This window comes from Gymnodraco acuticeps, unplaced genomic scaffold (genome assembly GCF_902827175.1).
Source record: "Gymnodraco acuticeps unplaced genomic scaffold, fGymAcu1.1, whole genome shotgun sequence".
Classification (NCBI taxonomy): domain Eukaryota; kingdom Metazoa; phylum Chordata; class Actinopteri; order Perciformes; family Bathydraconidae; genus Gymnodraco; species Gymnodraco acuticeps.
In genome coordinates, this window is record NW_022991154.1 from 403,408 (window position 1) to 461,444 (window position 58,037).

Here is a 58,037-nt window from a genome sequence, read left to right on the forward strand (position 1 = left end):
ATTTGATAGAAATGTAGTGATGTGCAAAATCCTAATCGCAGTAAGCTCTATTTTTGTTTAAATGATAATGTAAAAAAAGATGTGAAAATATCAATTCTAAATAGAGGTTACTGGTGCTGAAGAGAAGTCTGGCCCAACAAACAGTAAAGATTAGATTTAAAAAATGTCCTGCGTTCAGATCCTCTGAAAAAGCACACTCTTATCATCAAGTGATCAATGGTTCATTCTCTTTATTTTATAAAGAAATAATTTCCAAATTTCAGTCATAACTGCAATCATTTCTTCCAAATCTTGCAGCCCTCGTACGATGTGACATAAATCCTGAAACATCAAGTATATTTGACCAGGCACTACACATGTGACTGGCTTTTGTTATTTCTACGTGTTGTTTACCAGCTTCATTGTTTAGGTTTGAGAGTCATTGGCAGTTCAAACCGAAACCAGGCAGGTTTAAGTAGATCAGTTTAATCTAATTATCATGAACAAAGTCACAGCAGGCTGGTGGAGCATAGGCCTAACACGCAAAGGCCTCAACAAAATACTACCTTTCACAGCGGCTGAATTCAAGATCCTTGTCAGGATTCAAATACTGTGCCCTTTTTGAAATTGTGCAGATTATTTGGAGTAAACAAGTCATGATTTCTGGAGAATTACATTTAATGTTGATCTTGAACATAGTGTTAAGGATTAATCCTCTGGGGACCATGAATGTCTACAAAAGTTAATGGCAAGCCAACCAGTAGTTATTGTACTTGTTTAGCTGTCACACACACTAGATGATCGATTGCTGCTCCTTTTAACTTCCTATTAATGCAACCATACCATTTAAGTTACCCCTTTAGTCTTCCATTCAACTTTCATTTATCAACATGACAGAGAACCAAAGAAACAGACAGGGTTAATCATTCACTCTCCCTGCCAGAGAAAACTGTTGCTCTTTCTCCCCCCTCAGAGCGAGCCAATTAAAATAGTTTGAGGGGTTTGTCCAGGCGGTCTGGAACTTATTAGACAGGATTCCTTCTACTTCCACAAACAATACCAGCACACTCTGCCTTTAAAAGCTGACTTTATTGGTTGGACCCTCATCATCGGCCTGTTTGTCAGTGTTTGTGCCCCCAGGTTGAGAAATACTTTGTTTCAAGGCCAAAAGAACATTCTGCATGGAGCCGATGGCCATGCGCCTGAAAGGAGCTGAGACAAAGCTGGCTTGTTTTGCTCTGGGTAAGACCAGAGGAGGAAGAGGGTAAAAAAAAGGGGGAGCAAAAGGCATGAAAGGAAACATGAAGGAGAGGAAGATGCAGAGGAAAAGAGGAGGGATTGGGGGAGGCAAGGTAGAATAGAAAAAGGGAGGAGGGGACCTCGTTTCCATCTCTCACCACAGGAAATGTGTGAGTGGTTTAAATGCAAGTCTGGTTTTGCAGGATACTTCTGAGTAACTGGTGAGGAACATTCAGCAGCATGGCCAGCCGGTGAGTGGAACTTTCTGTGTTTTTGTCCAATGTGTGAAGATTTAAACTGAAAGACAAAACTTTTAGAAATACCTTTCGTGGTCTAAATATATTGGTTCTTGGAAATGCAATAAGAGAAACCAGATTGTCAGTGACTCTTGTTGTTTTCCCTGAAAAATATTTGATGGTGAGTCTACTATGTCAAATGTTCCACTGGATTTGTTTTCCATTGAAAAGGTTGTTGCTGCAGCAGTGAGACACTTTCATTTGTTGCAGTCCAAACAGTGTAAGATTTTCCTTGCGGCTAAAGTCCTTTAATATTAAATGTATGGATTCAAGGAACATTGTTGAGATATGCAGTTGTATTCCGTTTACGTTAAATAAGACAAGAACGGGGGGGGAAACCCATTTATTTTACAATTGCCTTTTACATTGTTCTGAATTTACAGCAGGAGAAATATAAAGAGCACCAACAAAAATACCAGGGAATTTTCTAAACATAATATGGCCAGTATTTTTGACATAAAATATCGACATGAGAGAAACATTATCCATCTTTTACGAGATTATAGCATCAAGCAACTGTGACACAGAGTATGCCTCCTCTCCTTCCATCAGAGCCTGCCCTCTCAAGAGCAAACACCACTGTCTCCAAACACTGTTTGCTTTGCCTGTTTATCACCCCTGTGGTGTAAATCCCTTAACAGAGATGTTTAGCATTTCACACATAGCTAATTAAAATAGTAAAACAAAACAAAAGAGAAAAAAACATGATTGAAAACAGACCCAGGTATCAAGGTGAATGCTGGATAAATGAGTGGTAAAAACCAAACAAAGGAACCTGTAAATTGGGCAGCACAGAAACAAGGTATCAACAGTTGGCAGGACAATCTCACCACAGTATGCATTTCATTAGAAGCTTATAACACCACCAGAGTTAATGATATAACATTTCTGCAACTAAATGTGTAATACGACTAGATTTATATGCTATACATTTTGTTTTTTCACTAATTTACTTTTACTAGTAATTTTTTTTCAAATCAATATCTTTGTTTTCCTCTCCAGAGTGGAGCATCCTGCTGCAGGCTACAAGAAGATCTTTGAGACGGTGGAGGAGCTGAACGAACCTATTCCTGCCGAGATCAAGGGTAAGGAAGAGAGTGGGTTATCTACTTTTCTTTGGCATTTCTGCCTTAAGAGAAAGTCTAGAAAGAAAGACTCCAAGACATGTTCCAGAATAGCTTCCAAAAAGCCTGATTGATTTATATTTAAGGAATAGTTATAGTTATTTATCATATTTAATTTGTATCTTGGATTGTATCCTTAATTTGATTAATCTGTGTGAATCTGTGCTGTCCTGTTTTTCAATCTTACCCTGTTGCTGTTAAACTACTGAATGTCCCCAGGGGGATTAATAAAGGTCCATCTTATCTTAGTTCAACCTTTTGGCACATTTTGATTAAATGGTCTGTCCTATTCTGTGTTGTCCAAATCATATTGTAAGAAATATGACAAAAACTGTAGCTTTACCCGTTATATCTTGCTTGTTCAATCTGTACGAAAACACAATTGTGTTAATTTATTTGTAAGGGTATTTATGTACTGGATTCACGTGTCAATTGTGTCTGTGTGCGTGTGTCTGTGTGTCTGTGTGTCTGTGTGCGTGTGTCTGTGTGTCTGTTCACAGGTGTCATACCGTCATGGCTGGGCGGCAGTCTTCTCCGGATGGGTCCAGGTCTTTTTGAGGTGGGAGATGAGCCTTTCCACCATCTGTTTGATGGACAGGCTATGATTCACAAGTTTGACCTGAAGGACGGTCAGGTGACCTACTACAGGAAGTAAGAACACTTCTCATTACCTTTCCAAATCAGGGAAAAAAGCACATCTTTTAACCAATACGTTCTTTCTCTACATAAAAAATATATATAAATCTGAAATCCCAACCTGAAGAAAGCTCTCTGTCGCTACATTTGGGTTATAGCCATCTGATTAAAGGCTTTCTAACTTTTTGCCAGACCTTTCTTTTAAATTGTTTTGTTCCTGAGAGAAAAACCCTTTCAATGTACTTGTTTGTACTTCCCAGCACTCTAGACCTTCATTTTATAGATCTAAATCCAGACGCAGATCTTTTATGGCATCTGATTTCTGTTCATGCAGTTTTGTGCAGCCAAATAAAAAAGCTGACAGTAAATTCCTCCAAACAGGAATGTTGCAAGGGAGGAGACAACAACAATACTCAGCTGCAGACCACAAGCCTTCATCCAACTCTAATAGTTTTGTCTACCTAGCAGAATCAGTAATGTGCTTTGTGAAATTCCAAAACTACATTGACAGTTTGATTAATAGACCAGAAATGTCTCGTGAGGTATGATATGTGCATGATATGTGTTTCTCTTCTCAGGTTTATCAAGACAGATGCGTATGTTCGTGCCATGACAGAGAACAGAATAGTCATCACTGAGTTTGGCACAGCAGCCTACCCAGACCCCTGCAAAAACATCTTCTCCAGGTAACCCCGAAACCACATACTGTAGGTGCTCTGCCTAATGTATGAAGCCAAGTGTGTTAAAGGAACACAGGTGACCTTTTGGGTGATATGCTCACTTGCTGCATTGATTGAGAGTTAGATTTATTTTTATTAGTCATATTATTGAACATGTTAGAAACAAAACAAACAATAATAATAATAATTATTATAACAAAGATAAACGAATAAAAAGAAAACGTTCAAGGTATAAAATAATAGATAAATAATAGTTTCAGTTTAGATAAAGTTGCACAGTATTTCAGCTCATCAGATGATGATGTTAACTACTTTAATATTTGTCAACAGCTAGTTGTCTTAACATTTGATGGTACATTCTTGTTAGTAAAATTGTTTATGAACATTTCACATTTCTTCCATGTTTAACCCATAGTACCTTAAATGTTCTCAATGAATTCGTCTTTTTTTTAGCCCATATTCTAGCTCCTATAATGTTAATAAATGGTTGTATTCTAAGTTTATCAAGATATTAAACTGAGCATTTTGTTTTTTTTATCTGTTGGTTGGACAACAAAGCAGTTTAAAAATGGCAAACTGGTGTCATGGTAGTAGTAATGCTAATTTATTTGTACTAATTTCTGATCTTTTATGGCCCAACAAAAAATCTATATACTGTATTATGATAAAACATCCAATGGCTCAAAATACTGTTTTAATATTTTAACAAAATATTGCCTTGTTTCTGTTTAGATTCTTCACTTATTTCAGAGGCATTGAGGTGACTGATAACTGCATGGTGAACATCTATCCAGTCGGTGAAGACTTCTATGCCGTCACAGAGACAAATTTCATCACTAAGGTTGATCCTGATTCGCTGGAGACTTTGAAGAGGGTGAGAGCTGATTGGTTTACATCTTGCTGAATCAGAAACAGATAACACTAAAGAAACAACACAACTAGTACCAAGTCTTACTTCAGTCAATCTTTTCAATTTAAATGTTTTGGTGCTACAGAATTTTTTTATTTGAGTAATTATGTGTTTATATAATTGTTGATAGACTTATAAATGATGACGTCATGCTTTATAAAAATGACTCTCCAATTATGTCCTGTCTTGTGTACATATTTGTATTAGGTTGACTTATGTAAGTACCTCTCAGTGAATGGGTTGACAGCCCATCCCCATATTGAAGCAGATGGTACAGTCTATAACATCGGCAACTGCTTTGGAAAGAACTTGAGTCTGGCTTATAACATCGTCAAGATCCCACCTGCTCAGAAAGGTGACTTTTGTACCACATTGAAACTGTCATCCGATTGATTGTGAGTGATTTTAAATGGACCTTCTTCTTTATGAGCTGGAGTAAAATTGTAGTTCATCATATGCACCCACTCACTACAGAATGATAACATCACCCACTGCAACTGTGTGTTTTCAGATGGGTCGGATCCCCTGGAGAAATCCCAGGTTGTTGTTCAACTACCCAGCAGTGAGAGGTTAAAACCCTCCTACGTACACAGGTACCGACTTCATTTATCAAGATCAATACACAATACATCATATTCATCATAATCTGAGCTTTGCATCTGTACTTGTTTTGCACTAACCAAACACATTAACTCAGTTTTGTTTCTATGAACCCTGTGGAAGTTGAAAACTGCTGCTTATGGATTTGTTTTGTCTATCTCTCTGTAGCTTTGGTATGACAGACAACCACTTTGTGTTTGTGGAGCAGCCGGTAAAAATCAACCTGCTCAAGTTCCTGTCGGCTTGGAGCGTCAGAGGGGCGACATACATGGACTGTTTTGAATCCAACGAAAGCATGGGGGTAAGCAAGGGGTGGCGCAAGAGGGTGGTGGTAAGAAGCTTGTGAACCATGAATGGATTACAGACTCAGGGGCCTTTGGATGAGACCGTCAGCATGAAGTGTTAACATTTGTTGGTGGTCAAACACAACCACAAAGAGGAGCAAAAAAGAGACGGATGAGAACAAAAAACAGCTACTGGGAGATGCAGAACAACTACAAAGTGACCCAAAATTATAAGACTGATAATGAAGGACTGAAAAGAAGAGCAAAATGACAGAAAAGGCAAAAAACAAACATACGCAATGCAAAATGACCAAAAACAGACACAAACTAGCACAAAGGGAAATCAAACTACCACAAAAATCCAAAATGAACAGAAATTGTAGCAAAATTACCATAAAGATACACATAACTACCACAAAAAGTTGCTAAACCACCACGAAAAGGCACAAAATGATACGAAAACACCACAAGGACATGCAGCTGTGCAGCTGATTTGTTTCTCTTTCAGTCTTGGTGTCTCTATGCAGTAGGAGTGATGGAGCAACTGTTACATGTCTGTGTTCAGGAACCCATTGTCTTATAATCATTCAAGGGATGTTGTATATTTTGACTTTTGGAGGTAGGAAGGGAAGTGTGTATAGTTACATGGGACTGTGCCTGTGCATGTGCATCTTTGTTCATACAGTATGTTGACGTATGTGTCTCTTCATGTATTTGTGTTTGTGTGCTATAGACATGGTTTCACTTGGCCACTAAGGACCCAGCTGAATATTTGAGCAGCCACAAGTTCAGAACATCAGCTTTCAACATCTTTCACCATATCAACGCCTACGAGGATGAGGGCTTCATCGTGGTTGACCTCTGCACGTGGAAAGGGTGAGTGTGAGCGTGTCTGTATAGGTTTATACCAATCGTATAATTAATTGTGTCATAATGAAATATCTCTGTGTTTTTTTGCAGTCATGACTTTGTGTACGACTACCTGTACCTGGCCAACATAAAGCAGGAGTGGGAGGAAGTGAAGAAAGCTGCGATGAGAGCTCCTCAGCCTGAGGTCCGACGATATGTACTGCCACTGGATATACACAAGGTGGGTAATGGTAATGTTAATGAACTTGAATTTGTGTGGAGGTGTTCTTTTAAAAGTAGTCTTAACTGGTCATACATTTCATAAAATGTACAAACTATTAAATTGTCTGATCAGTTTTTTGGACAATGCTTGATTGGTGTTTAAAATCTTTTATCAAAGCTAATAAATTATTTTGAACTCACTTCATGAAAATATAATTGTAATTTCCTACAGTAAATGCAAACATTTTGAATGTATTAATGTCCTAAACATAGAATAAAAATAAAATTGTATTAAAATAGCTCCATATGAGAGGCAAATCTGAAGTATAGTTGTGTTGCTTCGTACCAATTTAACTGATAATAGTACCGATAAAGAGAAAGATTTACACTATACACACATTTCAACCAAACAGAATAATGATAAGGTGAACAGAAGACATTACAAAAGTTGAAAGCCTGAGGTTAGCACAGCTAGCTAGGTTAGCAGTCAGCTAAACATAGAAAAAAGTAATTTTCCTAAACCAAAAACCACAAAACAGCTGTAACAATAACAACACTTAGGCTACAGCCCTTACAGATATTGCTCCAAATTGGCATTTAAGGAGTAGATAACAAGATGCCTGGTAATATAGGCCCAGACAAAGATCTGACAAAAATAGTGGATGTCGTTGTCAGTCAGCTGTTGCTACTAGCAACAGCATGTTCAACTGAAACTAACTGCTGAGCTAGCTTTGTTAGCAACTTTTTCTGGATAAGTGTTTTACCCAGTTAGACTTTTCACATAAAGCACACAGTTCTCACACTATACTGTATAAAATACCCCCTCAGAGTAGACTGTTTGTGTGTATGTGTGTACATCCATTTGTGTTTGCTTTCATGTGTGTTCAGGAGGAGCAGGGAAAGAATCTGGTGTCTCTTCCCTACACCACAGCAACTGCTGTTCTTAACAGCGATGGCACCATTTGGCTCGAGCCTGAAGTCCTCTTCTCTGGACCAAGACAGGGTAACACATACAGACAAACTAAGCATTTCACACCAGTAAAAGGGTTTTAAATGTATCTTCAGGGATCATTCTTGCTCTTAAAATCATGACAAAACAAAATTGTGATCCAACTAACTTTTTTCAGATGCTGCCACCTTCTTTTTGTCATTTTCTCAGCCTTTGAGTTTCCCCAGATAAACTACTCTCTGTGTAGTGGGAAGAAATATTCATTTGCGTACGGTCTGGGACTCAACCACTTTATCCCTGACAGGGTAAGGAGTGCTTTCATAATTCACAGAATGAATTTTGATGATGATAATGATTTTTTTTGGTGATCAAGATTTCGGGTGTTTATTGTTGTCTTGCTGTAGATAGTCAAGCTGAATGTACAGACCAAAGAGACCTTGGTGTGGCAGGAGGAGGACTGTTACCCATCCGAGCCGCTGTTTGTACCAACACCTGGAGCCACAGAGGAAGACGATGGTACGACACACATAATTATACTGACATGTAATCTGAAGGAAACAAAAGTTGTTCTCTTAAAATCAATTATTTTGATATCTCTACCAGTGAACCCTTTCATATCTCAAAAATATGCCTGATCAAAAATGTAATTTATACTGTATTCAAACCTCATCCCTAGATTTATTTAATACCTAATCCTGACCATGTCTGAAATTGGAAACTCAAATGTTTTACTATGTGTTCCAGGTGTGCTGCTGAGCATCGTGGTGAAGCCGGGTGCAGAGAGACCGGGCTTCCTGCTGGTGCTGGATGCCGTGAAACTCACAGAGCTGGCACGGGCCGAGGTCAACATCATCATACCCGTGACCCTCCACGGCCTGTACAAACCGTGACTCCAACATTCGACCTATAAAACCCAAGACACGTCCTTATGTACAGCACAACGCCTTCACTTTCCTGCCAGCACACTACATTTGTAACTAGTAGACATGGATCCACAAAGTAGCTTTTTTTGGCATTGAATTAAAACATAATTTGTGTAACCATGCCATTGGGACCTGATAAAACAAATTACATTTACGATGTTGTTAAATAGAATGGAATTAATGTTTTTTCCACCCTTTGGTGCAAACTGGCTCACAATTTAACAGTATCTTTTAGCTGGTGGAGTGACTGTGTACAGAGAGTTTACTTAAAAAATAATTACTGCATGTTGTGTATGAGTTTATGTAAAGCAGGTGCCATGTACAAACACAATATTTAAAACATTTATTTAAAAAGCTGGTTGCATAATTTGCTTCTTTATAGTATACAAATAAAAACACAATACAACTTTTTTTTATTTCATAGAGCAGATTTATATCATTTAGAGAGGTAACTTCTGGGATAAGATAGATTGATAGAAAGATGGATCTACTTTAGTCATCCCAAATTGGGAAATATTTTGTTACAGAAACAATAATGTGTTCAGACATTAAAATTAAAAGGCGGACAAAAAGTATTAAAATAATAAAATAAAAACAATAAACAGCAGGTATATATACATATCTACAGTAGAATGGACATGAACCACACATAATACTCAATATATAATGTTCAAGTTAAGTTAGACTGTTCTATAAAATACTATACTACAGCAACAGTAATATAGACTTACGTATACTTGTGATAATACATTTGCATAGAAGAATATATATATTTCTGTATATCCTACTAAATTATCCAGAAAAAAACGTAGTAAGGACATGCGTAATGAGTAATACAGCTCCTGTGTAACTGTTGTTACAATTGTTGTGTTTACAGGTTCTTGTGCTGCCCCCAAGTGGCTAAATCAATTAATGCATGTTAAAGGAGATCATCTCTTGCTAATTTTAAAAGTTTCTACCAGCTCTATAAAAAGGGTTTGGCTCATTGGGGTGGGCAATGAAATGATTTTTGTATCCACTGTACACTGTCCATGTGGACATCTTTGTATTCAGAATGTGCAATGAATGATTGTCAATTTGTGTTCAAAGTATACAATTAAATATGTTACTGCTCTGATTTCAATTATAGGACATGTGTAATCAAAACATAATACCTTTATATAACTAGGAAATTATGGAAATTTAAAAAATACCCTAAAAGGGAGTTTAGAGAAAAAAATACAGTAAAACAATATAAATCGTAAAATAGAATAAAAGTAAAGTGTATATGTTAAAGGTCCCATGTCATGCTTTTCTGGTTATTACCCGTCCCCTTGTGTGTTATGTAGCTTTTTCTGCATGTAAACGGTCTGCAGAGTCACATACCCTCAAAGTACACCCTGTAGCAAGTAAAACACAGAAAAGACCTGTCTATGCTGCCCCAGAACGCCTCGTTGGGGATTTCTCTTTTTCCATTGTTTACTTCTTGGGAATAGTGACGTATTTCGGGTATAGTGACGTTACGTCCACGGAGCCGTTACGTTTGGACCAATCCGTGGACTTCCTCACACAAACACACACACACACACACACACACACACACACACACACACACACACACACACACACACACACACACACACACACACACACACACACACACACACACACACACATACACACACACACACACACGGCGGCAGGGACGTGCACAGACATTTTGGGGGGCAGGAGCTCAAGTGAGAAAGAGGGCACTTCCAATAATCATTTATAATTTTTTTTATTAAAACTAAAAGTTAAATATAGTTGCACATCTCTGACTTACTGACCAATTTATTTTAATACCCTCACACTCATACAATTGTTTAATACTCAACAGAATTCTACAAAATAATCAGCTGACGCAGAGACAATAGTCTTCTTTAGTATTCACTACGCACAAGAGCAGACAACAAACTAGTAAAATAATACTTATTAAATGAGCAGCCAACAATCAAAATTATGAAGTTACTGTTTAAGGACATTACAGGCAAAAATATCTTTATGTCTGAATTCATAGATAAAGCTAATCTGCATTTAAACATAACATTTCAGGGGGGAAATACTGACTTGACGCAAGTAACTATCTGGGGAAGTTGTGGTGATGTGTTTTTAAAAAAAAAACATTTTAGTTTTATCCTTTTCACCTTGGTAACTTCATGCAAATTAACGCATTTTAATTAGGCCTAGTTAACGCCAATTTGCATATCAATGTGGTGATTGTGATGACGTTATTAGATACACATTTTACTGTATTCACCTTTAGTGTCTCCCCTTAAGTTCAGTACATTAGCCTGTATGCCCATGATAAAATGCCTTAGCTAAACCTTGAGCTAACTTATCCATTAGCTAGTAGCCTACCCTAGTTAACTATATTTGTTTTTGTCTTTTAGCTAATTAGCTGTAAACTCGAAGCACTGGCAGTTTAGTAATTTGTTGTTGCGAGCGACTAAATTGATCCTACCGATATCAATCATGCGAGTTGCAGTCACGTGGGCGCTGGGCTCGCGCGGACTATCTGACGTAATGATTTCCTAATCTTTTCTGTGCCTTTGCCGGTCGTTTTCCCAGTTTTGTGTGTGTTTCGCAGGTTTATCGCTCGCTGTTCAATTGGGTCGCCAGCCAACCTCTGGTCTCAGACCCTAATAAAGCACCCCATAAAAAGCGCACTTTCTCTGGAGGAAGAAACAGGGCAGGGGCTCAAGCCCACTTATGTGTGCACGTGCCTGCTCGGCGGGACGTTGCGAGGCTCGCTGCTGCAAGGAGCGGGCACTAGTGATGGGAATTATGGCTCTTTGAAGGGAGCCGGATCTGACTCCGTTCCTTTGCGAGAGCCGTTCAAAAGAGCCGTTTTTTTTTTAAAGGGGGCGGGGTTAATAGGTTTATCACAGGGAGGGGGGGCAGGAGCGCCTCCAACAAGCCGTTTAGGACAGAGAGTAGGCTTGTTTGAGACAAGCAAGACCTGCGCAGACCTGCGCAGTTGCGATCAACGTCTTGCTAGTGCGTTGCATGATGGTTAGTCATTTTGTCCGACTTGCTCTGGAGGCCCGCCCACATGAGACTTTGAAATTTCGCGGGACAAAGACGCCCGCAGCCTTGAGAGCGAGGCGAGGCGAGTTGGCGCAGTTGCTCTCCACGGGCTGCGGAAGCGAAATGCTTGATGGGAAACGGCTCGCTGGTATCTCGAGCTGAGCGCTCATTGGTGGTTTTTACCACGTGCTGCTGATGAAACTCTCCAATTGGCTGGCAAAAGTTTGTTGTTGTTTTGTGTCAGTTTTACGTCGCCACATCCATTCCCATTTTTCATCATTGTTCCACAATGTTTATCATCATGAAATTAATATCTATATATTTGATACTATACTGCTTACCGTTTTCATACTTTATATATCTTAGCATATTCATACACACTGTTCATACTGCTCTCAGGCTGCTGTGTATATATAGTGTATTCATACCCCTCACTGTTTATTCATCATTCAATTCATTCTATATGTTATTCTGTAGATTGTGTACATTACTTTTCACTTTACTGCTTGTTGCACCTGGTTAGAAGCTAAACTGCATTTCGTTGTCTCAGTACCTGTAATCTGTGCAATAACAATAAAGTTGAATCTAATCTGGAGCAGGAACAAATGTATTTACTTAGTACATATATGACATTAACGATTAAACACATGTGTGCATTCTTTATAAATGCAAACCGAGTCAAGCCGACTCCGGAGGTGGCGGTATGCACCTTAAAGTTGTTTGCAATCCGCCAAAAAACCGAGAGAAGAAGAAGAAGACGAAGCCGACTCCGAGCATGGACTCCAAGCCTACTAGGCTTGTTTGAGACGCGTTGCTGCTCGCCTCGAAAGTAGACGAGAATAGCCGATCGCAGCCGGGGGAGGTCTCAAAAAGCTCGCCTGAAGTCGGACAGCTCGGAGTCCATGCTCGGAGTCGGCTTCGTCTTCTTCTTCTTCTCTCGGTTTTTTGGCGGATTGCAAACAACTTTAAGGTGCATACCGCCACCTCCGGAGTCGGCTTGACTCGGTTTGCATTTATAAAGAATGCACACATGTGTTTAATCGTTAATGTCAGATATGTACTAAGTAAATACATTTGTTCCTGCTCCAGATTAGATTCAACTTTATTGTTATTGCACATATTACAGGTACTGAGACAACGAAATGCAGTTTAGCTTCTAACCAGGTGCAACAAGCAGTAAAGTGAAAAGTAATGTACACAATCTACAGAATAAAATATAGAATGAATTGAATGATGAATAAACAGTGAGGGGTATGAATACACTAGATATACACAGCAGCCTGAGAGCAGTATGAACAGTGCTATATATGCTAAGATATATAAAGTATGAAAACGGTAAGCAGTGCAAGTATAGTATAAAATATATGGATATTAATTTAATGATGATAAATATTGTGGAACAATGATGAAAAATGTGAATGGAAGTGGCGACGTAAAACTGACACAAAACAACAACAACATTTTGCCCAGCCAATTGGAGAGTTTCATCACCAGCACGTGGAAAAAACCACCAATGAGCGCTCAGCTCGAGATACCAGCGAGTCGTTTCCCATCAAGCATTTCGCTTCCGCAGCACGTGGAGAGGAACTGCGCCGCCTCGCCGCGCCTCGCTCTCAAGGCTGCGGGCGTCTTTGTCCCGCGAGATTGCAACGTCTCATGTTGGCGAGCCTCCAGAGCAAGTCGGACAAAATGACTAACCATCATGCAACGCACGAGCAAGACGTTGATCGCAACTGCGCAGGTCTGCGCAGGTCTCGCTTGTCTCAAATAAGCCTAGTGATTACATATACTATGCAGAGATGCTGTATGAGAAACCAATGTGAGTTTGGAAAATTGCACAATATATATGTATTTGAGTATACCTCAACAATGGAATTATGATCAGTAGAAATGGCCATGGGACCTTTAATATAAAACATGCAGGTATGAATAATGATTAATAATTGATTAAAAAGCACAATAAATGTTCTCTTGCAGACAGACTGTTAGCTGCCTGCTGGCCAGTGAGTCTTTTAAAGAGCTGCTACAAATGATAATTGTATGACTTTTAGGATGTTGTTGAGTCATTCTACAGAAAAGGTGGAATCTGGGTGATACAAATCTGCTGAAATATATTCCTTCTAAACACATCTAAAACCTGTTAAATAGCAATAACTAACTCTTAACTTGATTAATCCACATCAGAGCTTAAAGTATTTTTATTATTTGTATACATTATACAAAGCTTAATTATATAGGAACATCACTGGTGTTACGTGTTACCAGGAAGAAGAGTAACACCAGTGACGGTAACACCAGTGACAATTTGGAGAAAACACTACAATTTTAACAAAATTGCTGCCATGTGTCAGACCAAATGTGGCTTCAGTCAATATCAAAATCGTTTAACTCTTCAATACAATACATTTTCCCATTTAAATGTTCACCCCTAGGGCTATGCAATGAGTAACACTAATGACAGACTTGAAAGACGCACGTAACATTTGAAGATAAAATGACACCTTTAACAAACAAAGTAAGAAGTATCTTACTTTCCTTATGTCTTTGTCCACTGCACTGCCTCAAATGATCTCTTGTTACAGGAGGCACGTCAGAGACATTACTTCAAAAATAAAAGCGTTTTGTGTAGCAGTAACACTAATGACGTAATTCTGGGTGACTGACATTATGATTTTTTTTTACCATTTCAGTGTTATATTTAATGTATGTAATGTTATGTAAATATGAATGAGATTTATTTATTGAAAAAAATATATTTTAAATGAAAACTATAGGCTCCACTTCCATGTATGATCAAAGACAATCTCTATTTATTCAACATATATAATGAATGTGAGTATTAGGTCAACGTAATGTATTTTGGTGACAGTACTTCCACCTTTTCTGTAGAATGACCCTGTTACGGTTGTTACGCATTTCCCAAAAGGTATAGTTTGGATGTAAGAGTAGGCTACAACACAACTTATCCATAGTAGGTTTATAAATATTGCAGTTATCTTGACCCTTTGAATTGGAAATCAACACGTTTTGGAGCTACATTAATAACGTTAACGGTAAAGGTGTCATTGCTAATTTCTGCTATTAAGGAGATAGGAGACGGCCGTGACCTAACTAACCATACGATCACTGCGAGATGTTCGACTGGCCAGGTGGCACTTCTGGTGGTGACAGGCTGTAGGCTACTACTACTCTCATATAAAAGTGAACATTTCGTTCTTTCAGAATTCTGAGCCACTTCGAATATTAATTTTATATTATTCTTTTATTTGCATCAACACGTTTAGTTATATTTTGAATGAGACATAACCGAAATAAGAAATCGTGGAAATAAAGTGCACATTTGAAGATCGTATTAGTTTGCAGATCCCTTACTCAAAAGTAAAATGAAGGACCGTCATCTGGTTCAGAGGCTCCCCCGGAAGGGGAGGGACTTCGCCACACATTACATCATTATACTGATCTTAAATCTTAGTTTTGGTTCTAAGCATTACTTTCAGTGCAACGGGAAATTAATAGCATAAATCAGAGCATAGATTAGCCTTTGACTTTAGTTAACTCGAACTAAATAACATTAGAGTGAGATATCTTCGTTTATTGTATTTGGAAATGTGAGCGTGGCCTGGGCAGTTACAAAATGTAGCTGATATCTGATTGGCCAATAGCTTTGTATTCATATGGATTTGAACTATCCTCTTTACCCATTGGACAATAGTAGCCATCCCTCGCGTATCATTGGCGGATTTACACCACGCCGAATTTCAAACCGTCATTCAGCGTGTTTTGGAAGGAAGGGTGATTTAACGTTTTCTAGTCAACATTAGTGTCAGCTCGTCAGCTCACATGGTAGACGTTTTAAAACGTAAAACTAACTGCGTTTGTAGCTAGACATTAGCTACTGCTACTGTATCTCATCTTTCATGGCTGAAACGGATAATTCAGCATGGAAAGGATTTCTGGACTCCAGTCCGGTAAAGCGAGCCGACGCTAACAAGGAGAACGATGTTCCAGTTTTGGTTTTAACCCTGTTTTCAAAGGCTCCTTTTGTGACTTTTGGAAATGTAAAGTTGGGCACCTCAAAGTCGGCTGTTCTGCGTATTGAGAACCCAATAGCGGATTCAGAAGCGGAGGTTACAATTGAAAAGATCCCTGCAAGTAAAGGATTTTCTGTGGAATACAGGACTTTCACGATTCAGGTAAGTTATGTTCTCAGTTAACGTTAGCTTTTCTCTGCACGAATGGATACAACTCCCATGTCTCAAGAGTTGTACGCTCTGGAGCTTCGTTGTGCCAAGTTAACATATTGTATCTCTGCTATCCATCGTTAACGTTTTCCCAGTAGGATACATCGATCGATATAGACTAAATGTTGTTTCATTGAATGATCATGTTCCCCTGTGCTTTGTGTTTGCAGCCCGAGGACTCATTCAATTTGAACGTAACATGGACTCCATCAGAAGAAGGTGGAATAAGGGAGCTCATCGTCTTCAGTGCCAATGGGATCCTCAAACAACAGGCTGTACTGCTGGGGAGAGCAGAAGCACCGAGAAAGAAAAAGGTAAATGTAGAGCTGTATCGGTGATTACAAATGTATCAAATGGGCTCCGGATATTCGGTAGTAGTCAGCAGCGAATAATCGGCGGGGGCGGGATGGGGTAGTAAGTAATAACCGCTTCAATACGTGTATTTCGGTTTATTCACGGCATTCATTTTGTTATTCTACAGTATTACTATTATATTATTATTATTATAGTAGTACTATTGTTGTTTTATAGTTATTTGTTAATGTGTATAACCCAATTTCGTGTTCTTTGAAATTGAAAGGGATATTGCATTGTGTTTGTTACTTTCGTTGCAGTTGTATAGTCTTAAGAGTAATTTGGCTTGGCTTCCTATTTTGTATGGACATGCTTTTATTTTTGAAGGAGAGTTAGCTGTTGACAGGAAGTTGTTGTTGCTATGGAAACAACTTGACGGAGATTAACAGAGAAAAAGTAATATCTACATATTACAACGGAGAAAGTAAACGATAATGTTTATGGCTAAGTGTTAGCACCCCCCGAAGAGGCACAAGCTCTTACATTGATATTGGAGTTTTCAATACATTCAATTTGACAGCCGCAGTGCCAAAAAAAAACGAAGAAAAAAACCGAATATCCTTATAACGAAATTGAAACCCGAATAGTACTCCAACGAACGGATAATCCGGTACAGCCCAACGAACGGATAATCGGGTACAGCCCTACAATAATGTTTAAAAAGAAATGCATGCAAGTCAACAGTCCTGATTTTCCTAGTTGGTCATTTTGTTAAACAGTGAACAACTTTTTGAAACGGTTTCATCACGTAGTTTTCATTCTGACATGATAAATAAAAAATGTTGGTTGTTTTTTTGTGTTTCAGAAAAGCTTATGGGACACAATCAAAAACAAAAGGGACGGTGAAAACGTAAGCGTACCCAGGAGAAACAAAACGGATCAGCCACTGAAGATGGCAGCCAACAAAACCTTCCAAGTGTCTCGAAAGTCACTGTACAAGCGGGAAAAGCCACGTAGCCCTCTTGCTGCTCTCAATAAGGGCGAAGCTGTCAGAGAGCGGTCCCTCTCCAAGCCTACTCCAATGGACGAATACTTTCAGAAATCAGAGGAGCAGAAGGCCTATAATTTGTCTGACCAGGAGAATATCGATTTTCTTCAGAAGGACTCTCCTCTTGTCCTACTCGTCCCAGCCGGGAAGCTGGTGGACTCTGGCAACATGTCTGCTAGTCCACATCTGCAGGTGGGCAAACCCGAATATAGAGATCTAACCAAGATGCTCAACAAGACACTGTCACCTATCGGGACACTGGAGATGTTTAAGAAGTGTATGCCAAGTATTCAGTCCAACAGCCCACTTTCTGCTGACAGTGGGTTAACTGGAACCCCAGTTCCCTCTTTGAAAGACGCACTTGCCCTCATTGACTCAGATCTAACCAGAATGAACACCAGTCCTAGAGACACAAGTTCAAGCTGTGGATTTCAGATTCATTGGACTCCAAGAGTGGGACTCGTGGCTGTGGACCTGACAAAAATGTCCTTCCAGTGTTACCTGATAGCCCGTATGGGTCGGACTCCAACGAGCCGAGGCTGACCTTCTTTGTCAGCAAAAAGGTTGTTGTGAGCAAGGTGGTTTTAGAGGCTGATAAGGCTACGGAATGGGTCAAAAATACCTATTTTACTTCTGCCACGGTGATCAAGAACAAAGCACCAGTGGAGGCAATTATTTCGAGTGGAAGGAAGATAAAGAAGTCAAGACGAAGGCTCTTAGAGAAAACCCTGGAGCTGTCTGATGGAAGCAGTCTGTGTGATTCTGCACCAGGCACCCCTATCCTTCCTATCATAAAGCTAGAAACAGAAACCAAAGGATTGCAAAACTCTGCAAACTCCCCGTGTGATGACAGCCATCCAGCCCAGGGGTTAACCTCCTCCAGCCTGACTCCACGCCTTGATGGCTCCCCTACACCCATCACCTTCCCCGTCACCTCCCCCCCGTCTTTGGCCCCGGCTCGCTTCTCTTTCTCAGCCACTTCCACGCCCCCAGCAGCCCACGCTCCGTTTGTTTTTACTGTCAGCTCTCCGCCGCCCCTGTGCTCATCTTCTCCTCTTCACTGTCACCTGACACCACACGCGTCTCCAAATCTGTCTGTATCTCAGTCCATGCAGGAAGAATCATTTCCCATTTACATGGCCGTGAATAGCAAGAAGAGAAAGAGTGAGGAGTATTTCAAAATTGATGTGAAGATTGAGGATGCTGGGAAAGCTGAGCCTGTCAAAAGGAGCAAGGTGGTACCTGGGAAAAAGGAGCCCCTAAGATCCGTCCAGGAGAGGAGGAGTGCAACACAGAGGCCCAGAACAACAGGTGGGCAAAACATTCATTGATGTTAGGATGTGTGTTATAATACATTGTGATTTTAAAGACCTGTATATTAAATTCAGTGTGAAGTGAATTTCCACTTTTGTATCATAACACAAAAGCCTTTTTAAAGTTATAGCCATGATAAATGTAATATTCACAGAATTTTTCTTTCGTTGACCTAAATAAATAAATGTGTTACTTATTTCTAAAAATCTAACTTCTGTTGAAGGTTTGCATGGTTTCTGGACTCTCTTCATTTACTGTTTTGAATTATTATTATTTTTTTCTAGGCTCAGTGAGATCTATGACAACATCATCTTTAAAGATGGCGAGGTCTGTGGTTCCTGCCCAGGCCAAGCAACCAAGCTCCAAACTCACCTCATCACGAGGTATGAAGTTATGCATTATTGCCTTTTTAAGAAGGGTAATACATCTTGTATAAGAGTAAACATTTATGTTTTTTCTTTTGACAGGTGTCCAGTCTCTGAGGTCATCTCGTATTTCCTCCATGAAGACGTCAAAGATTGTTGCTGTAGCGCAGTCAAAGCTGACCTTCATCAAGCCGGCGGCTCAAACAGGTATTTTGATGGAAGAACATTGCACATTTTTTATGTGTGTAAAGTTATTTAGCTTGTCTGTTCATCTAAAAAATGTTAATGAGTGTTCTACAATTTCTCTTTTTCTTCCAGCCATACCGAGACACCCGATGCCGTTTGCCGCAAAGAACATGTTCTACGATGAGAGGTGGATCGAGAAGCAGGAGAGGGGATTCACATGGTGGATCAACTATGTCCTCACCCCTGATGACTTTAAAGTCAACACTGAAGTCGCTAAAGGTAGCATTCAGCGGGCTGTCACTGCTTAAATATGCTTGGGAAAACTTTAAGTGTGTAGTGTTTTGTTCCAATACAGTTTAATCACTTAAAACAGGGGTGTCCAAACTTTTTTCACAAAGGGCCACATACAGAAAAATATACGAGGGCTGGTATAAGTTAGCAACATTAATCAAGTGTAGGTAAATTATGCTTGATACTTGATAATGCCTTAAGAAAAAAACAGGTTATACCACAGCTCTCCAGAGGGTTTCATTTATTTTGTTGGTAGCTCGTTCCCTAAAACAGGAGCCTCAGTTTTCTTATAATAAGGAGAAATATGAAGGGTATATTTCAAGCTTGTTGGGTAAATAAGTTATTGGGCTTTTTTTACTTATAAACTAAGATTTGTTAGAAAATGTTCCCAACTTTAATTGACTGAATTTATTAGAAAAGTGGGCTTATTAACACATGAATACTACTGTGTAATATATTTTACTAGGGCTGTCAAGTTAACGCGTTAACGCGTTAACGCAAACAAATTTGAACGGCCCTAATTATTTTAACGCGATTAACGCATGTGTATTTTTTTTCCTCGACCGCCCCGTAGTTTCAGAGCGCATCAAGTTTAAAATACCATCTACAAGCTGATGCTGACAGCCCCGCTCCTGTCGCCCGCTTGTGGCAGACCACACTTCCACGCTCACCGGCAGGCACCGACTGGCTATTGGGAGGACCGGAAGGGTGTGTGTATGTGTGGCCTGAGTGAGCGAGAGAGAGACCTTACGTGCATTGTTGTTGTTAGCATCTGGTGCTAGCTAGCTGCGCTAACGGATATGGAGCTGTTTCAATGAAAACAGAGGAGCGAAATTTCGCCACAACTGCGCCGAGCACTTGACTTTATGCAGGAAGCCAGACAGTGGGACATTGTACGAAAAGTCAGCACACTCAGCACGGATAGTGCGCGCAACATGATTGCAGCGTCCAGCCAGCTCCCGTTCGAGCATATGCCTTGAGTTGCACATAGCTCCAACGATCCATCACACACACACACACACACCATTTGTATTGTATTATTGTATGAGAGAGGTTCCAGGTTGAATTGAGGCGTATATTTGTAATGTTCAGAGGTTGTTGTGTTTAATATTCATGAGAATATTTCTCATTGTTCAAATGATAATAAACATTAGCATAAAGCATATTTGTCCGCTCATATGTTGATTAGAGTATTCAAAACTTGAAAAATATTCCTCTAAGGTACATTTAGAACAGATAAAAAATGTGTGGAATATTTCTATATAGGACTATCTCAGCCCAAGACGATTGCACATGGTGATTACTAAACGCTTTTCTATTTGTTTCCTCTGTAGTTAATGCTGTGTCCATTGCCATTGGCAGCGATCATAAGTACAGCGTTCCCAAAGCTCCCACCAACGAGGAGATGTCTTTCAGCACCTACACGGCCCGGCGGAAGCTGAACCGCCTCCGTCGCTCAGCCTGTCAGCTGTTCACTTCTGAGGCCATGGTCAAGGCCATTCAGAAGCTGGAAATTGAGGTGGAGGCCAAGAGGCTGCTGGTCCGGAAAGACCGCCATCTTTGGAAGGACATAGGTACCTGAGCGTTATTTACTGAGGGGGCTTATCAGTCAAGTTTTAGTTCCCTTTTCTCACACAAGTGGAAGACGTTTTTGCTATATCATTAGCAAAGAAATATCTGCTGAAGCTTTACTCTGTGAAACCTCCGGATTTGTAACTATATTTCCTTGTTTTTGCCATATTTCAGGTGAACGGCGAAAAGTGCTCAACTGGCTTATTTCATACAATCCGCTGTGGTTACGGATTGGGCTCGAGGTATTCTGATACAAATATTTTCCATCTGCTTTTTCCCCCCAAGACAATCTTGCAAGTTTCTTCATTATCAATGCAACAGTTGCTTAACACAAATGTTTCTCCTACAGACGATCTTCGGGGAGCTGATCTCCCTGGAGAGCAACAGCGACGCGTTGGGTCTGGCCATGTTCATCCTCCAGCGGCTGCTCTGGAACCCAGACATCGCTGCGCAGTTCAGACACGCCAAAGTGCCAAACCTTTACAAAGACGGTAAGTTAAGAACATTGAACTGGAGACTGTTGCGTGTTACTGTCATAAAAATGCTCAAGACTGAGTTGGAGACTTTCTTCCATGAGAATCTTTGAATCCAAATGAGTAAAAGGCTATTTTTTGGGTTAGAAAGCAGAAAACCTATTTTGCCATAGCATAAGCAGACAGAAATCTGATGAAGAAAAAATGAAATTGAGAACTTTAGTTTTAGTTACTTTAATTCATAGTAATATATTATATATTCATAGTACATTCTCCTTACCATTCTCTCTCTGACATGAACCAAACTTCAAAAAATATTTTGCAAGTTCTAGATTTGCCTGACATTTAAAGCCGCAAGCTTTGAATCAATCAATCAATGTTTATTTATACAGCCCAATATCACAAATGTTACATTTGTCTCAGTGGACTTCACAGTTTGTACAGAATATCAGTATGACAATATGACACCCTCTGTCCTTAGACCCTCACATCGTACAAGGAAAAACCTCCGGAGAAAAACCCACAGTTGAATATTTTCATCTATTTAAATCAAGCGGCAAACTCTGGGGAACAGCCGGGACGCCAATACGGAAGTGCCACACACTGCAGTTCATACATGGGCCGCTAGGGACTGGCTGCAGAAAGGAGCAATTTCCATAGACCCCCATGTTAAAATGCCCAACTTTACAGCAGAAAAAAACATGTTTCTACCCATGGATGCAATAAATATTATCGTCGATATAGTTAGATTCCACCTTCATGATTATGAATCTGTGAGTGAATTGTTTTCTAACACGACCCTTTTATTTATATTAGGTCTTAACGTTTTTGCATAAATTAGGGCGTGGTCACATTGAGTGACGGCTCTGTCAAGTGCCTGCCGCTGTTAGCTTCTTGTCTCTCTGCTAGCTGCTCCGTGAAGCTACAGGGACTCTGCCTGCTCAGCTCATCCAGGAAACACAACTTGTAGCCGGCCGTGGTTGTTTGTTCTTCATGCTTATATATCGGACTATTGTGACTCGCTCTGCGGTTAAAACAGACGGTGCATGAATGCGGTTTTGCGGTAAGTGAAATTCTAGTGCTTTATTTATGTGTTAATGATTTTAATCAGCTACGTAATGAATGGTAAGGCTTGGGTTAGCATGTAAGCTAGTGGTAGCTACATCGGTGCTAACGATTGTAATCGTAGCCTCCAAGTTAAAATCATAGACTGTATATAAAGGTTAAAACGAAATAGACAAGTGTTAAGTGGGATAATACTGTTGAACAAACGGCTTCTGTTTGAGGTTGATAAAATAAGGTTACATCCTTGTAACTTAGAGATATTTTATTATGTAGGTAGAACTGTATGCATCTAAGGTTAATTTAAATTGGCTATCCTCAAGTATGTAGACAACCTAATGTCGAAGTAGTGTATGTGAAATCAACCTCACAATAAGATGTGTGTATATTACAATTAATAATGTCATATTTCAAGATGATTACTTAGATATTACAATATGGTTGGTTGAGCTGGAGTTCATTATCGAGCTTACACGTTAACGTCACAGTCATCGGAAGAACGAACCCAAACCTTGTTGTTTTTATTAATTGCATTACCAAATGGGTCCAGGTGATGCAGACAGGCTGGACCAGAGAGTGAGAGACAGAACTGGACTCCTCACAGCAGTGAACTTCAGCACAGGTACAAAGACTATTTTTTCATACTGTACAAAGAATCAAGAAAGATATTGGTTTAAATGAATGAAGTATTGACTTGAATACACTGATATATATATTCCATTAAACAATACTAAATACTAGATCACCTACACATCAGTTAAGTTGAGGGTTTTTTCCATGCAAAAAGTTACATTTAGATGATAACAAGCAATATGACTTTGTCAGCTTTCTAATTTAATGTATTGAAGGCAAAGATATTTAACACATAGTGAGAACTGCTACTATTTATCTCTCAATATTGTCTGTAAAAAAACGTGGTAAAAGTTATTCTTTCAGTGAAACAACAGAGCAAGCTTCTACAGTTGCACTACGTTTTGATAACAGTTAAATATTATTTTGATAATAACATATATTTCAATGTTGATGAACTTCATACTGTTCATTCATAATCTGATTGTCTTTGTAGCTCATTGTTGAAATAAAAAAAAAACATTACAATTACAAAATAATTATATCTACAGCCCCTAAACACACAAACACACCGCTTTTATAAATAACACACTTGTTCTGCAATAATATGTTTTATGTTTCCTGTCATTTTTGTTAGGAAAGGACATGCCTGAAAGACAGGACATGTTCTCCTTCTCTGAGGGTCAAGAAGAACATCCAAGAGGAACATTAAAAGCTGATGTTATGAGATTTTAAGACCATTACAGGACATTCACTAAGAAACTACTTTTATTGTAAAAACAGTCAGCTGATCGAATGCAGCTATTTCTACATCTACACTCCATCAGCTGATTATTTCTATTTGCCAGTCAGTCAGATGTGAATGTGTAATCTAACATTTTCAGTAAGAATAATGGACAAAAGGAGTGCAAATACAATTTATTGAAATGTGAACCAAAAGTTAATCAAACATGTTTTAAATAAAAAGCACATATGGACAGAAGGTGTAAACCTATTAAATGTATTAAACACATTTAGTCAAATAAAGTGACCGACTAGGCCTGTGCAGTAGGTATCAGCTTTGCCCAGCATGGGCTCCTTCATCAACCCTGGTCCTCCTCGCTGAGGAAAGACCCTCAGTCCTCTCCAAACCAACAGACAGGACGTCCATCACACGGAGGTTTCTCCCTGAAGTCTCTGCAGCTCTCTGGACACCAGACTGTCTCAATCCGTCCACACTGAATATGAGATTGGGAAAATGAAAATAATAAATGCTTTAGACAATAAGAAACATAAAGTTGACCGTTGAGTTGCTCAGTTTTTTTAGATTGTCAATACTATTACTGTATAACTAATATCTCAGGTTAAGAGGCACATTCAAATAAAGATTGGTCTTTAAATACATTTTGTCTTTTGAATTGTTTGTCTAAAGTCAAGGATCTATAACTGGTACTTAGTTTTAATGATAGTCTGGTTATTATGCTGTTTGGAGGAGGCCTCACAGGTAAGAGCACTAACTAGCTACCATCACATGTACCTTAGCTTGACTTAAATGTATTACACGTATAGTTAAGTGATATCAAAATATAAATAACTAATGTCATGCAAACATATTAATATTTGCTTGATTCCAGTGTTGAATTTAGCACAATTGCATACAAACGTTAAGGGGTTTTAAGATTCTGAAGTATTATGCTAAAAGCTCAATAACTTAGATTATTATTTATAGTTTTGCTGAATAGTTTCATGTCCGCTTACCTTAGAAACGTAAAATGCGACGGCAGCGTGCAGATGGGGAGCATGTTAGCGTAGCTTGGTAGCTTCAGCTAGCTCTGGAACTTCCAGCTCGGTGGCAGCAGGTCCTGCCTCGGCTCCGCCTCTTTGCCCTTATTTGGAGCAGGCTGGAGAAGGCGGGAGTTGAACTCTGGCGTCACTGTCGAGCCGTTAGTGGCCGACTCCGCCTACTAAGGGCTTCACGGCAACTCTGCAGAATCCTATGGGTGACGTCACGGACCCTACGTCCATTTATATATAGTCTATGATTTAAATCTATTTATTTTTAAAGAGTATTTTTGCCGTTCATATTATATATTCATTTAGTAATGAATTGAATCGAAAGTGAAATGCATACATTTATTTAGATTAGATTTTTAGATTAGATGTACTTTATTGAACCCCATCATAAATTGTTTAAACAATTTACATATCTTTGCAGCTCTACTGGAATTGTATATTGTTAAAATTACCGTTGCTATAAATATAATGGTCAAGCATTTTATTGATTTCCCTTTTTTTTTTTTATCCCTCGTACACATTTAAATGTGAAATTTAAGAGTTCAGTACCCATAGGCGCATTCACACCGCAGTACTTTTCCTACAAAGGTTCATGAGAACTCTTTAGTTCTATTTATCTGGATAAATAAAGGTTTAAACATTTTATTTTTATTTAAATGAACTAAGTACAGATCGCGTTCACACCGGAATAAGTCCCTGGGGGTGGATTAGGCAAATGAAGCCGCTGACGTCACTTCTTCTTCTTCTGCTTTGGGTTTACTGGCAGGCCGCAAACCACTTCACGGCGTATACTGCCGCCGAAAGTCCCCGGCCGGAAGTCCCCGGAGTTGGGGACTGGCTTCAGTAGAAGCTGCTGGGACTCCTAGCAGCTTCTACTGAAGCCTTCAGAGTAAATCGCCAGAACGCCGACACCTCCTCGTCTCCACCACTCCCATGTTTTATTTTGTGTTGCCATAAGTTAGTCTCTCTGCGTTTCTGCGCTGGGCTAATGCTAATGCTAATAATGCTAATGCGAGGATAATAAAATGGCGGCTTCACAAAACTTTTTGGGACTTTTACGGGGCGTGGTTTGCAATCCGCCCAGCCAATCAGATATAGGAACATTTTTCTCCCACAAAAGTCCCTGCTCTCTAGCAGGGATGGAAAAGGGGGTGAAAAGGTTCTCATGAACTCATTTTAGTTCCGGCTCTTTTTGGTGTGAACGCGACAAAAGAGTTCTCTTGAACTAAATTCTCATGAACCTTTGTGGGAAAAGTACTGCGGTGTGAATGCGCCTCATGTTATGATGAGGGAAATGTATCTTAAACTCAGTACAATCAACTCTGTAGTACTACCACAAAACAATTGTTTTGTACGTAGTTCCCCATGAGAGTTGTGTATGCTGTGTACATTGTGAGGCATGTGTTTCTTTGGAATGGTCAACATCTCTTTACTTTTTCTCGGTTAGGCCACGAGGAGGCGCTGTCTCGCTTCACGCTGAAGAAGCTGCTGCTGCTGGTGTGTTTCCTGGACAAAGCCAAAGAGTCGCGACTGATTGAACACAACCCGTGTCTGTTCTGCCTGGACGCAGAGTTCAAGGTAGGCTATTTCCCAATATTTCAACAAAACATAAATAAACATTGCATGATTATTTTATTTGATGCCAAAGGTACAGCCTATTCAAATAAGTACAAATGCACTTTGGTACATGACACTATATAACATCAGAATTGGTTTTAACATCATGTTCTGGGGTATTCTTAGTAAAGATTAAAAGCTATTAAAGTAAGAAACATGGATAAATGTGATTACAAATATATAAATACATGACACTCTTACTCTAAGTTAGTCTGCAGTGTCATACTGTGTCTACATTTTAGTTTAGGCCTTCTCACTGTATATATGTATTATAAGATCATTATCCACAGATGGATTTAATGATAATAATAAGAAATATTACTTTACATCTATGTATTATCACCATACATATCTATTAACCATATAATGGGCATTCAAGGACATTATATGTTATATATCAACATATTTGGCTTACCACCCTCAGATATCAGAATTAACAGTAGGTATACATTAAGCATAACATAAGTGTTACATGGCCCAATTTAAGGACAAGCTAAACTTAAAGGTCCCATGTCTTGCTTTTCCGGTTATTAACCGTCCCCTTGTGTGTTATGTAGCTTTTTCTGCATGTAAACGGTCTGCAGAGTCACAAACCCTCAAAGTACACCCTGTAGCGAGTAAAACTCTAACACAGAAAATACCTGTCTATGCTGCCCCAGAACGCCTCGTTGGACATTTTTCATTTCCCATTTTTTTCTCTTCCAAATACCAATCCGCGGAGCCGTTACGTTAAGTCCTCACACACACACTCAATCTTTTCTCAGCTGCAGCTCCGCAGATTTCTCAGCCTGAGACGGCGGGACGCGGTAAAGCTGTGAGTCTGTGTGAGCACACACACACAGACTCACAGCCAGGCTGCGGGTGTATGCTCGGGCTGGTTTCGGGCTGGGTTTCGCTCTGTCTTGCAGACCCCACGCAGCAACCAGGAAATCACACCAGTAAGCCAGCTCACACTGTCCGCTCCTCGCAGCAGCGAGCCTCGCAACGTCCCGCCAACATGGCACCCAGACCCCACGCAGCATTCTCATCTGTTTGTCATTACTGGTGTCATTTTCTGGTTGCTAACGACATTTTAACACATAATCACTGATGTTCCGCTGCAGCGTTTCCGCCAGGGGCGCGTCTTGCCGTCATTCAAACAACCGTCCAAAAAAATAAATAATTCGAGAGAAGATCAAGAGTTTTCATAGCTTGAAATGACGAAAAGGAAAAAGGACAAGGACATCCCTCTGTTGGAGGGGCAAAGGAGTCTGGTGGGATTATTTTCACTGCCAGCAAAGTGTGTTCCTGTGACGGAAAGTGTACTGCCGGCGAGCCTTGACGGGGGGTGCTAGTGGAGCACGCGCGTCAACTGCGAGCGCCGGAACCTTGCAGCTGCAAAACTGAGGCTCCGTGGTAAACTGTGAAGAGCCGTTTAGGAGCCGAAAGAGCCGGCTCTTCTTAGTGAGCCGAGCCAAATGATCCGGGTCACTAAAAAGAGCCGGAATTCCCATCACTAATACGTAAATAGATAGTATCTATAAAGGGACGGCTCAATTCAAAATTCAAGTCACGTGTCACGCAGAGTTCCCGTTAGAATATTTTTTCGCCGGTCAACATGTCCGTTAAAGTTTAAATCTTCCGGACAAAATGAGAAAAGTGCCGGTCAAAGGTCTTCTTTGTTATTTATTGAGCTTTAAAACAAATTGAGATGATTCGATATTAAACAAATTAATTATAGTAGATTAACTACATTATTCAAAAGTGTACAGTAATTTACAATAACACGGGAATAATAAACGGAGCGCTCTCCCTCTCCTGACAGCCCGTCAGTATCATGCAGCTCGCGGATCAGTAATGAGTGACCCGACAGTAAAACTAAACATATCTATAACTAGTTTAGGTAGTTTGAGAGGTAATTAAAATAACTACGTGTGATATTCTAACCTGAAGTGTGTGTTTTGTCCGCTCACCGCTGCATGTGATCATGCAGAACTGACTCGTCAGCAGCAGCTGATCTCTCTCTCCCGTCAGATTAGACTTCACTCGCGTTTATGTCCATATCAATCAGATCCAGCTAGTTCTAGCTAATGATATGACTACCTGCTTATTAAAAGACACCTAAACAATAAGTGTCGCTATGCAACCGGGTGAGGCCACAAAGTATAGCGCAGCATTATGCATTTGTTTACATGCCCACCGGAACCCCAAGGCATTACCAACAGATCAACGCACAATCAACCCATACAGGACATCTCTTTCTCCACATTACGTCTTAGACATTAGAATGGACTATTCTTGTCAGTCACATAAATGGCGCAAGTGAAGCGGTATTGCGCTAAAGGGAAATTATTTTGAACGGACACTTTGACCTGAGAGATTTAGATTTGCCGGTCTTCAGCATATTTTACCGGTCGTAGTCCGGTAATTACCGGCTAACGGGAACTCTGGTGTCACGACGTCATTTAACTCTGCCATGCCTTATGTTGCTTCCTTCTCAGATGAGTAAAGACCTGCTCCTGGCCTTCTCCAGGGACTTCCTGAGCGGAGAGGGGATCCTCCCCCGCCACCTGGGCTACCTGGGTTTACCAGTCTCCCACGTGCAGATGCCCCTGGACGAGTTCAACTTCGCTGTGAAGAACTTAGCGGTTGACTTGAAATGCGGCATACGTCTAGTGTGAGTGACACAGCCTGAATTGAAATGTGATGCTCTGATTTCTGTTGGGATATCGAAAGTCTCTGTCATCTTAGAAAAGTGGATGTAATCAAATAAGTATGTGAACATAACCAATAACCTACCATAGCCAATAACAAATTAATGTAACTTATTTTATTTATGTTGTTCATTCATATCTTATTTTACCTTAACATTTATTTATTTATGCATTTTCTTTTATCTTCAGTTTTAAAGGATATTTTTGGTTACTGTCCTATAGTATACATTGGAATGATTTCAAACCTGTTTATCCCAATAATTATAAAGGAGTGCCTTGGAAATATGTGTTTACATAAATTGTAACCAAACTGTTTGAACTTAGACTAAAGTGAACTATCTAAACACTCAGAGTCCTTACCTCACTGAGCTGTAGTTATCAGCCTCTCAGTCTGACTGGAGAGGACTCTCCCTCCACATTATTGTAGAAACATCTTCTTCTTATATCCGTTAAAGCAGCTAGCACCAGATTCTAATAACAACAGCGCAGGTACCGGTGCACCCTCCCTCGCTCACTCGCATTTTGGCTGTGAGCTGCGGGTGCCAGATAAGCCAACATCCCCCATTTTCATCACTTACAGCACCCATCGTACAGGGCAAATGAAACGCGTAACCGGGGTGAAAAGGGTGTTACATTTACTTAATTGTGAATATCGTTACATCAAGGCCGAAAATTAGGATGAGCCCCAACGGTCAAAAATGTTTTTTTCCCTCCCAGAGCTGCCAGCGCAGCGCCTCCCCAGATCTGGCGCCCTAGGCGAACATCTATTTCGCCAGTGCTACGGGCCGGCCCTGAGTTCATATCATAGGTTCATATGCAACTCGCAAATATATTTCTCTTTTCTCTTCTCCCTTCTCTCTCTTCTCTCTCTCCCTCTCTCTCTCTCAATGTTGGTATGCAAATGCTCTTTTTTTGGCGGAGGTGCGCACCAGTTATGTGCAGCCCTGGGTATAAATGAACATTCAATCGTTTTTAATTTATTCATTAATTTCATTTATTTGTTGCCCCTGCCCATTACAGAGCCCTTTGCATACCTAATTAATTGAAAAATCCATACCTTCTCAATCAATAGCAGCTATTGTATTACAATCAAAGCAAGGGCTCCATCACAGGCTGTTTACCCAGTAACATGCAGGAACTTATACTGAATATTATCTCTGTCAAAATGTTAAAGGTCACATGTCATGGCCATTTCCACTGATCATAATTCCATTGTTGAGGTCTACTAGAATAGATTTATACTGTGCAATTTTCCAAACTCACATTGGTTTCGCATACAGCATCTCTGTAAACTCCGTGTATTCACTCTCTCCACTAAACGGCTCGTTGCAGCTCCTGCCCCCCCCGTCCCTGTGAGCCCAGTGTGCTCCGATTGGTCGGATACAGCGAAACACAGCCAAACTCACCCTGAGCACACACAAAGTCACAGCCGAAGTAAAAACAATAAGTGTGGCTTGATATTGAGTAAGAAAAGGGTTGATAAACGCTGTGAGAATGGGTCTGCAGAGAGAATTTCGCCGCGATCCCAACTGTCTGTTATCAGCCTGCAGCCAGGGAGGAGAGATCAGCAGAGCTGCCTGCACTGAGTGTGTGAGGAAGTCCGTGGATTGGTCAATTTGGACCAATCAGCGGGGGCTTAACGTAACGGCTCCGCGGACGTAACGTAACGGCTCCACGGATTGGTCCATTTCGTTCCGGGACGACATGACATCATGATGTACCCGGAAGAATCAAATGGACAATGACTTATCTCCAACGAGGCGTTTTGGGGAGGTATTTTCTGTTTTAGAGTTTTACTCCCTACAGGGTGTACTTTGAGGGTTTTGACTCTGCACACCGTTTACATGCATATAAACCTTCATAACACACAAGGGGACGGGTAATAACCGGAAAAGCATGACATGTCACCTTTAAACATATGTACTCAAGTAGCTTTTTCCAAACTTGTTTCCTGCAAAAATGAATGACCTTTTTGCTTTTATATCCAAATGGTTCATCAAAAAGTGTTTGTAGACTCTTGTCATTAGTGATTTGGGTCTCAAAACATCAGCATTCAATGATTTTACAGTGCTTAAAGTTGCCAGGAAAGGCAGACAAAGATTCTTGTGCAGCTTAATTATAAAGTATTTTTTTCATGTTGGGTTTCGCAGGCGTGTGATGGAGCTCCTCATCCAGGACTGGAGCATGTCGGCCAAACTCCGCCTGCCAGCCATCAGCCGCCTGCAGAAGGTCCACAACGTCGACATGGCTCTGCAAGTGCTCAAAAGCAAGGGGGTGGACCTCAAAGATGAACTTGGTAATTATAATTTTCTTCCTGAGCAAACCGCAAAACAGAGACTCTAAACCTGGAAGAACGTTTGTCCTCCACTAAATGATAAGTTGTTATGTTCACGCGTGATGTCTTCTTTAAAAGAAGTGTTACATAGTTTAATTGTTTTATTTTGACATTTTCCACTTCAGCATGAACATCTGCCATTTCACTGTTACCGCTTTTGTGTTTGATCACAAACAGCTACTGTTGCTCAGCAGCGTAGCGACATCATTGGACTGCTTGGCCTGTTATGTGACAGTGTTTGAAGTGAACATGTGTGACTAAGCAGTCCACGATGAAGGGAAGTGCTTCACAAACATCAAGGAAATACAAAAATGAAATACTAACTTTGCCTGTAACTAAATACCTAAGAAGAACAAATGTATAATATATTTAAGCAATAGCTCACGACAGGCCGTAGTATATGGTCATTATATCACAGTTAAGGGGCGCAGTTCGGCCCGACGCGAAGCGGATTTAACTGTATACAGTTAAATCGACCGGACTTCTTTCTGCAGATGTGAGCGTCCTTAACCACGGTCAATAAGTCCTTGCTGCACATTATCCCTTACATGTTTCCATCTTAAGCTTTGTTAGTTAGTTAGTTTCTTAACGGACGCAATGTAACGGTTGTAACGGTAACTGTTGTAACGGTAGCTGTAACGGTTCTAACGTGTTGTGAAAAGTAACTACAATTCTACCCGTGATATACGCTCATTATATCACGGCTAAGAACCAATCAGGTTGCTTGATTTGACTTGTCTGTTTTTATAAATATATATATGAGGAGTTCTTTTCCAAAACGCTATATATCCATTTTAATAGTTTTCAGGAAAATGACATTTTTTACCTAGACCCACACATTTTGTTAATATTAAATGTATCCTGTTAAAATGGTTTGTTGGTTCAGTCTGAACATATTGAACAATGATTATTAAATCAAACAACAATATTGTTGATTAAATCAAATTCTTTTTTTTTTCAAAACGCTATAAATCCATGCATTTTTTTTAAATTGATGGTTTATGTCTTTTTTTTATTTAAACGAGAACATGCAACATATGATATCAGGGACTCATACTATAAATGAATATAAATCAAATAAGTGCAAATGCATGAAATAAATAAAACCCAAATAAAATAAATAGTAACATAAACTAAATAGTAAAATAAAATAATGCATCAATCTGGTGCACTTTGAGGGGGAAATAAAGAGGCTACACCCATATGAAACATAACTGTATACATTTAAATAATCATAAAATCATAAGAACATGGCCATAACCAATAAAATACCATATCCAATATGAAAAAACATTGAAACTTGTTTATTTATTTGTTTTTGGTTCATTTATAGTTGTGAGTGTGTCTGTGCTCCTGAACCAGCCTCATCTGTCTCCCCCTCTCCCCCCTGCTCCTCTTTGAGGCAGAAGCAAAGACTAGTTTTAGCTCTCAACAAGTTTTAATAGTTTATCTTGCCTTTTTTCACCTAGTTAACGTTTTTTTTGGTATTATTCATGCATATTTTACTAATCACTCCCCCCTCAAATGGAAATATGTGTTTACATAAATGGTGACCAAACCGTTTGAGACCCACTGAGATAACTCAGACTAAGTTAACTATCTAAACACTCAGAGAGTCCTTTACCTCACCTGAGCTGTAGTTATCAGTCTCTCAGTCTGACAGGAGAGGACTCTCCCTCCACCTTGTTGTTGAAAAAGCTCCTTATATACTTTAGCGCAGCTCGCTAGCACCAGATGCTAACAACAACACGTTAGCATGCTTATTAACAGCAGAAGATCTTTGTCGCAAGGGAGAAACCTACAAAACGGTATTAAACTAGCAAATTCTGAAACGAAAGTTGTACTCACCAAACACTTTAATGAAGGTCGCCTTGCAAACGGGAACCTTCTCTGGGTGACTGTTGCACAAGAGATTGTACTTGACAGATACGTTCCGGTCTTTTTGTTTGTTTACGTCCTGAACTTTCGGACGCTTCCTTTTCACTTGCGTGATGTCCAGGAGATGAAGTATAGCCCAGTCCTGGTCAACCTTGTTTGGTTTTTCATACAAATGGTTGAAGTTCATCATCAGGTCGTCCGGTGACAGCTTCTCGGCCTGACAGAAACCTTTCGCAGCAGCTTTGTGTTGACATCCCACAGTCGGTATTAACGCGCCACACAAGTGACGAACCTTCTTTTGTTGTTGTTTTTTGTGGTTTTCTTTGTCCAGTCGACGTTTTCTACCCCCAGGTGTAGGTCTCACTGGCTCATCCAGGCCATCAAAGGTGTTACAACAGTTTAAAGACATTTAAAGACTTATTTCGAAGACTGAATGAACATAAACAAACCTCGACTCAGAGCGCCGCCATGTTGGATTGCATAGAACGCTCACCGAATTCTGATTGGTAGAGAGGACATATCGCGCTTAGGCTCAAAATGGGTTCGGCGCTTATCGCGGTTTGGAAAGGAACTGCACCTTGCCGTACATTTTAAACAAGGATATATAGCGATTTGGCATGAAACGTTGATAGAACAGTGAATAGGTTCAGTACACAGCAAACTCAATTTTTTTCAATTTGGCGTTTATAGCGTTTTGGAAAATAACTCCTCATATGTATAGTATATTTTATATTAGGCTGCACTTACTACAAATAATTAGTTAAGTTCACGTCACTTGTTCCTAAAGCTCAAAACAATGTATTTTTAATTATTGTTCCTTTAGTCAAACCTCAAAATATTTAATTTACAATAATAGGAATTGCATTAAAGCAGTGTAATCCTCACAATATTAAAGGATGTTTTGACATTTTTGATAGACAAATGATTTGAGTGCAATAAACTTAATTTGATTTGTGGAAATTAAAGATTTGTGTCTTCACTTCCAGGCTCGAACATTGATTCCAGGGACATTGTGGATGGACACAGAGAGAAGACTCTGAGCCTCTTGTGGAAAATCATCTTTGCGTTTCATGTGTGTACACTTTCCAATAGGGCACAACATTTTGATACAATGTTCACGTGTGGGAATGAGTTAATTGATATGCTGTACATCAAATGATCCTTAAGGTGGAGGTGATTCTGGATGGCGAACAGCTGATAGAGGAAATTGGCTTCCTGAAGAGATCCTTGAGGGCCAAGCGGAGGCTGGCGTGCCTGAGGGCCGACCGGGGTCTTCAGCCGAGTCCTGCAAAGAGCCAGGCACCGTACCAACACAGCAGCTCCAAGATCACCCTGCTGATGGACTGGGTCCACGCTGTGTGTGACTTCTACAATCTGAAGGTGAGTTTTACACTTTGAATTTCAGCCCAGACTTTCTAGTTGAATGATTTTTGCTAGTAGCCAGGATGCAGTGATACTCTGTTTCTGTGCTCACAACACAACAACTGTTTCATATTTATAAAAACATTTCATTTTTGTTGCTGTGTTTTGTAGTTTTGTCTTGTTCCTGTTATGTTCCCGTTTTTGTCTATTCCTTTGAATTGTTTGACACTTCCTCTGTTTTAGGTACTACCTTCGGCCCCAATAAAAAATACACTTTAAAAGTAACAAGAAACAAAAAACGTTTTCGTCTACAAAACAAAATTGAACTCATTATACACTATACTATAGTCAAAGTGTCTTTACCACATATTAACCTAATCATCAGAAGAAATATCAAATGCCTAGAGTCTTTCTCAGGACTTTTTATTTCCCTAGGCAATCACAATCATACAATTCCTCACAAGTGCTTCCTTAATAAAACGTTACGTGTGTCTGTGCAGGTGGAGAACTTCACCGTGTCGTTCTCGGATGGCCGCGTCCTCTGCTACCTCATCCACCACTACCACCCGGGCCTGCTGCCAGAGAGGGCCGTCAGTCACAGCACCACTCAGACGGTGGAGTGTTCGCCGAGGGGTCGCCTGGAGCTCAACTGCTCAGGCAGCGACTCTGACAACTCCTTTGACTACCCGTCCACGGGACTGAACGGTACTTGTGTGCGGTGTCTTCAGGGCAAATGTCTGCATTAGTACATTGCTTGAACTGAGACATTTAGGGTGCAATTTTTAAGACAGTATTTTCAGATTGATAAAGATGCAAAGAGATATCCAAAAAAATAAATGTGATTCATATTTTAACAGAATGAAACGAGTATTTTTAAACTTGCTTTATTTAATATTCAGGGGTCTGTGTCTAAAAGTAACGAGCTGGGGATGTTTCATGGTAATATCCTTTAGCTAAATATTATAACCTTTAACCTGAAGAGTCTCCCTTTTTTTAAGAGAATCTGAAGACATTGGAGATACCGCAACAGACTTGTGATGACTTTATCTGTTATTTTTGTGAACAGGCCCAGACTCTCCGTCTGTGGAGTTCAAAGAGCTCCTGGAGAATGAGAAGAATAACTTCAGACAGGTCAACACTGCAGTTTCTTACCTGGGCGGAGTTCCTGCCATGATCAACCCAGCGGACATGTCCAACACCATCCCCAACGAGAAGGTGAGCGCAGACATGTGTCCTCCTCCCTCTGCGGGAACACAGATCATTGTTGTTTTTTTTTAATGCAGATTGTAAGAAGCTGCTTAACATTCCAGTCCATATTTACAGTGCATAATACATTTTACACTGCAGCAGACTATTGCATGGAAGCCCACCACATCTTAGCTAGTATTGTTCATGTTCATAAATATCCCTTCATAGGTTTAGCCCCAAAGTTATGTTTTGCCTTAAGGCACAATAAAAGGACCATACCAGTGGTTTTGCAAAATATGCCCAATAAATCCTAGGAGTTTACAATGTCTTCACTGTGCAATATCAACTGGCTATACCTTTGGTCATAACATATTTGTAAACTCTGTAAATGGAAAGTGATGAAATGCTACACCTCCACCTTCATCCTCATCTGTTTATTTCCAGGTTGTGATGTCTTACCTTTCCTTCCTGTGTGCTCGTCTTCTGGACCTTCGGAACGAAACCAGAGCCGCTCGAGTCATACAGGCCGCCTGGAGGAAATACAGGTTAAAGAAAGACTTGCAGCTCTACAAGGTGGGTTCAGTGTTTGGTACAGCTGGTTAGTGCTGGAGTTTTACTTCTTTTCGATTTATTTTTAGCAAATTGAAATCAGTCGTGGGTGAGACCATTTGTGTCTGGATGGAATCATACTTAATCTAAAGCACATTTTTCAACTTTTTTGTGCTTGATTTTCTTTTCCTGCTTTATTTTCTATAGTTTTGAGTTGTTAAACAAAAAACACTGTTTCCACGTGGAAAACTTGAGTAGGGCTACCGCTGTTTGAGATATGAAGTACATGCATGTACAATTTGTTATTTAATTAAACAAATACTGTGCAAAAGTCATATTTTTTATTATACTTAATGATTACATTACAAGAAAACGTATTTCTAAAGTAAATGGAAAGATACACCTGATTAAAACTGCAAAGAAAATAAAGTATTTTCTCGTACTGAAACACAGAAAAGTATAAAAACGTAAAAATGATCAACAGTCATGTTTAACTTGGTTTATTTGTGTGTGTTTTTTTTGTCTGGTTACAGGAAAGAAACATGGCTGCTGCGAAGATCCAGCTGGTTGTGAGGAGTTTTCTCCAGAAGCGCAGAGCTAAGAGACAGAACCAAGCTGTCATTATCATCCAATCAGTCTGGAGAGGTTATGAGGCCCGCAACAGGCTGAGGCTAAAAAAACAGGCCCAACTTCAAGCTCTACAGCATGAAGCTGCAACTGTCATTCAGGTAGGTGTTTTCATTATGAAAAGGATTGTTAACCAATATTAAAGACCAAATTCTACATGTACACATAAGAGTTTTTCATAAATTATGTATAAAGGATTCAAATACTAGTCATTGCAGTAGAAGTAAAATGGTACGTAATTTGTATTCTCAAATGGTCTTAACTTGTTGAACAACACATTAATGTTGACCTGTATTTAAATACTGTCTAGCCAACATTTACAACTGTTTTCTTTGTATTTATTTATATAAATCTAACAGCTGTTTTATCATGAAGCCTGTTTGTGTAATTGGTCTTTGAATACATTTCCCATACAGGCCCAGTGGAGGATGTTTTCGTGTACGAGGGGTTTCCAACGTCTCAGATACTACACCATTGTTGTCCAAGCACAATGGCGAATGAGGAGTGCAGCCTCTGCTTATAGGAGAATATCCTGGGCGGCAACTGTCATTCAGAAGCACTCTAGAGCATGGGCTCTGGCAAAAAGAGACCTTGAACATTATCTTCACCTTAGAGCTGCAGTCATGAAAATACAAAGAGGGTACAGAAGATGGAAAACCCAGAAAACGGAGAAGGAAAACTGTGCTGCCAAAGTGATACAAACTGTGTTCAGGAAATGGTACGAGGACCAAATGGCTGGGAAAAGAGCTGCTGCTGTAAAGATTCAGTCTTGGTACAGAATGCAGACAAGTCTCCATCAATACAAAAAGATAAAGAGAAGCACTGAGCTCATTCAAGCCCAGTATAGAGGTCATGCACAGAGGCGCTGCTTTCAGATGTTAAAACTACAGCACCACTCGGCTATTGTCATTCAAAGTGCTTACAGGGGGCATGCTGTCAGAAAACAGGTGGCAGAGATGAGATGTGCTGCTGTCCTAATCCAGAGCTGGTTCAGGGCCTCCGTCGAAAGGAAAATGTTATTGAGGATGAAATGTGCTGCAATTACCATACAGGCAGCCTATCGTGCGAAAGTGGCTCGAGAGGCCCTGAAAAAACAGCACAAGGCAGCAACAGTAATCCAGACAGCTTTCAGGAAGCATGCTACCCAAAGGCGCTACCTTGTCCTGAGACAAGCTGCAGCTGTGATACAGCAAAAGTACAGAGCCACAATTTTGGCTCGTAAAACAAAGAAGGATTATGATGCCTTTAGGAATGCTGCACTTGCCTTACAAGCTCACTGGAGAGGCAGAGCTGACAGGAAGAGGATGGAGAAGCGGCATCAGTGTGCCACTCTGATACAGGCGCATTACCGTCGGCACAAATCGCAAGCAGAGTATAGGTCCAAGAAGGCCTGTGTTTTGGTTGTACAGCGTCACTACAGAGCTTATGTTGCTGGAAAGGAAATGAGAAAAACATACCTGAGCATGAGAGCAGCCTGTGTTACACTCCAGGCTGCCTTCAGAGGCATGAGAGTTAGGAAAGAGCTGAGGAAAAATCATAAGGCAGCCACTGTCATTCAGTCCTCAGTTAGGATGTTTATATGTCGGAAACGGTATTTCCTCCTCCAAAGTGCAGCGATTGTCATTCAAAGTCAATACAGAGCTCTTCTGTTATGCAAGGCACAGCAAAAAGAATACATAGCGCTAAAGCTGGCGACCTTAAAGATACAAGCTGCCTATCGTGGATATAAATTGAGAGAAGATCTAAAGAAGAGGCACAACGCTGCCAGAGCAATCCAAGCTCAGTTCAGGATGCACATGATGCGTATGGCCTACCTTGCAACCAAGTGTGCTGCCATCATTGTTCAGCAACGCTATAGGGCCAACATGCTCAGAGATCAGCAGGTGCAGAGGTACAGAACAATGAAATCTGCCGCTGTAGTTATCCAGGCAGCCTATCGTGGCCAAAGGGCCAGAAGGAAGATTGTAGAGATGCATCAAGCTGCTACAATCATTCAGAGGAAGTTACTTACTATTCGAGATAGAAATAGGTTCCTAGCTCTTAAAGCAGCCGTTCTTGTTTGTCAGCAGAGGTACAGAGCGGTGACTCTGGCAAGAAAAGACTGGTTGGTCTATATGTCAAAGCGCAGGGCAGTAATTTGTCTGCAGGCAGCCTACAGAGGATGTAAGGTCAGAAAGCAGTTACGTATCCAACATTCGGCAGCTATAACAATTCAGTCTCATTTCCGAAAGTATCAGCAGAGAACTTACTACAAGACCCTTTGCCGGGCTGCCAGTGTTTTGCAAGCACATTACAGAGCCAACAAGAAAATGAGAGAGGAGATGAAAGCCCTCATGACCATGAGAAATGCAGCTGTTGTCTTACAAGCTGCATTCCGAGGAATGACATCCAGACGAATTATCAAACGAAGGTATCTGGCTGCCAGTGTAATTCAGAGAGCTTACAGAGCCCACTGTGAACACCAACAGTATCAGACCTTAAAATCCTTCACTCTTACCATTCAGCGACGGTATCGGGCCAATGTGGCAGCAAAGGAACAAATGGAAAAATACCAAAGGGTGTGCAGTGCTGCTGTTGTTATCCAGGCAGCACACAGAGGCAATCAAGTCAGAAAGGAGGTGGCTCGTTGGCATCACGCTGCCACTGTGATCCAGTCATCATTCAGAAAGCACAGGAAGGAAGTCAAATTCCAGGCTATGCGTCTGTCCACCATTATCATCCAGAGATACTATCGCTCCTTTATTCTTCAAAGACAGGACAGAGAAAAGTTCCTGAAAGCAAAACATTCTGTCATTATCCTTCAAGCAGCTTTCAGAGGTCATCGTGTGCGATGCAGCATTGCCAAAATGCACAGGGCAGCTACTGTCATTCAAGCTAACTTCAAGAGGCATAAAGAGCAATCAGCTTTCAGGAAACAACGCTGGGCAGCCTGTGTCTTACAGCAGAGGTTTAGAGCTCAGAGACAGAGAAATGCTGACATAAAACATTATCAAAAGTGCAGAAAAGCGGCTATTGTGTTACAAGCTGCATATCGTGAAATGAAATCCAGACAACTTGTCAAACGAAGGCATCAGGCTGCCATTGTTATCCAGAGGGCTTACAGAGCCCACTGTGAACACCAGCAGTATCAGACTCTAAAATCTTCAGTTCTCACCATTCAGCGACGGTATCGGGCCACTGTAGTTGCAAAAGAACAGATGCAACAATACCAAAGGATGCGCAGTGCTGCTGTTGTTATCCAGGCAGCATGCAGGGGCAATCAAGTCAGAAAGGAGGTGGCTTGTTGGCATCACGCTGCCACTGTGATCCAGTCTGCATTCAGGAAGCACAGAGAGGAAGTCAAATTCCAGGCCATGCGTCTGTCCGCCATTATCATCCAGAGATACTATCGCTCCTGTATTCTTCAAAGACAGGACAGAGAAAAGTTCCTGAAAGCGAGACATTCTGTCATTATCCTTCAAGCAGCTTTCAGAGGTCATCGTGTGCGAAGTAGACTTGCCAAAATGCACAGGGCAGCTACTGTCATTCAAGCTAACTTCAAGAGGCATAATCAGCAGTCAGCCTTCAGGAAACAAAGCTGGGCAGTCTGTGTCTTACAGCAGAGGTTTAGAGCTCAGAGGCGGAGAAATGCTGACCTAAAACATTATCAGGAGGTCAGGAAAGCTGTTATTGTTTTACAAGCCGCCTTCCGTGGGCTGAAGTCCAGAAGAATCATCAAACAAAGACTTCATGCTGTCTGTGTTGTCCAGAGAGCTTACAGATGTTTCTTCGAACGCAAACAATATGTGAAATTGAAGTTTTCTGTCCTTGCTATTCAGCGAAAATATCGGGCTTCTGTTGCAGCTAACGCTCAAAGAATGCAATATGTGGAAATGAGCAATGCATCCATTACTATTCAGGCGGCATACAGAGGGTGGAATGTCAGAAAGGAGGTGGCTCGTTGGCATCACGCTGCCACTGTGATCCAGTCTGCATTCAGAAAGCACAGAGAGGAAGTCAAATTCCAGGCCATGCGTCTGTCCGCCATTATCATCCAGAGATACTATCGCTCCTGTATTCTTCAAAGACAGGACAGAGAAAAGTTCCTGAAAGCGAGACATTCTGTCATTATCCTTCAAGCAGCTTTCAGAGGTCATCGTGTGCGAACTAAAGTTGCCAAAATGCACAGGGCAGCTACTGTCATTCAAGCTTACTTTAAGAAGCATAGTCAGCAGTCAGCCTTCAGGAAACAACGCTGGGCAGCCTGTGTCTTACAGCAGAGGTTTAGAGCTCAGAGGCGGAGAAATGCTGACCTAAAACATTATCAGGAGGTCAGGAAAGCTGTTATTGTGTTACAAGCTGCATATCGTGAAATGAAATCCAGACAACTTGTCAAACGAAGGCATCAGGCTGCCATTGTTATCCAGAGGGCTTACAGAGCCCACTGTGAACACCAGCAGTATCAGATTCTAACATCTTCAGTTCTCACCATTCAGCGACGGTATCGGGCCACTGTAGCTGCAAAAGAACAGATGCAACAATACCAAAGGATGCGCAGTGCTGCTGTTGTTATCCAGGCAGCATGCAGGGGCAATCAAGTCAGAAAGGAGGTGGCTCGTTGGCATCAGGCTGCCACTGTGATCCAGTCATCATTCAGAAAGCACAGAGATGAAGTCAAATTCCAGGCCATGCGTCTGTCCGCCATTATCATCCAGAGATACTATCGCTCCTGTATTCTTCAAAGACAGGACAGAGAAAAGTTCCTGAAAGCGAGACATTCTGTCATTATCCTTCAAGCAGCTTTCAGAGGTCATCGTGTGCGAAGTAGACTTGCCAAAATGCACAGGGCAGCTACTGTCATTCAAGCTAACTTCAAGAGGCATAATCAGCAGTCAGCCTTCAGGAAACAAAGCTGGGCAGCCTGTGTCTTACAGCAGAAGTTTAGAGCTCAGAGGCGGAGAAATGCTGACCTAAAACATTATCAGGAGGTCAGGAAAGCTGTTATTGTTTTACAAGCCGCCTTCCGTGGGCTGAAGTCCAGAAGAATCATCAAACAAAGACTTCATGCTGCCTGTGTTGTCCAGAGAGCTTACAGATGTTTCTTCGAACGCAAACAATATGTGAAATTGAAGTTTTCTGTCCTTGCTATTCAGCGAAAATATCGGGCTTCTGTTGCAGCTAACGCTCAAAGAATGCAATATGTGGAAATGCGCAATGCATCCATTACTATTCAGGCGGCATACAGAGGGTGGAAAGTCAGAAAGGAGGTGGCTCGTTGGCATCAGGCTGCCACTGTGATCCAGTCTGCATTCAGGAAGTACAGAGAGGAAGTCAAATTCCAGGCCATGCGTCTGTCCGCCATTATCATCCAGAGATACTATCGCTCCTGTATTCTTCAGAGGCAAGAAAGAGGAGCATTCATGAACTTGAAGCAATCAACTATCACCCTTCAGGCAGCTTTCAGAAGCTGGTGTGTCAGGAGGGATATAAGTCGACAAAATCAAGCCGCCATTGTAATCCAGTCGTGCTGGAGATGCTCTGTGCAGAAGCGTATCTTCCAGAGGAAGCGGGAAACTGCTGTGAAGCTTCAGCGGCGGGTCCGGGCAGTGCAGCTCGGCAGGTTGGAGAGAAACAACTACATCCGAATGAAGAAGGCTACCATCACACTTCAAACACACTGCAGAGCCTGGATTGCAAGACGACAGGTACGTTTGCTAGGAATTTTCACACCTTTCAGGCAGCCTTTATTTGGTATTCACTAATCTTGTTACATTGCTCATAACAGATTATCATCACATATTTTAAGAAATAAGAAGTTGATATCGTTGTGAGAGAAAATGTAATTAAACCACTGTCTGCCTGGAAAGATGCCGACTACATTAACATCTGATATGTTGTGAGCGTGCCAGTAGGATACACAAAAAAGCTTACCTTCCTTTACATTCTATTTTGTTCCAGGTACTAGAGAGAGCCAAAGCAGAGAGGAGGCTCCGTTTTACATCAGCGGTCTTCTACCATCTCAGTGCCATAAAGATCCAACGAGCACTCAGATCCCATTGGGTTTTGGAGTCAGCCAAAAAACAAATCCATTCTGTCATCACAATACAGGTACAGACAGACACAGAACCCGCAATGAATGACATGTTGAAAAACAATCGGTGAACATTTCTTACAATGATTTCCTTTTGTTTTCCTAGCGATGTGTGAAGGCGAGGCAGCAGAGGAGACGGTATCTTGAGGACAGGAGGAATGTGGTTGTAGCCCAGAGAGCAGTCAAGCGTTGGTTAGCTCGTCGCCACAAGTCGGCGTCTGTCATCCAGCAAGCCGCCAGAAAATTCCTCCTCCTTAGGCGCCAGAAGAGGGTTGAACAGGGCATTGTCAAAGCTCAGGTGATTCAACTAGTGGTTAATTTTCCACAAATTACTTCTGTAAATTAAATGATAGGCTCACTGTATTTTTAGCAGGTCTTTCAATAAGAGGCCATACTTTTTGTGGTTATTATTCTTATTCATATTGGCTTTGCTCTGCTTTTAACGGAAGGAATGAAGGACAAAATTCACTCCATCCTGTTGTTTTCTTCATTAGTGGACACAGTAGTCAATAATATGATTGACCCAAAGGCATACGATATTTTAACTTGATCTCATGAGGACAAAAAGGCTAACTCTTTTTAGGAAAATATAATGTAACGATGAAATCTTCTAATTGTCTTTCTCCCCTGAAGGCTCTCTGGAGAGGACACCGCTCCCGTCGACTGAATGACAATGCCAAGGTGGTGAAGTTGAGACAGCGCTTACGCGAAGTCTCCGCCTGCGTCAGAGAGGAGGACAAATTGTGCAACAAGACGTCCTCTGCCCTGGACTACCTCCTCCGATACAAACACTTCTCGTACATCCTTGAGGCTTTGAGAAACCTAGGTGAGGTTTGATCTATTTTCTGATAATGCATCCATATGATGCGACCATAAAGATTCCTGCTAAAACCAAGTAGCTTTTAAAGCAAGATGACCTATTTGGGTAGTTAATGAAAGACAGCAGTGTTTATTCTCTTCCCATATCCAGATGTTTACCGTTTGGTGTGTTTTGTTCCTTGTGTGTGTGCGCAGAGTCTGCAACCAGACTGTCTCCAGAGTGCTGTGAGCGGCTGGTGGAGAGCGGAGCCACAAACACCATCTTTACACTCGTCCGCTGCTGCAACAGGAGCGTCCCCTGCATGGACGTCATCACCTACTCCATCCAGATCCTCCTCAACCTCTCCAAGGTACAAACCGTGCCTGCTCTGCTCATGAAATGTTGCCATAAAAAGATTATCTGGCTATCATGCTCTTGGTGTGAAAAAATAAGATAATGGAGAGAACAGTAATCTGTTAAACAGTACTTTAACATTCAAAGCTACACTTCTTCTATTGATAGGAAGGTAGGAACATATACAATATGTAGCTGAGTCTTTCCTATTTTGTCCTAGTTATTGAATGGACAAAGAGTTGGGCTTTCAAAGCCAAGTTAACACTTTGGTTTGAATTTTTTTTTTTGGGTCACAAAATGCATAATAAGATGATATTCCAACACAAATCTATCTAGCATGAGAGTTTTGAAGTTTTCAAATCCACGTTTGCCAGTGCCCTCTTGGCTCTTTGGGACCAGGGGCCTCATTTATAACGCCGTGCGTAGGATTCACGTGGGAAGGTTGCTTACGTAGTAGAAATCCAAAAAATAGGTACAGAAATGATCCGACATTTTCCGATTCACCAAACATTGCGTACCGGCAAGGAAAGTGCGTACAGCACTTCCTACGCCGGTTTCCCTTTATAAATCACAACCAACTCGAAATGCGGTGCAGCTTTTGCGGGCTTCACGTAACGCCCATATTTGCCTATAAATAGTCAAAGAAACGCCCATTCAATCATTCTGACTGACTTTATGAAGAAGATCGCAGGAAATGACGACAGAACAGCTAAAAAAGACATCTCACACCGTGTCAGATTTTGGTTATTTTGTGGAGGTCGAGATAAATCATATTGTTTGGTGGATGCAGTTTGAACCAGAGTAGCAGCATGAAGGTCGGATCGTCACCAAAATAAATAAATAAGTGGTCCGAAAAAGGTTCATGACAAAAAAAATACACATAGCCTTCCTCAGGCAGTGTGTTTGTACCGGGGACAGGAGACACCCCCTTGATGAGAAACTGTAAGAAGTGAATGGGGAATACCCCCGGAGTGGAGTCATGACGACTGGATCTGAATTATGTTTTTGTATTTGGTGGTTTGTGTTCCAGCTGTCGATCAGCTGTGCGCAGCGTCTCCACTGCAGCCTGTGCGTCTCAACCCCCCCCCCCCCCCCCCCCCAGCAACCCTATATCCACCAGTTAAAGGAAATACAACTAATGTGTTGTGTTATATTAGCTGTATAATTTACCACATATGGTGTTCTTAGCTTCCATACCTCCTGTGTTTTATGAGCGACTTATCAAGTCTTGGCAAACGGCATAAAACATGATTAAACGTGATAGTATATAAAACCATGCTCGTATCTACAACCTATAGAAAAGCAACACGGCGTCAGTTTAGACGTAATTCTGTCCTCCTGCTTACCGCATCATTTATGAGAAAACTTTTCATAACATTAACACAACATATTCGAGGTGGTTTTCAATAACGTATCCGTATTTATTTATTTCTCCAAGTTATGTTTTTGTGTGCACTGAGGAGTCTCAAACAGGCGTTTGTTTAATCATTTTAAGATTGGCTTTAATCAATGTTTGAAAATGAATTCTTCATATGATAAATGAGAGGTAACATTTTATTTATGGTATTATTTCCACATATTTCTCTCCATTCTTCCTTCTGCCAACGGTGTCGCAGTTTCTCGTCTCTCCCGTTTTTGTGCTTAGTGCGTACGCATGGGTTAGAGTTTGCGTGGAGGACCGCACATTTTCCCGTCAAGTTAGTATTTTATAAATCGCAAACATTGCGTAGAAACTGGCGTATGCCATTTTTTTCAGCGTATATCCCTTTATAAATGAGGCCCCTGGTTTGAAAAAAGAAGGTTAAAACGTTTTTTTTTAGGGGATTAAAATCTTACACCTAACTTTCATGAACTCGAAACACAGTGAGATAGAGTTAGCGAGTCAAACGAAGACACAGACAACATCCGTCTGTACAAAACTTTTGTAGCAACGTGCCACAAGGTAGCCAATTGTTGATGTAAAACAAACAAAAGTTCACAACATATAACTATGTATTGTGCTTAGTTCATGTTGCAGTACCTATAGTTCTACTGCACATGGTGCTGAAAAGCAGGTTATTATTTAAGGCGAGACACGGCAGGCAAAAACATCGTTTTTCATGCGCTGGTCAATTTTGAGATGTTGTGCTATTTTGATTCCATAACATGTTTTCTTTCAGGCTTTTGGAAGGAAAACGTACAAAATACACATTTAAGTGTTTATTTTAATATAGTTTGTCTATTTGCGTCTGTAGATTTCTCCTAAATTCACCAAAAGTTAGCATTCTAACGTAACATAAAGTACCGCGATCACTGTTTGCACAATGTCATCAGAGATATCGTTGGAAAGCTCAGTTTTTCCTGCACAACCTCATAGGATCCAAATATGGTCATTTCCTTATCAGAAACCAATCGTGAAAGTACAAAGGGGTCTTAAACCAAGAAACAAAATCTCATTGGCTGGTGTCAATTTCTGACAACGTGATTCGTTCGGATGCGTCACGTGGTGTGCTAAAACACTTCCTGGTAAATCTCAAAATGGCAAAAGAACGGCGAAAAAAACGTTCACAGAGAAGACGACAACAATTGTCACTTGCACGAAGCAAGGTTATACAAAAAACAAATGACCCCGAACATGAAATACCTTCACGGAGTGCGTCGATGCGCAAGCTGTCATCCAAAGAACAGGAGGGGTTAGGGAGCGCCACACTGCAATCTTTAAAGGTCGTTTTCGAAAATGTTCACTTCAGTAGCACGTAGATACACCAAACCTTCCAGTTATATTCCTATCAATATTATGAAGGCTTTTAAAGAAGGGTTTGTATATATATATCATTCATAGCCTGAATTGTATAACATTTTATACCTAAAAACATGGCGAAAATGGATATTTTAGGGCTGTTGACAGTCATTTCTGATTTATGGAGTGATAAAAAGAGATATCCAAAATCCCTTCTGTAAAAGCCTTAGATACTAATATGACTACAAAATGAAACAATCATTTTGAACCTGGCTTTATCCAAAGTTCAGATTTCGGTTCCTGAAATGTGTTAACATATGCGCATATTTAATGAGATAATGGATCATTTGCATATTTAAACATGCTATTTCAGAAAACTTGTAATACAAAAAACAATTGCCTTATTGTAAGTAATTACCTGGAGAAATTTCTAGCTGAGATCTTTAAGTTAAAAAAATTACCCTATTCACCTGGGGTGTCTCGCCTTAAACATGTGAACATAACTCATGTCAGATCATTTAACTCTAGTGAGTAAAGCTGAGGATAGCCACAGCATCAACAGGGCTCACTTCCCCACAAACTTACAGCTTGTCAGTTCCTTGTTTCATGTTAGGCTCAGTTTCTCTTCCTTAAAACAGAGTTCAGATGGATGGGTTTCAAGTGTTTTTCTATGTTTTAAGTGTAATTGTTTCTTTTCCCACAGTCTTAATGAACACATTAAGAAATAAGTCTAACTATAACATTTGTAGCAGTGTTTCCCCTACCATTGTCTTGGAGGTGCGCTGCGCCCCGCCAATGGAGCCCCGCGCCCCCCTGAAATTCAAGGTGTTAAAAAAGATATATATATATAGCACCAAATTGCAACTAATCTATATCTACTGTCACTTTTCACATTGAACATGTGCTCTTTTATTAAATAAACTAAACACTTTCATTTTAAGTTGTGAGTTTAGTGTTTTTGACCCTAAGAAACACTGATGCATTAATCAATAACAATAATACACAGCTCCTCTCTCTGTTCCAGATGATTTAAACAATATATATCCCAATGCCACCGTCCCCACCCCCGCTCAGGCAGCACCCCCCCCAAAGCAGTAAACCTAGGGGAAACACTGTAGTACATGGTTCTATGAAATATGTTTTCCAGTGATTTAAAACCTAGGGAGACTACTTGATTTACAGTAATCTATTACATGTCCTGAACTAAGTTAATTTTTGAGAAAGACCCTTAGATGTATTAAATACAAGTTAATTGTTTTTTGTCAGATAATTGTGTGTTACAGGCTTAAATAAGTGTAGTTTACAAAATGTGGATTCAAATTGTTAGAAATTCTGCTTTTTCAAAGTGAAACATTTTCCATTAATGGCTATACTTTAAAAAAAGAATACAAACAAATCTGAAGTTCAACAGTTGGTACAGCTCCACAATTAGATGTTTGTCCTCATGTGTAAATAGCAGTTTGGACTTTTAACCTTTTTTATATTGGAAGAAGACGGAGGAAGGTGGGGATAAGAAAATGAATGCCAGTAATGCCACATTATACAATGGCTTCAAACCAACAGATGGTTTAATCAGAGCCTTCCAAAGGAATGATGAAGCAAAAGCATTGATGGTTTTAAAAAGTAAAATATGTAGTTTGTTTGATTCCCTGTATTTTTCTTCCTTTCCTCTCCTCCATTCTTTCGTGGTATTCCTTCCATAGTACCACAAGACCACTGAGGCAGTGTATTCGGTGGAAAACTCTGTGGAGACTCTGCTGGACCTGCTGCAGAGATACCGTGAGAAAGCTGGAGATAAAGTGGCAGAAAAGGGCGGCAGTATCTTCACAAAGGCCTGCTTCCTTCTTGCTCTCCTCCTGCAAGACAAGTACCGCGTTGTGGTCCGTAGCTTCTCTGACATAAAAACTGTTGAAATATGTTATTATAGAAATTACACAACCAAATTCTAATCTGACAGAAACTGCTATTGTAGTTTTGTAATAAATGTGAACTCTTTTATTTATAGGAGGTTATGAAGCTACCCAAAGTGTTGGATAGGCTACGCAGTATCTACCGCCTCACCGCTCGCAAACACAAGATGGACGCTGAAAGAACTGTTACGAAACAGAAAATGAACGCATCAATCAACGGGAGCTTTTTCTTTCCAGCGACACCTCGTAAATCCCGCCCTGTGCCAAAGTAAGTTTTGACTGTGTCTATGTAAAGTATTTGTCTGAGATTCAGATTTCATGTGTTTTGTAGTGGTAACTGACATCCTGTTTGTTTTTCAGATTTGCACCGGATTGGGTTCTCAGAAAGGACAAGCTCCAAGATATTGTGGATCCTCTCAGGGCCATTCAGATGCTGGCAAACACACTCTCTATTGTGTTGTAAATACAGGCTTTTAAATCTTCATTTTATCATCTCATTCTTGTGCTTCAGAAAATATAACTTTTTGTATAGTTTGAGGTGTTTTTTGTTTTGTTTTTTCACTATTGCGTTTCCATGATTTCCTTGTAAATATTAAAATGGATATGTTTCTTATACACGGGCCAGTTTCTTCTATCTATCTAATGGGTTTTATACTGAAATGAGGCTGAACAGGTGGGTGTTTAAATGAAATTCTGGGTAACTTGCTCCCAGGTGGGAAGTTGTAGCCACCTAATGTCATTGTTAGCACTGTTAACAAAGCACTCTACAATGAGGTATGTTAAAGCATTGGTAGAATGAATTATATATACAATGATGTTCGTCATTGTATTAAGATTATTGCATCTTTTAAATAGCTTCCCTATCATTAGACCTAAATGTCTCCATGTCAATGCAGAATTGTATAACAATTATGGCATTCTAATTTTAATTGGATGGTGGTTAAAGTCTTAAATATGTTTATAAGCTTTCATGTCATATGAACCATTTCGTGTAAAACAATGCAGCATTAAATTACTAAATAGGATCTGAAATCTGCAGTTTTTAAATTGAAAATAAGCTCCTATATTATGGGAACTAATGACTTGAAATCAATTCAATATCATATAACTAAACTAAACATTGGATACATCTCTTTATCTTTCATATATGTTTAATGATTTAATTTAATTGTATACTAATATCTTTGAAAAATAAGCTGTTTCTTTATTGAAAAGTCAAATGTCTTTGCAATAGCTTTCATTTCATGAGACCCATTGACTTCCAATCCATACCAGATTTTATTTCTACACTGGCTAAATTCTAATTGTTTCTTTTTACTCATGGTATGCTACAGACTGTATTTAGGAGGCAGAAAAGAGACAGATCATGTATGTTTTAACATTTATACAGTTGACAACATCAAAGAGGAGACGGAATCAGTTCATAACTCTGCATAATCCGTTTTTTACTTTGATCTACTGTTGGCTAAAACTCTTGGCAAGTAGGCAAGACAATAACACCACTATTACACCTCTGAAGTAATGATACTGAACCAACAGGTATTCCTCTGGCACACCTAAACCCAATTATTTCATCATGAGTGAAATATGTACTGCCATTATATTTAAATGTAATGTTATGTTGTCTATTGTCGTCTTCATTCACGGTACAGGGTTCTGCAAGAGACAAACATAGCATGAATGACTGGAAAGCATACTGCATTTACAACTTTTGCCAATGTTGGGCAATAGCGATTTAGAGGGCTAGTTGGTGAGCTAAAATAATTGGAGAGCTGATTGCTTACATGCCAGCCAGCAGGCCCAGCACAAGTAATTCAAACTAACTCTGACCTTATTTCTATTTACTCTGTACTGTGTCATTCACTCTCCCCCTGGAATTATATAAATATACATAAATACGTACATAAATATAGCCCTCTGTTAGCTTGGGAGCTTAGCTTGGTTGCTAATGTGACAATAAGCTGACAGTTTATTAGAGACATATTGCCTCTTGGCACCCAACTGTTTACAAAGCATTCCTCTTTTGTTGAGCAGTTTAAACTCTGGCAGAGGAGGTTAAATAAAAGGGCCACACAGCTCAAATGCTAAAACAGCTTTCCATATTTCGTACTCTGTTATTGCCATGAACGTAGGTCAGGCACAAATGACATGTTGCATAAATGGATTTTATCTATTAGGTTTCCAATGCAATTACAACATGCAACGACTAACCATTTTAAAATGAAGTTTGATTTTCACTTTTTAATATTGCACATGTTATTTAAAGAAGAACCTGTAACTTACGGATGCATCTCATGTGTCCAGTCCATACACCATTGACGCAGGTTTTGTAAGGCTCTCCCTCCATGGTGTAGTATGCCTGGCACATGTATTCAACCATTTCATTATGGCTGTTATTACTTTTCCTGGCGTACTTGAGGTCTCCATCAGCAATGATTGGTGCTGTGCCACAACCTAGAACTTCTAAAAAGTATATCATACAGTTCAGGTACTGGATTGTGATTGTTATATGTACAGCACTTTGGCTCGACCAAAAATCGTTTATAAATGTGCTATATAAATAAAACCGTGACAACCATTCTCAAACGAAAACATAAATATACTCTATATTTGTATGTACTGTAGACTAAAAGATAAGCACAGGAATTAAAATATATATCATATGTAGTTTTAGTGGGGATGATCCCTTTTTATTTTGGCCTAATACCAATATGTGAGCCTTGAGTGTGAGAGGCTGCATGTGTTTAAAAGAGTATTCATAGTGTTCAGTCATGTGACCAGAGCAGAAACCCTGGCAACACCATAGCGCTACAGCAAAGGTGTAAGCAAAAGGCTGGTTGTATCTATTTTATAACTTCACAAAGCTCCCTGCAAAAATGCTCACTTACTGATAGTGTGCATCAAGGGATCAAATTGAGTGTCCTTAAGCATTTTGAAACTGATGAAACAGGGTCATCGAAGTAGTTATGCAATTTAAAGTCACTGAAGATGTTATTTTTTAGCTGTTAAGAGAACACACTAAGACCATGTTAATTAAACACCCAAATCCCTCTATCATTTTCCTTTAAGCTGTATTTGTTGTATGATTTGTTGTTTGACTTTACCTGAACAGCTCTGAGTCTCATTCCAACCATTTTCTTCACAGGTAAGAGTAACAATTATGTCAACGTTGTTCTTGCACGTATACTGGATGTGATCATTTTGCCTGTAACTTTCACTTACATCGCCGATAAAGTTTGCATCGTCGATGTGAGGTTTCTCGCACCGTCTTTCTGAAACAAATTCAAAGAATATTTGAAGTTATTCACACATCCTCCAGCTATTCCGGTTACATTAAAACATAATCAAACAAACCATTTCAAAAATGATGTCTTCAAGAAAAAGAAAAGGCCTTTGTTGATCCCCAAAGTCAGTTGTTGAGGCAACACAAAGAAAGAAAAATAGAAACTATATAATAAGAGTTTAAAGACAAGGTACCTCCCCTTTTACTGTTTAAGTGATCCATTTCTTGATAATCTACTGAACAGCAAGCCTGTTACAAATAAATTAAGTTCTTAATGTGTCTTTTAAGCATAACAAAAAGGAAAACGTTTTTACCTGTACATTGCAAACCTCTGCTCCAACCGTTAACCCCACAGGTTACAGTGAATTCTCCCTCGTAACCGTTGTTGCAAATAAACCTGACTTTGTCCTTGTATTCATATTCTTCCAGGTCGATTCCAACAATGCCTGCATTCGGGTAACCCGGCTGAGGGCATGCTATCACTGAAAAGAAAACCAATATATATGAAAAGATTGGAGATATACACATGTGCAAAACCTCAGCTCAAATCTCCAAAACTCTAAACACATTTTCAGCTCTGAACCCAATTTACAATTCAATACACTGCACACTGTTCTCTAATGGCGCATTTCCACTGCAGCGGGGTAGCCCCGTTTAAGCGTCCCTAAGCGTCCTCGCTCAGGCCTCGGGCTGCCTCGCTGGCCGTCCGAGGCCGTGGCGCATTACCATTACAGTTTAGGACCTGGGGTAGCAACGCAGTGTAGGCGGGGCGATCGGCTTCACATTTCGAGTTGTTCCGTCGAGCTCCCGCTGGATTTGATCATCCCCAATGAGATGAAGGAACGTCGTCACCTCCTCGGTCGACCACGGTGTGCTTTTCTTATTAGACGTAGCCATTGTTGTAACTCCTCCGTTTACAAAACGCTGTTTATAAAAATGCTGCAAGCTTGCTTCTAAATATATATGCGACGCTAGGGATGAACTCGCGCGCGATCTTGTGACGATTCTCTCTGACCAATCAGCAGTCGAGAGTGTTGACGTCACTAGTTCAGCCTTGGCTGGTCTGATCGAACCACGATTTTATGGGGCCGGAAAAAAAAAAAGTACCCGCTGGCCGGTAGCCTACTAGGCTATATGGAAAGGCCACCAAAAACTGGCATGGCCGCTTGAAGACGGTTAAGGACGCTTAAACGGGGCTACCCGCTGCAGTGGAAATGCGTCATTAGTAAGACACAGACATCTGACATATTAACTTGTCTGCCATTTTCAAAACACTGCCATTAAAAATACTACACACATGAAGCAGTTAACAAATACGCATGCCAAATGACCACAGACACCAAACTGCTTCATTGTTGACTCATCAATCAGGATGTAAGCACAAGAAAAAGGCTTCATGTAAGAGCTTTTTACAACAACAATGGATATATGGACATAGCAGCAAGAGGGAGGGAGGATAAGAGTGAGAGGGAGGATGAATTAAAGTAAATTGAAAAGTGATTTGAAGCCTAACAGTTGAAGCTCTATGACCGTCAGGCCTACTGTATAGATGCATGCTTCTTCTGCATGTTGATGACGTGCTGTGGCCAGACCCAGCTAGGTGGTGAAATGAAGCTTAAGTGTTTTTCTTTCCTCTCTCTAAGTTTTCTTTTCCATTTACTGTATCAGATTGAGAGCATGTTTTTTGTTCACACAACTGTGACTGTATTTGCTGTGCATTCATGTTTCGCAGATTAGTTGAGGATACAAATACAAATGTTTACTTTCAACAAAATATTTGTGTTTCTGCACATATTTCTGTCCTGCAGAACTATCTACATACAGAACAAAGTCCATAAGAAATGAGTGTGCTTTTGATTGAACACCAGAGTTTGAAGTTGGTTGGAAAAAGCGTCTCGTATTTTAAATGAAGTGTGTGCCATTTGGTGCACACTTCAAGTGTTTATCCTCCAGAGACCCACCCATTCATTTTTGTCCTCTGTGGAGCACATTGGGTTTTGGTCCGTTACTTTGAGGTTATGCATGCCACAGCATTAAGTCCAATTGTACTCCACAGAGGACATCCTGGGCTTTTCAAACATATGACATATGTGCGGGTGTGGCTTTGAAAAAGATAATTTCATTGTATTTCGAAAATGGCGTCCATCAACAAAAGCACTATTTATAGAAAGATAAATGGTAAGTTTGTAATTTTGTAATTACCAGTGTTGTGAGTTCAATATTTTTAATTAATTATAGTAAGGGAACATCTTAGGAGTTAGTGTAGTGAGTTTTCAGAGCAGTGTAATACCTATTTGACCTAAAACGAAATGTTTTTAGGAATGTCCTCTGAGGAGGACATGGGGATTTGCTAACTTTTTATTTCCCCCATTTTACACAACACACATGGAGTCCACTATGGGCCAAAACTAACACTTAGGTTTCTGTAGGGTTCATGGCAGACGGATGCAGTGGGAAAACATACATCAAGTGCCTCAAGTGTCAGATATATCTCTGCATTTCAAAAAAGGATGGAGTACTACAAATGAGGGCTCAGTATTTGTTGCATTGAGTTGTTGTGCTCTAATGTTGTCTAAATGTACTTGTATGTTAATGTTGTTTGTATACTATGCTTCGCATAACTAACACCTGATGACCTCTACAAAGGACACATAATAAAACAAAAATAAAAATATATTTGTTTAGTTTTTGTTAGTCATGATGTTTATACCACCCTAAAGACTTGTGTGATCAAAAGAAAAAAGCCATGATTTCAAAAGCATGTGTAAGCAATTAAAAAAAAGAAGTACATTCCTGACTGTTCCTGTGCTTAGCTGCAGTTCATGGGACTCTTTTTTTGAAAGTAGCTTTTACAGTAAACTATATAGTAAAAACTCCCCCCCCATAGCCAAATATGGAAACAAAATAACAGATATCTTATAAACATAAGGTTTACTTCACAATACCTTGACAAAGTGGATTTGGGTGCCATCCATCTCGGGTGCATGTGGCCATGTCGTTCCTGTCATCTTTCCTCCTGTAGCCTCTCGCGCACCCATAACGTGTCATCTCACCCGATTTCAATGTTAGCTGCCAACGACTGTCCCAAGACACATGTGGGACTCCTCGTTTGCTGCACGTAACCTCTAGAATAAGAAAACGTTTTGTAAATCTCAAGTAATCGAGCTTATGAAATATAAACAAATAAAACAGCATTCACAGCAGTGTCATACCTTGGCATTCAGGTGTGATAGTCCACTCTCCGTCCTCTTTGCATGTAGTTACTACTGAGACCTGTTGATGACTAAAAATCCAGTGGTTGTTTCCACAATTTACTGTCACTTGTTCACCAGCTAGAAACATGTTTCTATAAGCAGGTTCATAGCTGGTTCCTTTCAGCCCTGGCAGTTGTAGTTTACATGTTATTGCTGTATTTGTTGGAAAATAAACATATTATCCGTCAGAACCTATATTTATTGGGAAGTGTCACCAGTACACTGCATTACTCAGTTTTTACTTACGTTCACACAGAGGTGTGGGGCTCCATTCTGCTCTTACTCCATGCTTTGTGCATTTTGGAGATCTGGCATCAGCAGGTGTAAATGAGGGATCACACTGAAACTCCAGGACTTGATGTTCTTTGTACTCTTGGATTTCTTCAAGCACTTCACCATTTTCAATCTCGGGTGCTGTACATATTATCTCTGTTGAATAATACACAAGCAAGAATAAAGATTTCTGAAAGGTCACCTATTATGCAAAATCCACTTTTTCATGCATCTTATACATAAACATGTGTAAAGAAATTCTGAAAGTTTCAGGAAAAAAGATTGGCTCACTTTTTGTCCTGATCCATTGTCACTAAGTGTCACCAGACACTGCATTACTCAGTTTTTACTTACGTTCACACAGAGGTGTGGGGCTCCCAACAAACATAACCCCAAAAACATTTAAATGTAGCGTTTTAAAAAATAATTTAGGGAATGAAACAGAAATAAACAGAATGACAATTTCCCTTGAATTTTCAGTTAAACTGTAAATAATAATAGTTAAAATAAAGTGAAACAAACCATTTAGAAATGAATACTAGTCTCCAATAAAGAAAAATAAGATCACCCTTTGATGAGCAGCAATTCAGTTTTTGGGTGCTGAACATATTATCTTTGTTGCATAATACACATAAGCAAGAATACAAATGTATTTAGGAAAAGGCTAATTAAAAAGCCGTAGAGTTGATGCAGCCTGTAACAATGGGGTGTGGGAGGGCATGGTGGTATAACATCTGTTGCTGTTCTTTAACTGCAGGTTCATTGCTGGTTCCTTCCAGTGGTGGCAGATATAGTTTACATTTTATTGTTGCACTGTCCGTCACAGAACCAGTTTTCAGTGGTTTGTCTGATATAACAAGTCAATTGAGTTACTCAGTTCACACATAGGTTCACATTAAGTCCTGGATATGGTTTTATTCATATATAATATAGAGAAACAGAGGGATTAATAAATAATTCCCCCTCTTGCTTACCTTCCTGTTGTAAAGACGTATCCATTTTAAGGCATAGTATAAAGAACCCAAGAAAGTAAACATATGTCATTGTGAGGATCCAGGAATAGCTGTACTTCTGTAATTACTTAAATCGACTCTTTCTACACAGTGGAAAGTACAAACAATTGAATGAAACTGTCTCAGGAACATGAGTACCTCCCCCTTAAAACACGCACGCACGCACGCACGCACGCACGCACGCACGCACGCACGCACGCACGCACACACACACACACACACACACACACACACACACACACACACTCTCTCTCTCTCTCTCCGATTGGTTTACCTATATATATGTTATTTGTATTATATAACAACCCTGATATGGAAATAGTTTTTCCACCGTATTTTGTATTTAATAAATTTCAGCATGCAAAGTTTGCAAACAATGATTTAGGTGCAGGCAGCAGGTTATATGAGTAAGTATAACAAATAAAATATAAAAAAAGTTTCAGTTATTTAAAGAAGTCCACGAATTTGAGGACAACAGTCTGACCAGTGTTTAGAATAACTTGTCCTCCCCTTTTACCTTCTATAGGCTTATACGGTAATGATGTCCCTCTAAGAGGTCCCAACAAAGACCTATATCCCTCCAGTTCTCATAAATGTACACTGGCTTCCTGTCTGTGGAATAATATATTTCAAAATTACAACTTACAAAACTTTTTTGGTGTATAAAGCACTGAATTGTACAGATTACAGTAGCATGAAATGTTGTCAATCTCTTTCCTCTGGTTTATCATTAACATGTTTGTCCAGCAAGCTCATGTCACTTCCAGTTAGCTCAATCGTTTACTGGCAGAGAGCAGGGTCATCACGCCTTCAAAACATCGAACCCATCTCAATGTACCAAAGGGCATTCGTTTGACAGACAGTGACATACCAGTGATGGGAGAGTGGCAGTGGTATACAGTTACTAAGTAGATTTACTAAAGTACTGTACTTTAGTACAATGTAAGTACTTTTGTGCTTTTACTTGAGTAACATGTTGAATGCAGGACTTTAACTTGTAACAGAGTATTCCTAAACTCTGATACTTCTACTTTTACTCAAGCACAAGATCGGAGTACTTCTCCCCACATCTGCACAGGGGGCATTTGAAATAAAAAAACTGTTTGCAAGCAAGGTACATACTTTGAAATACTTATAATAGTAGAAAGTATCGTCATCATCTACTCAATGACATTCTTAGAGTTG

General features: G+C 40.1%; 3 protein-coding genes across 5 annotated transcripts; 2 read left to right on the top strand and 1 right to left on the bottom strand.

The window, feature by feature from the left end:
- Window positions 1-1,323: 1,323 nt before the first annotated feature.
- On the top strand, window positions 1,324-9,814 carry rpe65c (retinoid isomerohydrolase RPE65 c). Of its 2 annotated transcripts, none has more exons than XR_004571160.1 (14): window positions 1,324-1,469; window positions 2,517-2,599; window positions 3,139-3,289; window positions 3,853-3,960; window positions 4,687-4,828; window positions 5,072-5,219; window positions 5,376-5,457; window positions 5,633-5,765; window positions 6,482-6,624; window positions 6,709-6,838; window positions 7,708-7,822; window positions 7,947-8,073; window positions 8,173-8,284; window positions 8,513-9,814. XR_004571160.1 is itself a non-coding variant. In XM_034237300.1 (14 exons), the coding sequence occupies exons 1-14, from the start codon at window positions 1,459-1,461 to the stop codon at window positions 8,656-8,658; spliced, it is 1,599 nt and encodes a 532-aa protein (XP_034093191.1). In that variant the 5' UTR covers window positions 1,324-1,458; the 3' UTR covers window positions 8,659-9,814. The 2 variants fall into 2 exon arrangements, 1 of the variants encoding a protein (XP_034093191.1); XM_034237300.1 differs by having other exon boundaries at window positions 7,979-8,073.
- A 5,518-nt stretch (window positions 9,815-15,332) lies between these two features.
- On the top strand, window positions 15,333-49,642 carry aspm (assembly factor for spindle microtubules). Its single transcript, XM_034237364.1, is given in 27 exon segments — window positions 15,333-15,932; window positions 16,151-16,294; window positions 17,140-17,752; window positions 17,755-18,633; window positions 18,921-19,019; window positions 19,104-19,208; window positions 19,320-19,466; window positions 20,813-21,052; window positions 21,225-21,292; window positions 21,400-21,541; window positions 26,376-26,506; window positions 29,026-29,201; window positions 31,389-31,534; window positions 34,438-34,523; window positions 34,619-34,831; window positions 35,314-35,518; window positions 35,880-36,028; window positions 36,446-36,574; window positions 37,084-37,278; window positions 37,594-42,861; window positions 43,115-43,264; window positions 43,354-43,545; window positions 43,881-44,073; window positions 44,262-44,416; window positions 48,823-48,999; window positions 49,125-49,297; window positions 49,390-49,642. Coding segments are annotated over 27 exon segments (10,554 nt in total). The 5' UTR covers window positions 15,333-15,656; the 3' UTR covers window positions 49,493-49,642.
- Window positions 49,643-50,398: 756 nt separating this feature from the next.
- Window positions 50,399-56,997, bottom strand: LOC117560541 (complement factor H-like). 2 transcript variants are annotated; one of them, XM_034237451.1, is made up of 8 exons: window positions 56,814-56,997; window positions 55,813-55,995; window positions 55,525-55,719; window positions 55,258-55,437; window positions 52,627-52,794; window positions 52,134-52,301; window positions 51,313-51,492; window positions 50,399-50,685 (listed from the first exon to the last, which is right to left on the bottom strand). In XM_034237451.1, the coding sequence occupies exons 1-8, from the start codon at window positions 56,881-56,883 to the stop codon at window positions 50,495-50,497; spliced, it is 1,335 nt and encodes a 444-aa protein (XP_034093342.1). In that variant the 5' UTR covers window positions 56,884-56,997; the 3' UTR covers window positions 50,399-50,494. The 2 variants fall into 2 exon arrangements, with proteins under 2 accessions (XP_034093342.1, XP_034093343.1); XM_034237452.1 differs by lacking the exons at window positions 55,813-55,995; window positions 56,814-56,997 and adding an exon at window positions 56,194-56,242.
- Window positions 56,998-58,037: the final 1,040 nt, after the last annotated feature.

Excerpts from the sequence above, each read along its gene's own strand:
- LOC117560541 (XM_034237451.1), bottom strand. The coding sequence starts at position 56,883 with ATGACATATGTTTACTTTCTTGGGTTCTTTATACTATGCCTTAAAATG. Across the intron at positions 55,996-56,813 it reads TACGTCTTTACAACAGGAAG|AGATAATATGTACAGCACCC; the intron begins GTAAGCAAGAGG and ends ATTATTCAACAG. Across the intron at positions 51,493-52,133 it reads TGAGACTCAGAGCTGTTCAG|AAGTTCTAGGTTGTGGCACA; the intron begins GTAAAGTCAAAC and ends TATACTTTTTAG.
- rpe65c (XM_034237300.1), top strand. Across the intron at positions 2,600-3,138 it reads TATTCCTGCCGAGATCAAGG|GTGTCATACCGTCATGGCTG; the intron begins GTAAGGAAGAGA and ends GTCTGTTCACAG. Across the intron at positions 5,766-6,481 it reads AATCCAACGAAAGCATGGGG|ACATGGTTTCACTTGGCCAC; the intron begins GTAAGCAAGGGG and ends TGTGTGCTATAG.